The sequence below is a fragment of the Xenopus laevis genome, chromosome 9_10L (assembly GCF_017654675.1).
Source record: "Xenopus laevis strain J_2021 chromosome 9_10L, Xenopus_laevis_v10.1, whole genome shotgun sequence".
NCBI lineage: Eukaryota > Metazoa > Chordata > Amphibia > Anura > Pipidae > Xenopus > Xenopus laevis.
Window position 1 is genome coordinate 63,044,355 of NC_054387.1, and position 65,794 is coordinate 63,110,148.

At 41.0% G+C, this 65,794-nt stretch overlaps 1 protein-coding gene across 1 annotated transcript; it reads right to left on the reverse strand.

The window, feature by feature from the left end:
* Window positions 1–29,805: 29,805 nt before the first annotated feature.
* wnt10a.L (Wnt family member 10A L homeolog) lies at window positions 29,806–57,365 on the reverse strand. Its single transcript, NM_001098716.1, is given in 4 exon segments — window positions 29,806–30,448; window positions 40,861–41,234; window positions 45,756–46,018; window positions 57,213–57,365. Coding segments are annotated over 4 exon segments (1,170 nt in total). The 5' UTR covers window positions 57,278–57,365; the 3' UTR covers window positions 29,806–29,980.
* Window positions 57,366–65,794: the final 8,429 nt, after the last annotated feature.

A 65,794-nucleotide genomic window follows, 5' to 3' on the forward strand; every position in this document is an offset into this window, starting at 1 on the left:
CGCCAATGCTGGAGGGGCTTAATGTTCATTGGCCTAGACCAGCTATATTATGGTGGTGATCAGCCTTCTGCAACCTTTTATAACATTTCTTTTTCTGTTTTATTTAAGGTGGTACATCAGTGTACCCCCTACTGTAAAATATATAGAGAATAAAGTACCCCCTCTTGTAAATTATAAGGATATTATAAGTTACAGAGGAAGTTTCATGACCATATTAAAACACGAGGCCGAAGGAACTCCGAGGTGACTTCTAATATGCTCAACAGGGGGTACTTTATTATAATACACAAGTTTCGGTGAGTCATGTGATAGAAATGACATCAGAACTCACCCGTTATAACTGAGGACATCGGTACTCACCGTTTATAAGGATATCATTTTTTTTTTTCAGCTATTCATGGCTTTTGTGTTTTATAAGGATGTTAGTCACAGAGGAGGTCCATGTCCATATGAAGGCATGAGGCAAAATTCTGATTTTATACAGGTTATGGGACTCCGAGGTGTCTTCTAACATCCTCAAATTTTACTACAGGGGGAGTGTTTTTATTCTGTGACTAAGCACTGTTTATATAGTGAATAAAGTACCCACTCTTTGTAAAATATAAGGATATTATAAGTTACCGAGGAGTTTCATGACCATATAAAAACTCCGGGAACTCCGAGGTAACTTCTAATATCCTCATATTTTACAACTGGGGGTACTTTATTTATTATAATACACTAATTTCAGTGAGTCATGTGACAGAAATGACATCAGAACTCGCCGTTTATAACTGATGACATCACAACTCACCGTTAAAAAGGATATAATTTACAAGATATTCATGGCTTTTGTGTATTATAAGGATATCTTCTACAGGCTATTCATGGCTCTTTTTTTAAAAAAATTTCATACCATTAATTTATACCTGTTTGGCCTCTGTACCCCGGTCCTGAACCCCCTACATTCTCCCCCACAACTTGCTCTCATGAAGTACCATACACAGGTGATTCATAATTCAGGATTCCTGGCTGCCGCACACAGACAGGCCATTGTTATATTAAAAATAGGCTGATGGTTCTGCTCATTATTCCCAGCGGCTGCGCTTGGCTGGGCCGCTCCTGGGTGAAATCAAATTGCCAGCCAAATTGATTTAAGACAAATACAAAATGCACTTAGTCCAGGCGCCCCATGCAAAGAATTCTAATACATTTCTGCCAGAGCAAACTGACTTCATTAACCCTTTAAAGGGCAACTCCACAACCCTTCCTTTTTTTTAAAAAAAAAAAAAAATGGCAACTATCTAACACAAATGCTTTAAGAATTTTAAATTTTCTGCTTATTTTGACTCCAAAACAATGTAGCAGAAACTGAACTGACCCAGAGTAGAACTGGCTTATGAAAAATTCACCTGCAGCATGACTGCTTAGTCCAGGGGTGTCCAAACTTTTTGCAATGAGGGCCAGATTTCGTGAGGTGAAAATGTGACCATTCAGCCTGACATTCTTTGAACCATTAACATCATTTAACTAATTTAAAGGGGTTGTTCACCTTCCAAACACTTTTTTCAATTTAGTTGTTTTTAGATTGTTCCCTAGAAATAATGACTTTTTCCAATTACTTTCCACTATTTATTTTTTACGTTTTTTCCAAAATCTAAGTTTAAAGTTGAATGTTCCTGTCTCTGGTGTTTGAGTCTGACAGCTCAGTAATCCAGGTGCAGATTCTGAACTGTTACAATTTTGCAACATTTAGTTGATACATTTCTCAGCAGCATCTCTGGAGTATTAGCAACAATTGTATCAATTCTAACAGCTGCCTGTAATGAAACCCAGAGATTCTGCTCAGCAGGGACAAAGATAAGAAATGTATCAACTAAATGTATCAATTTAGAACAGTTTACAGGATCGGCGACCCCCCCTCCCAGAGCTGCTTCAGAAGGAGAGAAATGACACTTTATACTTCAATATTAGAAAAACCGTGACATAGAAAATAGAAAGTCATTGGAAAAAGTCGTTATTTCTGGTGATCTATCTGATAACAACTAGTTGTTTGAAGGTGAACAACCCCTTTAAACAAGGAATCGCCTAGCCGTAGCAGTAATATTTGGGCACATTAGTGAAATGATCTGCCACCTGGTCTATACTGCTGCCTGTGTGCTGAAGGTGTTAGCAATAGACACATACTGGCATGTAATTTACTGTACTGGCACGTCCGTACGTCTATTGACACCTTCAGCTCTAAAGAAGTATGTGAAGCGGTGAATCACTAAGTGAAAGTACGTGTCTATTGCTAACTTCTTCAGCACACAGGCAGCAGTATAGACCAAGTGGCAGATCATTTCACTAATATGCCCAAATATTACTGCTACGTGATTCCTGATTGCACTGTGCTGGCAGGCCGCATTATTATTAATTTCATGATGGAGGCTGGGCCAGTGTAAATTTGAAGATGGCCGCATTTGGCCCCAGGCTGCATTTTGGACATGCCTGCCTTAGTCGGAAGCAAACATAAATTCTGCAGACTGCACTGATTCTAAGCAGCCATGTAATATGCATTTTAACTCCTTACTAATCAAACGCCGCCATGACTGGAATGAGCAGGTAACCCTACTTGCTGCTGACTATACAACAACCTTGACCTACAGCAGTGCATATATTTCTGCTGCTTACAGGTAGAGCATGCATTCTACTAAACCTCCCCTAGGCTGTGCTTGTGCACCAGTCCCAGATTGTATTCCCAGAGGGGTGGATGCATTTTGTCAAAACGACTTGTGGTTGCAGGTTTGTAACAGATAAGACTTGCTAGACCTAATCTGTTTCCCTAATTGCCATACCAAACAAATATATCTAACTTGTGTTCCTCTACATCAGTGCTGTCCAACTTCTGTGGAACTGAGGGCTGAAATTTTTCTGACCTAGATGAGTGAATCTGTCCTGTTTTGCTTTGGCAAAAAATTAACAAAATGCATTGAAGTAAAATTTTTACGCTGCAACAATTTTTCTTGCTTCAAATGCATTAAAGTCAATGGGTGTTTTTTCTTGTGCCTACTTTGTCTCTGTGACTTTTTTGTCCAAATGCATTAAAGTCAATGAGCGTTTTTTCCGCAGCAAATTTTTGCTGCAGTTTCGCAAAAAAAATTTGCCACTGGCTACATGCAGAATTTTTCCACAATTCTGTGGCTGATGAAAAAATTTGCTCATCAGTAGCCAACAAGAATGATTGTGGGCCAAGCAGCTAAAATAGCCATTACAGTAATGGAGTTGTACAATAGGCAGGAAGAATTTAAGATAGCAAGAAAGGATGACAACAGTAATGTCAAAAAGGGCCAGCTGGGCTAAAGTGGTAACAGGGTCAAACTGGCACGTGCGGCGCGCATGTGATCGGCGCCGTAGTTGTGTGCATGCACATGCACCGGTTATGCATAAAATTTATATTTATTGTTGGAGGTTGCGGCTTTAAGAAGCAGATGTGGGTGCGGACCTTGGCCAGCAGGGCCCACAAGAGCCGGGGGCCCACCGGGTTTTTTCCCAGTGCCCCGCAGGCCCAGTCCGACCCTGGGTAACATTAACATTATATCCTTGTGGCACTATGGCTGTTTTTGACTTTCAAGCTGCTACTAACCACTGAAGGCTCTTTATGGCAAAATAATATCAGGAACCTTACAGGACCAGCCCTATGTGTTCCCTCCTGCAATCCTTTAACCATTGGCAGGAGTCGTATGTGGGGCTGAGCGAAGTGTTTTTGGGTTTTTTGTGCCTTGTTTCGGGGAGAAAAGAATGCCCATAGACTCTAATGTATAGTTTAAAAAAATGTTGTCATGTTTGAAAAATTGTTGAATGAAGGAAACTCCCATTGACTTGAAAAGATGATGTTTTGTGAATTTTCAGCTAAGCTAAACTAGTCAGATGCGCCCATCATTACACCAAGTTCGCAATTTATCAAAAGGAAGGTTCCACCCAATTTTTATTTTTTGCATAATGAAAGTGAATTTATTTGTCTCTTTGTTCCTGGTAAAATCACTGATAGCTTTTGCATAAAGTGAACTCTGCAATTGGAGTGAGCTTTCCCTTTAAATTTTGCAAGTGAATTTGCAATTAAAAATAATATTTTGTCTGCACAGCTGGTTGTAACTATATAGCTGAAACCAGCTGTCCTCTAGCCAAGTCTCCTGCAATGCCTTGTGTGAATCTTCACTAGTCTGTTAGTTAGCTAGTTTGTACTGATCTTTTCTAGAGTCAGATGCAGCATTGCAGAATATAGAAAGGGACTGAAAACTACTTTAAGTAACAGTTGCAATAGTAAAAAGCTCTCCACTACATGTTTAAACTAAACTAAATATGCATTAAAAAGTGTTTCTCAGAATTACATTACAGTATATTTCATTATTCTGAAAACAAGAAAAAGCAGTAAAACCCCACACTACCTTACTAAAATTAATTGAGATCTAATTATATAAGTGCTTAGTGCTATTATAAACATATGCTTCGTTCTCAATCAATTTAGCACCAACATACAATTAATAGTATTTCAATCGATTGTGTTATATATAAATAATTAAAAAGATTAAGGTGCTCAAGTGCTAGAAATCAGATGATGTGACCCACAATAAAATCTATCTACACACAATTGATGAATAATCTAAAAGTTCACGGTTCTTATATGAATTAAATAAGGTGCTAGTGTTGTAGTTATAATTTTAAAGTGAGTTCATGGTATTAAACAATTAAAAATAAAGCGTCAGCAATTCATGAATAAAAGTTAGAAAATAGTATAGAGGTGGAGTTGTCCCGAAGAAACTAGCTGCGTTGATCTAAGCCCTCGGACACCACACGTGGGAGAAAGGCAGAACACTGAGGACTGTGGTCTCGTTACTACATTTAACTGTCTTGTAAGGAGAGCTAACTTTGCTATAAAATCAACAAATCCTAAATGCCTTAGAGATAAAAGAGAATATAAGGAATGAATGCTGCGCTAGTAGCGCTACAATTCCATTGAATTTCTCTAGATCCGAGATTCAATCAAAGTTTAAAAAGGTAATATTTCAATAATAAGCTTTTTTTAAAAAAAGGGTTTGAAGGCTCACCGACGCACGTTTCGCTTACGCTTTATCTTTGCCTTGATAAAGGCTAAGCGAATGTGCGTCGGCGAGCCTTCAAACCCTTTTTTTAAAAAAAGCTTATTATTGAGATCTTATATAATTAGATTTCAATTAATTTTAGTAAGGTAGTGTGGGATTTTACTGCTTTTTCTTGTTTTCAGTATCCCCATTCTGGTTTATATACCTCTACACAGCCTGAGAGAGAGAGAGATTAAGTTTAGGGGAGAGAGAGATTAAGTTTAGGGGAGAGAGAGAGATTAATTTTAGGGGATGGAGAGCAAGAGATTAAGTTTAGGACAGAGAGAGAGGAAAGAAAACACACTATGGGGCAAATTCACTAAACGACGAAGGGCCTAACGCTAGCGTTAATTCGCTAGCGTAGCACATTTTCGTTAATTCGCCGATTCACTAACGGACGCTGGCGTAAATTCGCTAGTGTTACTTCGCACCCTTACGTCTGGTGAATTTGCGCAACGGACGTAACTACGCAAATTCACTGACGCGCAAATTATTCTGAACGCTACCTTTTACGCCAGACTTCCTTTGCCACCTCAGACCAGGCGAAGTGCAATAGAGTAGATAGGGATTGCTTCAAAAAAAGTTCAAATTTTTTCTAAGTCCCAAAAAACGCTGGCGTTTTTTCTTTTTTTATGGGTGATAGGCTGAAAAAGATAGAAATCTTTTTTGGGGCTACCTTCCTTCCCCCCCTACATTTCCTAACTTATGGCACCTTAACTATACAGTGGGCACATGTGTAGGGCAAAATAAAAATTTTAATTGCTGTTTTGAAGGTTTCCCAGGCTTGTGTAGTTCTGCTACATATACCTACATTGTAACTTCAATTTGGCGCTGTATGCAAATTAAGCATCGCTAGCGTAACTTCGCTTTGCTTGGCGAATTAACGCTAGCGCAACTTCGCAACCTTACGCTTCCCCTGAGCGCAACTTCGGATTTTAGTGAATTTGCGTAGCGCTGGCGAAAATACCCCTGGAGAAGTGTGGCGAATCGGAAGCTGGCGCAACTACGAAGCTTAGTGAATTTGCCCCTATGTATCTAGAATTTTAAGGCCACATAGTAAAAAGAATAATATCATCCATATAGTTTTCCAAAAATGGTCAGCCGCTGGACCCTGAGATGCTATTATTGATCTGAAACTTGTGCCCAACAACCACTAAAGTTCTGGAAGTTGCAGTTTAACAACATTTGGAGGCAGCAGGTTGAGCAGGCTTGTTTAGTCTTTCCCAGGGAGTGACTCATGATTGCACTTAAAACACTTTTCCTCTACAAACACAAGAGGGTGCTTGTGTGTGTGATAAAATTGAAGGGGGGGTGGGTATCAAGCTTTGCTGGAGATGAATTATAACCCCATTGTGTGTTGCATTTTTGTGACTTGCGGTGGGATCAGGTAAGTAGGGCTTTAGAGAGAGGGGTTAATTGAGGGCAAGCAGTGTCTGCAGTGCTGTGCGGGGTATTGGAGCATGCTTCCCCCATCCATCCCCAGCTGACAGTTCTTACTAGTTGAGTGCATGTGTGTGTTTACATCAGGGGTATCAGTATTTAATATTCTGCAAGGAGCCACACCTGGCTACATTAAAAATCAACATGGACAAACTTTAAAAAAAAAATCAACATGGACCCAGGCTGGTTCCCACAGCTTTCACCGACATAAGAATCCAGCTCCGCACAGTGTGCTCTGACCTTATTGTACAGAGGCTGCATTAAATTAATTTATGTCCTGCCCTGCTTTATGGCTGAGATTCTAGCTATATGTATAACAGAGCACTATGTCACAGTGGCACAAATCCTATCTGATACCCATGTTAAGCAGCAGTCCTGCCCTGCTTTATGGCTGAGATTCTAGCTATATGTATAACAGAGCATTCTGTCACAGTGACAAAGATCCTGATATTCATTGTAAGCAGCAGTCCTCTCTTGCTTTCTGTCTGCAAATTCAAGCTATCTGTATAACAAATCATTCTGTCACAGTGGCACAGATTATATCTGATACCCATTGTTAGCAGCAGTCCTACCCTGCTTTATGGCTGAGATTCTAGCTATCTGTATAAAAAAATCATTCTGTCACAGTGGTACAGATTATTTCTGATACCCATTATAAGAAGCAGCCCTGTTCCTAGCCTAAATGCATGGACCCACAATGCCTCAAAGTGCCTTATGTTGGCCAAAAAACTGAAACCCAGTTTATATTCAGTGTCATAAATTTTGTGAAAGCCAAAGTCTGTCTGAGAATGCTGGGAGCTGCAGTTTACCCGAGTCCCTGGAGGGGGCACGATTTGGAGATGGGTATGATAAGAGAGCCACAGGTCACTAATGTGCATTGTTGTGTAATGAAAGATTAATATCCTCACTGATGGAGTTGGCTCCTTAAATCAAGGACTCATCTCCATAAATCAAAGAGCTGATTATGGATTCATCAGCACAGAAGTATCCTTTTCATGTACTCTCAGACCTCTTTGTAACTTAAAATGTTGCCTCAGAGCCCAGCCATTTTTTAATGATGAATGCTTGAAGACCTCGGTTCACTTTTAACTCTTTCCCTGCCATGGGCAAGTGGGCTACATAGTGCTTCCTGAATTAAGCACATTTAAGGCTTCCCAGCTGCCAGTGGGTTAAATGGAGTGTCCCAGCATTGCCCATGGCAAGGATCTGTCACTGCTGAATAAGATGTGACTCATAGGAATGGAGTTTAAAGCTCCCTGATGTGATGGCTGGAGCCTCCTATCACACACAGGCCCCAGGGCACAGAAACACAGAGCTGCTCCCGTGTCACGAGCCAGGCATGTTACAGCAGGGCCGCTGGTTCTGCTCCGGGCAGCCTGGATTTCTGTCTCACTGCCTTGGCGGCGAGTGGGCAGGAAGGTGAAGGGTTTTTAAAGGGGTTTCCAAGCAGGTCCTCTGCATTAGGCTCCACATTAAGTTGGGTCACACCAAGAGCAGTTGTAGGTAGAACCAGTATGTATCCGTAGGGAAAGGACTGTAGCAGTGGCATAACTGCCTCTGGGATGGTACTGTGACTGTGGGATAGCAGGTATAGTAGGGAGAGATGGTGCCTATAGTAACAGTGGGATAATAGTCTCTGGGAAGGGTCTGTGACTGTGGGATAGCAGGTATAGTAGGGAGAGATGGTGCCTATAGTAACAGTGGGATAATAGTCTCTGGGAAGGGTCTGTGACTGTGGGATAGCAGGTATAGTAGGGCGAGATGGTGCCTATAGTAGCAGTGGGATAATAGTCTCTGGGAAGGCTCTGTTGCTGTGGGATAGCAGGTATAGTAGGGAGAAATTATTCCAATAGCAGTATGGGATAATAGTCTCTGGAAAAGGACCGTGGCTGTGGGATAGCAGGTATAGTATGAAGAGATGGTACCTATAGTAGCAGTGGGGTAATAGTATCTGGGACGGGACTGTGGCTGTGGGATAGCAGGTATAGTAGGGAGAGATGGTGTCTATAGTAGCAGTGGGGGATAATAGTCTCTGGGAAGGGACTGTTGGTTAACAGGTATAGCAGGGAGATATGATGACTATAGTAGTAGTGAGGATCATAGTTTCTGGGAAGGGACTGTGGCTGTAGGATAGCAGGTATAGTAGGGGTAGATTGTGCCTATAGTAGCAGTGGGATAGTAGCCTCTGGGAAGAGACTGTGACTGTGGGATAGCAGGTAGTAGGGAGAGATGATGCCTATAGTAGCAATGAGATAATAACCTCTGGGAAAGGACTGTGGTTTAGGTTAAGCCGGTGGTAGTAACTCTGCTGGTGTTGTCCATCCCTCAACCCTTCATTTGTTATTTTAGCTGACCTAGATTGAATTTGTAGAATATGAGGGCATGGAATTTGGAAGGGAGGATGAGCCAGGTGGTGTGGCTTTGTATGGGGACAATACCGGAAAGTTAAGCTGGTTGGCTGTGCTGACATGCATTGACATAGTCAAGTGGTGGACCAGCCCCATCCACGGAATGACTGGTCACAAAAACAGAGCATAGCATCAAATTGACACATATGGAGCGTTTGGCCTCTACCAGGCCCCTCTTTTCATTAATAAAATTATTTATAATTCATCGTTCTTTACATGCTTCAGGATTTTTTAGCTCCGTTTTCATCTGTTCACCTGACATTCTCCTTTAGCACGTGTACCCAGTGGTACAGTTAAGGCTCTGCCAATCAAAAGAAATCAATAGATAAACAAAATAAATTAATATGTATTTGAGGAAATTTAAACCTGCTGTTACCCTTGCACGAAACTTGAAACTTCCACAGTGCAGGATTGCTGAGCCTAACTGCTCCTCAGAGTATTACAGAGATTTCAGCCTTCGTTATAATGTGGGTGCAAGCCATGCATTGCTTAACCATATAAAAGTGGTTAATTCGATCACACACTGTTGGTTGGCCATACATTTGCAAGCTATGATGATATACGATTATTTTCTCTTCAGGCAGAGTATGGCACACACAAGGAACATAGGACAGGCAGAGTACGGTACAGGCAGAGTATGGCACACACAGGGAGCATAGGGCAGGCACAGTATGGCACACACAAGGATCATAGGGCAGGTAGATTATGGCACACACAGAGCTTAGGGCAGGCAGAGTATGGCACACACAGGCAGCGTAAGGCAGACAGTATATACTGTACTATGTACAGTAACCGTGGCAGTGCTGCTCTTAGATTCTGTCTGTACAGGTGTGCCTGTGAACAATGCAGGGGCCAATTAATCTCACTTCTTATTAGTGTTGCCATCCGGCTGGTATCTTACCGGCCTAGCCGGTAAAACACATGCCAAGGACGGGGCCAGTTTTATAAATTTACTGGAAGGAGCATGTGTATTATAATGACATACTGTAGCTTACTGTTTGGTATTTGTAAGCACATAATGACTATCATGATAAATGATCTTTTCACTTATTTGCTTTGCTTTTGAGCAGTCATAACACACTCAGTGTCCTATTTTAAATCCATTCTAAGCAGCAGTCCTTGCTTTATGGCTGAGATTCTAGCTGTCTTTATAAGAGACTGCATTCCAGTCACTGTGGTCACCAGGTGTAGTAAAAAGCTGCGTATGATAACTTTAAAAGCCAAATTTCTGTTTGTCTTTGCGGTAGCATCCCCAAAAATTACAAAGACCATCCTGATATCCATTGTTTACATTACTGTACTTTGAGAATTGATTGCCAAGCACTGATGTTAGAGCTTTCAGGACAATTCTCATATGGGGCCATGGAGACCGGAAATTGGGTGTTTTTTTGAAAGTAAAAAGTGTGGCAACATAAATCAAAGAGCTGACTATTCACATTGCCCCTATGGTCTTTTATGTGGACTCCATAGATCATTCATTGGTGAAAAGTAGATCTGTTTATTGGAGTTACATATTGATTGTTGATGGTATTGATGTCGCTGAGTGATTTGTAGTTGTTCTAGGAATAGAAGGGTATAAATTGCAGCAACAGCTCTTTGTCATGGAGTCCTGGTCCTTCATTGCAATGCCAATCAGCATTCTGTTATTATCCCCAGTAACTGAGCGCCGCGTCTAGCCGGGAGAAGACTACTGTTTGTGCTGCGAATGGCTGTAATTACACTAAATTACAATCCAGCACTGGCACCTCTGAACCAGAGTAAATAGTAATCCCCCTTCTGCCCACGCAGCATGCCCACAGCTTACATCTGCTCACTGCCTGGGAAGTTCAGAAATGCCAGCATGACTTGATTGTGCCTATCTCCTGACCTCTCTAGACCGACAGGCACCAAGCGCCTTTACTCAGGTTGTTGTCAGTGGAAATGTCTGGATTTAACTTGCTGATTCAGACTTATTTCCAGCCTCCTCTGTATCAGGGCTACTGACGCTCACATGGCTAGCTGAACAGTTAATGGCTAGCCCATCTGATCTTGTTGTTTGGGCATATAATACAATCTGATATGGGCCTGTTTTGGTAATGCCAGATTATTCAATGTGCAGACCTATTGCAAGTCAAATTTTAATGTGAGCATGTGATTGTAAGGGTGTATGGTAGGCATCAGCAAAAGGGGTGCCTCTGCCCGAGCACACAAACTAGGTGGAGGTGCATCAAAGGCCCGCATACACCCTCCCCAGGGCCCCGACCCCCCCCCCCTGCCTACCACCGCTGATCATGGAGTTTCAGTCAAAACAACGCAATTCTCTCTTTAGTAAATGTGGAAGGATCATTAGATATTGTCAGAAGCAAAACATTTCTATGCTTAAAATAAATCTACTTTTTTCAGGGGTGCATGGATAAATAAATGTCTATACTAAGGTACCTGCATAAGGTTATTCCTAGACTCATGGGTGTCCTCAGAAGTGGGCAAGAGGGGGCAGTTGCCCCACCCTGACTTCCCTAGCTAGTTCCATGAAATTGTTTGTAAATGTAATTCCCAACAAAAAAATTTTTTCATCCCAAGGCAAGACTTAATTACATTATCTTCTGCATTGTCATTAATAGGTTCATCTTCTGTGGGATGCTACTCTGATATTGGCTTACTTCTCTGGGGACACCCTTGCCTAGAATGGCAAACCCTTTGCGCAATAGCAGCAGCAACATTTACAATATGTACAGAATTTTCCGGCAGTGGAAAACCTAAACTAAGAATTATAGTCCTTATATTTATCATTAAGAAATAGTTGCCCATCAGAAGCCAGCCCAAAGCTCTTTTAAACAACTCTATTTTGAATAAATAACTCCTCCTGTTAGCTATTGGGCTTTTTTCTACTTATTTGGGTTTGTGCCTGACTAACACCTTGGGAGACGCCTGTACACAATAGCGATATTAATACATCACTTCCAATTTACAATTGGTACCTTCAAATCATTGTCTGGGATAGTCTGGTGCATAAAACATCATTGTAGATTCCCAGTCATGTGTGGCCCTTATGGGGCCCATACATTCTCCAAAATTCATGGTACCACCTCACTTGTAATCCTATTATTCTACTGAAAATCCAAAAGTCATCATAAAAAGTCAGAAAAACAGGGTTTATGGTCGAAATCCCGCTAAAGAAGCAGTGCCGGATTACATTTTTACTTGCATGGGAATTCAGGGTGAGCGTGATTGTAAAGGAGGAGTGACAGATTCCTGGAGCATACAGCTAGCAGAGTAGGTAGATGTAAGACAATGACAGCATGTTTGGGGTAGCCTCAAGGTTAATCAGTGCATATAAATAGCCAGTGATCAAACACAAGCTGAAGTGTTACAACAAGCATGGGATATGTTTGTTGTATCTAGGAGAGGAATTCATGTTAGTTGCACTCCCATGGTAACCTGTTTTATTGCTGGGATAAAATTACATTAATCACTCCTGGGCCACCTTAAGAAAGGTTTAATTGAGTAAACTACTTCCTGCTATACCTTTATTATAATAGTCAGAGAATACAGTATCAAGTGGAAATAAATCTAATAAGTCTTGGAAAAGTTTTGCCATGAAATCCAAATTCTATTTTTTATTAAAGCATTCATAGCTGTTGTAAGCTCATTTAAAAATCTCAGCTGTCAATCAAATATTGGGTACAGGGGGTTGTAGTCCGCGCTAGCTGGGAAAGGGGAGGGGGGAACAGCTGCACCGAGAGTGTGGACCCACTAGTCCACTTGTAAATAGACGTAAAACTGGATTTGGTGCGCTATATTTCCGAATGGCAATCTCCTAAAAATAAAATAAAAGAGGCCTCAATAGTGTATTAACTTTTATATACACAGATAATTGTGCACTCAGACCTACTCACATGGAGTTAGCGAGTGTTAAACAATTCTAATCCGTGATTGCTTCCGAGTCGGGTTGTAATCCGTCCTCTCTACTGTGTGCCTGGCGGGGAAAATCTTACAATAGTGTAGAGCGGCTGGCGTAAGGTGCAAGATAAAAAGTTTATGCGCTTACCGGACAAAGAATAATCAAGGCGCGTTCAGTCCTCTGGGGATAGCGGTCCGATGTAGCAGTCCTCGTGGATGGATTAGCCGGTCTGGTTCGCCGTTCTTACCAAATTCAGCTGAGAGATGAAGTTCAGCAGTAGGCGATGGATCCACAGCTTATCACTTCCGGAGGGCAGCTCTCAGCCTGTTTAGAAGTTCTCTCACTTGTTTTCAGCTCCTGCTTCCCCACGGCTAATCCATCCACGAGGACTGCTACATCGGACCGCTATCCCCAGAGGACTGAACGCGCCTTGATTATTCTTCGTCTGGTAAGCGCATAAACTTTTTATCTTGCACCCGCCAGGCACACAGTAGAGAGGACGGATTACAACCCGACTCTGAAGCAATCACGGATTAGAATTGTTTAACACTCGCTAACTCCATGTGAGTAGGTCTGAGCGCACAATTATCTGTGTATATAAAAGTTAATACACTATCGAGGCCTCTTTCATTTTATTTTTGCCATTCGGAAATATAGCGCACCAAATCCAGTTTTACGTCAATCAAATATTGTCTTCCCCTCCTCTATGCCTTAGGCAAAGAGGTCGGGGCAGACAATTACTTTAACTTTCCTTCAGCACTGCTCTCCCCGCATTCCCCGATCTCTTCACTCTTTAATTGTGTAACCAGGGCATGGATTCTGGTGCACAAACAAGATTCTGAAATGATGCAAGGATTGCGTTAATAAGTGTCCACAAAATGGCTCCTGCCTGCTTGCTATAATTATGAATTCCCATATTTATATAGTAGAATTAAAGTCAATTTTGCTTGACTAATGTGGTAAAATAGAATTTTGAATATTTTTTTGGGTGACTGGTCCCCTTTAAGGCTAGATTTTTAAGTCACGAGACTCTTCCAAATACATTTCCAATAAAGACATGTATAAGTGGCAGATGAAACTGCCCAGCTGAATCCAGCCGGTTTCATGGTGCAGTCATAGGCCAAATTACCTAGACAGTTCAACGTGGCCCTCAGCCAAAACAATAAAGAACTGCACGGCAAGCCATTTTCAAATAACTCCATAATAACCTGTTAATATGCCAATATTGTCCAACTGGTTTTGTGCTTTCAGGTTTCACATTAGATCAGATTCTGACTGTGCTAAACCCCCAAGTGAATAATAGTGGTGACCATATATTTTATTTTTTATATTGCATAACTATTAAAAACAAATGTTCCTCCCTAAACAAATGTATTCCAACCCAAAACTCTTCAATTTCTCAATAGACAGAATGTACATAACTGTGAGTTATACCCTGTGCATCATAAGATCTTTATAGGCAGGTTAATTTGCAGGAATGGAACTGCATGACAAGGCAGGGTAATGTGAAATAGCACTGTCAGACTGGACCTGCTAGGGCCCGACCCACCTGAGACCCCTCACACAACAGTTTGATGTAGGTAGTGGTAAACATTGTAAGTGCTATTTAGACGTAATTTATATTGAAAATATTTGTCCTATTAGGGGTCCCATACTACTTAGCAGGGACTTCCCAACTAAACTACATTAACTTCCTGGAAATTTTATTTAGGTGATTTTTGGCCACAACATGCCCTGATTATGCCTTGGCCTTGCCCGGTTTCCCTTTGAACATGTCCTGTCGTAATTCAATGACACCCCCTGGCTCTGACCCTGTGAGGGTATAAATACTCCTGTAAGACCTGGAAACATGGATAATTTTAAACAGAATGGGGACCTAATTAAAAGATATCCACGGTGCCACACCCCATGGCTCCTGCACCGAATTCCCAGCATGTCCTAAAGGCCCAACGAGTAAAATTCCACAATTTGTTGTTTTACCCCTTAACATGGGAGAGGGTCAGCCGGGCAAAAAAAAGCTTGTTCTCGCACACCCTTCAATTAATGTGGTCCGGTACACTAAGGCATAGACTCGGCGACCTGACTTCCAATGTCAGGCAAAAAAATCCAAAGGCACACAGACTGCTGCAAGCAAGATAATATTCCTCAATATATGACTGGGACAGGTATTGAACTCCTTTTACCCTTCATCGTGTAGGGTAAGATTTGCTAACTCCAGAATCTTTTTATCTGTTGCACACTTCCCTTAGCAGCTCAGAGTGATTTTCAGAAGCACCAGGGAGTGCTGGTCCGGAAACTATTGGTGTATACAAGATTACTGTGCACCCCTCCTTCTATCTAATTTAGCCTTGGAGTGCGGATACTCATTGGAAAGTTTTATATATATATATATATATATATATATATATATATATATATATATTTCGGAGACTAGGTGAATTATTTGGACTTTGGTTATTTTGGTATCACATCAAAAAGGTCTTTGATTTTTTCATCACCTCAATTTTATGCACCAATCATAATTGGGGGGGGGGTTCAGGGGGGTCCATTGGGCAAAACCATTAATTAGCTGAAATGGAAAATTATGCAACCGCTGCCATGCAGCACCCAGTGCTGACAAGAGAGGATAAAAAAAATGGAGAACTGTCTGAAAAGCTGCTGAATAAAAAGCTAAATAACTCAAAAACCACAAATAATAAAAACATGACCAGCAAATGCAAATTGTCTCAGAATTTCACTCTCTACACCATATTCAGAGTTAACTCAAAGGTGAACTACCCCATTAAAGTGTACTTGAAAAAGCCCTGATAATGTAAATGTTGCCCTGACCCCCTAAAAGGGAAAATATTGACAGCGCATGTCACACATTGGGCAAAACCATTAATTAGCTGAAATGGAAAATTATGCAACCGCTGCCATGCAGCACCCAGTGCTGACAAGAGAGGATAAAGCATGTCAGATTATCATAAGTGCCAACATAGTGTTGGCTTCCAACCTACGCCTCTGTATTCATGGGCACTGGAGCATTGCCAGGCAGCTGCTTAAACAGTGCTTGCTTTTTGCTTATTTAACCAGTGCAAGCACAATCTGATTATCAGTTCTATTAGCCACTTGGCTCTACTTGCTCTAATGTCTGGATAGTGGCAACAATGGCTGTGCACAAGATCCTAATCAGGAGCATGGGGGGGTTTGCGGAAAATACTTGTTCTTTTAAAGGGATTCTGTCGTGGGGAAACATGTTATTTTTTCAAAATGCAAAAGTAATATTACTGTCCCATCAGAATTCTGCACTGAAGTCCATTTAAAAGAGTTTTTTTTTAATTTAATTTTGAAATTTGGCATGGGGCTAGACATGATGTCCATTTCCCAGGTGCTCCCAAACCATGTATCCTGTGCTCTGATAAACTTCAGTCACTCTTTACTGCTGCACTGCAAGTTGGAGTGATATCAACCCTTAGCTTCCCCCCAGGTCCGGACTGAGAATTAAAATAGGCCGTGGCATTTTAGGTACACAGAGGCCCAATCAGCCCACACAGATGCCTAAACAGCCCCCACCAGCCCACTAAATACTGATTTTCTATGGCACCTTATAGCAGCCCCTCTGGCATTTGCCAGAACCCACAGTTGGTAGTCCGGGCCTGCTTCCTCCAAGAAGCCCATTTAGCAGCCTATCAATAGAGCAATGGGCAGCTAACCAGGTCGCAGCTACTTGACACCTCTGCTGAAGAATATGTATGCATTGCTAAAAGTGCTCTCTAGCCACCCTAGTGGCAGACATTAGAATAGCATCCAAGCCGTAAAAGCCCTGCTTTTTTTGGGTGCTATTCTCATGTCTACCACTAGATGGTAGCTAGGGAGCACGACTTGGGTTGTATTGAAGTACAATGAGAAGGGTAAAAACAATAGCTGTCTTAAAGCAGTTCCATCCTGAAGTGCTGGTGCTTTCTCAAAGCTCAGAATTGGGCACAAAGCACTGAGATGGCTGCCTCCACACCAATATTACATCTAAAAAAAATTAATTTGTTGTTCAAGAATACTATTTTAAATGGTGAATTATTTGCAATGTAAAGAGTGAAATTTAGAAATAAAAAGTAAATCATACTCTCCGGGTGCAGAGGACTGGGCAAACACTAAGTTAATGCATATTTTTACTTTTGTATAAAAATGTGCTTCCCCTCCAATGAATGTTAGTTAATGTAGAAGCATTGTAAGATAGTTTCTAAAAACTGCATCCCTGCAGTGCAGATTGCAGTTTCCTTGCAAATCATATATAAATATTTTGTATTTTATCAGGCAAAATCTTAGTCACCACAAGTGTAAAAGAGCTTACAATCTAAAGGTTTTCTAGCCTTTAGTTCTTGTTGAACTACAGTTGTCATTACCCCTTTAGTTGCAACCATTGACAATTGCTTATTCTACCAATAACCCTAATTGGCATTTGGCCCTTCTCCTTGAGCCCTGGGATTGTGGAGGATGAGAACTGCATTTGCACATTCCTTGTAATGTCACAGGGCAAGAGTAAACACATAGCTCCCTTTGTCTTTGGCTGGTGTGATGCCTGTCTCGAGGCACTAAGCAAACAGTGGCACACAGCCCCATCACCTAGCCCATGTTCAGGCAGGTGCCACTCTATTTGTTCATCACAAGTACAGTCCTAGCACTGTCAGTAAAGTGGTTATACAACACCCTGTTCTCCAAGGTCAGAATCAGCATTTCCATAGCAGTGATCCCATTTCCAGGTCATTGTCAATACCATGTATAATGTGCTCTAACTATAGACCCTAGTATGGCTAACATCGGTGCTATATCGGATTTTTGTTTGATTTTGTCACTGGGTCAATTCACAGTAGAACCCCCATTTTACATTTTTCAGGAGATCAGAAAAAATTGTGTAAAATCCGGGACAATAAAAAAATCAGGAAACTACATAATGCATTATAAATAGGTGGGACCAAAACATACAATGTAAAATGAGAACACTTAAATCAGGGGATGTTAAATTGAGGTTTCACTGTATAATTGGTGCAAGTGCTGAGAGGTTTATTATGTTTTATGCTAGAGTGAATTAAATATGCTAGTAGATGTACAAATGTATTTTTGCAGTGGGTGTCACAAGTTGCTCTATATCATTGCTGTCCAACTGCCCCACATGAAAGTCTGCCTGCTGTAGCTGCTTACCTTGTGTAAGATTTAAAAGGTATCCGTACTGAACTTAACTGGTCCCTGCATTGTTTAGACCTCAAATTCAGACAGTAAGCTCCTGCATTATTCACACCTAAAATTCCCCCTGCTTTGTTCCCACCTGTAGCACCTCAATTGTTCACCCCCCTCAATTGTTCAAGTCCTGTACTGTTCACACCTCATACAAACCAGCATTGTGTCACTGTATGTAGCACAGTATTAACTGTTCATCCTGGTCCTGCTATGTTTCCCTGTCTCCTGCTGTATTCTGCCTTCCATAAGTTCCCTGTGTGTGCCATACTCTGCCTGCCCTATGCTCCCTGTATGTGCCATACTCTTCCTGCCCTATGTTCCGTGTGTTATAATCTGCCTGCCTTATGTTCCCTGTGTGTGCCATACTCTGCCTGCCCCCTGGGTGTGCCATACTCTGCCTGCCCCCTGTGTGTGCCATACTCTGCCAGCCCTATGCTTCCTGTGTGTGACATACTCTGCCTGCCCAATGCTACCTGTTGAATGTGAGGGGTTTTTCTGGAGGTTAGCATTTGGAAATTGTTGTTTGGGCCCCTAAGGTGTTTAATAATGTGCTGGGGAGGGGGTGATGTGTGGGTGAACTAGGAGGCATAAGGATTCAAGGGTATGTTTTATTTTTGACTTTCATTTTTCACATATGAGTGACGAGTAATATCCCTGCAGCGAGCACCAATAATTGTGTGTGCAGGGCCGTCATCAGGGGGTCACAGGGGGGAAAGATGGCCCGGGCCCGCAAGGTTTTGTTTCTAAGGGGGGGGCCCAGCCAAGCTTCACTTACTTGATTAGCCGGGCCCCCCTGCTTTCAGCGTGCTGCACAGCAGCTCTGTGCACGGAAGCTTTTCTACTATTAAGATTTCCTGTAACCTCATTGGTCCTTTAAGAATAAGTCCCGGTAAATCTGCATTGGGATTGGATCCCCTTATCCAAACCCTGTACAGCTTTACCGGGACTTATTCTTAAAGGACCACAAGGGTACAGGAAATCTTAATAGGAGAAAAGCTTCCGTGCACAGAGCTGCTGTGCAGCACGCTGAAAGCAGGGGGGCCCGGTTAATCAAATAAGTGAAGCTTGGCCGGGCCCCCCCCTTAGACACAAAACCTTGGCAAGGGTTTGTAAGGGGGATTTCTAGTTGTTTTAAACCATTTTTTAATTAATATCACCATTGCTGCTAAACCTATAGTCCTTTTATAAAAATTTCCTACTGCATGCTGTATTAATCAAAATCAAACTAGGTTTTTATTTTTGGCATCATGAACATTCTCCCATCTAGTATTTGTGAGTATATTATTAAGGGGCTCCCCTAATCACTTGGGGTAATAGTTTCTATTCTGGCCAATTTTTTTTTTTTTTACTTGCAGGGGGGCCCTGATCACCAATGGCTTTTATAACTTGTGGGGGGCGGCTAGGCCATCAATTTTTTTTACTTGTAAGGGGGGGCCCTGCCACCAATGTTTTTTTTTTTTTTTTTTTTAAAAACAACTTTTATGGGGGGGGCCCCTGGCGCCAATGTTTTTTTTTTTAACTTATAGGGGGCCCTGATCACCAATTATTTTTTTTAACTTATAGGGGGGCCCTGATCACCAATTATTTTTTTTAACTTGTAGGGGGGTCCTGACCACCAATTTTCTTTAAAAAAGTTTTTTTTATCTTATAAGGGGGCCTGACCATCAATAGCTTTTTATAACTTGTGTGTGTGGGGGGTTACCTTTTTTAGCACTGATGTCTATGTGATCTTTCAACTGTAGTGTGGAGTGGGCGGGATCTGGGGTGGGGCTTGAGCGGATGGGGTTTAAATCAGGGAGTGATCAACATTGGCTTCCATTATCAGCCATCCACCAGGTGGGCCAGAAAAATTCTGGTCCTCGCAACCACATACGTTGGACAGCACTGCTCTATATAAACACTAGGGGCCAGAGTTTTGCAAGAGTGATGCAAAGTTTACATTTCTTCTCCTTGGCTTACAGTCACCTTCTTGCCCTACCAGGTCCGGACTGAGAATTAAAATAGGCCCTGGCATTTCAGGTACACAGAGGCCCAATCAGCCCACACAGAAGTCCAAACAGCCCACCAGCCCACTAAATACTGACTTTCTATGGCACCTTATAGCAGCCCCTCTGGCATTTGCCAGAACCCACAGATTGCCAGTCCGGGCCTGTGCCCTACTATCTTCATCTTGTCCTTACCATATTGATCTATTCTACTCTTTCAACCCACAATAACTACTCTGCAGAAGCCCATTCTGTGTTTGACCCCTGTAAAGACAGTTCTGCCCCTAGGTCATTTATATTTCTAGTGCTGGTACAAATGGCATGCCACACACACAGAGCAGCGCACAAGCCCTGCACTTAACCTCAGGGCCTTGACTTTTGTTATCAGTTGAGCATTTCTTTGAACCACAATACCTGTCTAACAAGGGATTCTGATGCATGAATTTTAGCAACTACAAAGGTCTCTTCTTCAAAGGATTAAACATGCATTGATCTTTAGTCTCAGGGCTGAGGCATTTGTCCTGGGCCTCCAACCTCAGGTTCTCTTGGCTACAAAATGCCCTTCACAAAAGTTTAAATTCCTACTGGATGATTTTTGTATTTAAGCTTTGTGTGCTGGAAGTTGTAATACAGCAGCTGGAGGGGAACATGTTCATAGCCCCTGACATGTAAAGGCGCAAATAATCCCAGAGAAGATAAGATATTATTAACACTTGTAAGGAAACTGTGTAGAATGTCATGTTCTTTGGTGGAGGAATCCAAACTATTCTTTGAGGGTGGTTTTATCAATAGTGGACTATTACACCTGTGGCTTATAGAGCCACCTGACAGATGTAGACTGTATATGGATACAGGGATGTCATTAAGACTAAAGGGTCTCAGGTTGTAGAATACTAATATAAAGTGGTACTTGACCTTCTGCACCTGCTATCCCAAAGCCACAGTCTCTTCACAGCCACAGACCCTTCCTAGTGCTACTATAGGTACCATCTCTTCCTACTATACTTGCTATCCCACCGTTACAGTCCCTTCCCAGAGGCAATTATACCTGCTTATACTATAGGTATCACATTTACCTTCTATCCCACCATTACAGTCCCTTCCCAGAGACTATTAACCCCACTGCTACTATAGGCACCATCTCTCCCTACTATACCTGCTATCCCACAGTCCCTTCCCAGAGACTATTATCCCCACTGCTACTATAGGCACCATCTCTCCCTACTATACCTGCTATCCCACAGTCCCTTCCCAGAGACTATTATCCCCACTGCTACTATAGGCACCATCTCTCCCTACTATACCTGCTATCCCACAGTCCCTTCCCAGAGACTATTATCCCCACTGCTACTATAGGCACCATCGTCCCCCGGGCGCTCTGCCAATGAGGCAGCCTGAGGCGCTCGCCTCAGGCGGCAGCACCAGATACGTTTCAAGGAGAGGCAAAAAGCCGCTCCTGTACTTTTAAGAGCCGAATTTCCGGTTTTGAAACCGGAAATTCGGCTTTACTAGTGCGGGAGAGCGCAGTTGCGCTCTCCATATTAGTGTTCCTGCCTCCAATGCCTCTCCTGCAGATGGGTAAGCCGGCGAAGGGACGGCATTTTGGGGAGCCGCCTCAGGCGGCTTCTTCACCAGAATCGCCGCTGCTGTCCCACAACCCCTTCCCAGAGGCTATTATGCCCACTGCTGTAGAGGAATAGAGATGAGCAAAATTTTTAATGTTAGGAATTTGTGGTGAAATCCCACATTTTGTCTATGTTGGCTGCAACAAAAAAAAAAGTAAATTTACTTCAATGCATTTTGTTTAAGAAGAAACAAAAAAACAAAAAAACATATAGCATTGACTTCAAATATATTTTGCATGAAATCAACCTGTAATTGAAAGCCCCTTGACTTCAAAGCATTTTTCACCAAAAAAAAAAAACCCCATGAAAAAACAGCCATTGACTTCAGTGCTTGCAAATTTTTCAGGAAAACGGGACAGATTTGCTCATAACTAAGTAAGTTAGTTATCTTTTCACACCTTCATGTGCTGCTTTGTAAGACGCTAGTGTCACAGACCCTCTACTATCCTCAGCTGCTGCTGTTCTGTTGTGACTGGCATCCCCCTGATACATATGGCTCCAATGTGGTTCCAATCTTCTGATGTCTGTCTAGTTGGGGAAGGATTGATGTGTTGATACTGTGAGCCTATGAAATGACAGGTTAATGAAATGCACACATGGAAAGAGGCAGGTGTACTGAGCTTGTCCAACTGAAGATCTAACACCTAAGAAGCTATAAGACCTGCAGGACAAGTGAGTGCACCTTGTGAGCGGAACGCCAGCTGCGTGTTGTAAATACCAGCTGATTAGTACCCAGAGGAATGAGGGAGATAGGAGGGGGCTAATCACCAGGTTCTTTGAAGGAGTTAATTACTGTTTGATGTCACAGAGATCTTTGAAATCACACCCATCTCAACCTGAGGATTGATCACTGTTGCTGGAACTGAAATGCAGAATCTTGCAGGGTGAGTGGGGCAATAGAAACCCTAAAGAAAGCTGCTGCTAGGTGGGATTGTGAAAGTTGAAGTTTAACAAGAGGGTCACAGGTTTTTCCTTACATCGGGGGTCTACTGATATCTCCTAAGAGCCGTGGTGCCAGCAGGAGACATATTATCTAACAGTTCACACTTACTTTCAGAAGACCCACATTGACACTCATGCACCATGTGGCCACTAAGTGTCTACAGAATTCTCGAAGAAAGCTATCCGAGAAAAAAATTGGGGTCAGGATTGCACAATAATTATTTTCTCCACCTGTTTTCCAGCAGGAAAGTTTAGTGCAGGATGGAAAAATTGGGTGCACCCTGCTCTGCTCTTTGCACTAAGGGCACAGGTCTTCCCTATAAATACAGCAATACAGCACTGTATTCGGGAGGGTAGGGTGGGGCAAGGCACGTATGTATCCCCTAATCACTTTTTCTCAATTTTGCAAGAGGAATTAAAAATTAAGCAGAATTAGCCCTGCCACATATTTTGTGTTGCATTTTACAGGTAATCTGTCCCCTCATGTTGTATATTCTGTTTTATTTGTGCGTTGGCTTGGTATGGGTGTTGGAATTTGGGAAGAGGGGGTGGAAGATACCGATAATACCAGTAAGTGAGTCAGCATGGTGGCAAGCCTGCCTGGGAGCTGCCTCTCTCCAAGGGGATGCCTGCGTGTGTATGTGTGTGTCTGTGCATGTGTGTGTGTTTGTGCTTAGCTCTGAGATACATTGCTGGCCTTGTCCGAACATGATTCAGCCTTCAGTAAAATCCTATGATATCACATATGGCCAATTCCACATTGAATCCAAGCGGGGCTGAGATCAGGTTTTGTTTTTTTAGTGATCTAATAAAAACAGAAACAGTTGTAGATACAAGTGAAAGGAGAAAGAACGTTATTAAATCTCCCCTGGGCAATTAAGACAATTTATCCAACTATCTGTCTGCCAAGGCCAAATCAGAAGGCAGGCTATGTCTTCTAAGTGTGATTAAATATACTTTTTATCATTTATCTATCAATTATCTATGTATCGTCAGTCCATGTCTGTCCTGTGTCTTTCTATGTCTCTTGTTATTTGTCAGTCTGCTTCTTTGTGTAAATACATATTCTATTAATCTATTTATTTCTCAGTCTGTCTATCAAGTAATTACATATTTAGACAGAACCCACAGCAAAGGTATATTCTATTGCCTTGTATCATTAAAGAGCTCATTAGCCTAATACATTGAGGACTAGAATGGAGACTGAGACATGACAATGTTATTCCAGCAATTTGTGGGCTGCGTAAATATCTCAATGAAATAATGGAGATGTTGGGTTATTATTGCTTTTACAGTCCTGTCATTTGTGTCTTGAGTAGGTATCCATAAACTGAGGTACCCAGTCAAGATCTACCACTCAAGTACTTACAGTGCTACCTATGTCATTGCTAAGCCAGAACTGTGATCCACCAATTTGTGTAAATGATGCACTATCCAACTAACCAGCCCCTAGGCCTGGGTGCAGTTAGCAGTGGGTATAACAGAGGGGTATTTCTGTAAAAGCTTTCCTTTCTTCCTCAGGAGTCTTCTTTTTTCTGTGCTCGGCAGGCTCATGCAGGGCCGACATTTGAAATCACGAGGCCCCGTACAGCAAAATGTAATGGGGTCCCTACCCAGCCCCCAAGCCCCACCCAGATCCCGCCCACACCAGAGTAAAATGTCCATACATACAGTACATCAGCGGTGGTCAGGGCCCCCTATAAGTAAAAAAAAAAAAATTGGCACCAGGGCTCCCCATAAAAGTTTTTAAAAAACATTGGTGGTCAGGGTCCCATTGAAAATTAAATAAAAACATTGGTGGTCAGTGGCCCCATATACAATTTAAAAAAACATTGGTGCCAATGGTTTAATGAAAAAAAAAAACATTGGGGTCAGTGGAACTTACCTTAGGTTCTTCTTCCTTGTCTACTGGGAGATGGTTAATTCTTCGGCTCTTTTCGGCTTCATATCTTTCCGCTGCTTCGGGTCTTTCTGCCACTTCGGGTCTTTCTGCCGATTCCCGTCTTTTTGCTGCTCCGGGTCTTTCCCCGCCGCTGATCCGGGTCTTTCCGCCGCATCTTCCTTCGTCACTTCAGATCTTAAGAGGGGCCTGGCTTTTTTGGAGAGTGCAGCATGGCTGACCCCCCCCCCCTTTTCACCTCAGACTTTGCCGGGCCTGGGACAACTGTCCCTGCTGTGCCCCCCTGATGGCGGCCTTGGGCAAATGCACATTAGAGTGAAAAGCTGGCTCATTTTTAAGTTTGGCATTTCACTTTACTGCGCATGTGCCTGATCGGCTGGAACTAAGAGAAGGATGGTGACGGTGGACTACTGCAGCAATTCCCTGATCTGGTAAGAGCAGGAGCACCAACCTGGGTATCAATTGGGCTATTTTATGGTGCATGGTGCCAACTCCACATTCTTGTAATAATTCATGTACATATTTACACAGGTTGAATGAGGTTTTTTCTCTTCCTGGCACCCAAGCAAGGCTTTCAGTATCGTTGAAAGAATGCTACAAATGTTACAACATGCTCACAGGAATAAAACCTGCGTTTTTTATAAATGTTGTTCTTGCTTTCTGTTAAAAGGTACCGTATATCTCATATTTATCTCCAAGCACATTCGCAAACTAAATATAATGTAAATGTTATAAAAGGTAAGAAACACTTCAGCTTAAAGTGATGATATCAGTAAGAAATAAACACATATTTGTACCCAAAAACAAAGTTTACAGCTATGTAATATAGCACAGTTTTGGGGGGGGAAGTATTTATTTTTTCTGTAAAAAAAGGTACGGTGGCTTTCTATGAAATGTATTTCTTGTTACTAATGTGACCGTTTGAACTTCCCTTCTGGCAAGAAATAACAGTCCTGTTCAGCTTTATGATAGGAATTTAACATTCATTTAGGACCATATTATTTGTTTTGGAAAAAAAAAATTGCAGGATCAGTTTCCCTTTATCTGTTTGTTTACATTTACATTGACTACCCTGCTGCCCTGGGATGCCTGTAACAATGCATTCTGGATAACCTGTCCCATATCTGTACTAGGAAAAATCAATATATGAGGAGACGTGAAATAGTACAGTGTTATTTAATTCTATTTATAGAATACATGGAATTAGAAAAGTATATAAGGGATGACAGTATGCCTTTCTACAGTGCAGGAACAAACTAGGGCTCTTATCTTATTAGTATTATTAATATTATTATTAATAAGATGCCTGTTCTTTGCCCCTATGCCATCCTAATGTTATAGAAACAACTACAACTGCTTATGCTAACCAAATCAAGTGCAAAAAGTTGTTTGGCTTTTGCCAGCATTTTATATATTGGTGGAACTTAAAGGGAAACTAAAGTCTAAAATAGAATAATGCTAGAAATGCTGTATTTTGTAAACTAAACATAAACATGGCAGATTCTGTGTATCGCTAGTCAGCGCTGGCCCGTCCACATCAAGACTCGCCACACTTATTCTTTGAAAAAAGCGGCTTTTATTCGACTTGCATAAGTGATAACAGGCAGTGGGTAAGTGGTGCGAACATAAACATGAACTTACTGCATCAGAATTAAACAAATGATTTATGTTTTCAAAGTTGGCCACAGGGGGCTGTCATCTTGTAACTATGTTAAACATCTTTGCAAAACCAAGACCATGCATATGCTCAGTGTGGTCTGGGCCTCAGGTGGGAGGTTAAGATTAGGGATTGTCATAAATTATCAAAACTGCACAAGTCAAATAATATCTACCATTGAAGCCAATACAGCAAGACTGATTAATAATCAGAATATGCAGACTGCACTAGGTCTGCAGATACAAATCTCTACACAGTTGCCAGCTGCTTTATAGGGAAACAGAGCTGCTCAGGTCAGGGATGTAAGCTGTTGAAAAGTATGATTGTTTCCCTGCAGTTAGGGGCCGTCTGAAGTTTCCTATCTACAGCATTCAGAGCAAGTAAAACGAAGGGGGAGGAGTTTCACTGCATACAGTCAGGTTTATTATAAAAATAGTGCACATTTTTTTATTAAAGTATAGTGGAGATAGATTTCTTTTTTTATTAAAGAATGTAAAAATTGGATTTTATTTTTTTCCACTAAATAGTGACTTTCTATGGCAACTTCTCTGGCAATTACCTGAACTCTCAGACTGCCAGTCCAGGTCTGGAGTTAAACATCTGATCCCATCCCCTATCTTGCTCACAATTTATATCCATAAGCCAGGAAGGCATAATACCTGTCCCCAGTGCCACAAGGCAGTAATGTTAACCACCGTGCCACCCTGCTCTCCTATCACTTCAGTCTTTGGGAGGAACTCCACAGGCAATTTCGGCACGATCCGAAGTGCTGCGTCACGTCGGATGCAACGGAAATAAGGTAAGCGATTGAAATGTTGGATGGTGTCGCAGCTTTTGCATCCAACAGTTATTTCGCTTCTACACCATCCAAAATTTCGATCTGTTACCTTATTTCAGCGTTTTTGCGCAGCGCGTTGGCTCTCACTGAAATCGCCAGTGGAGTTCCTCCCTTTAGGAACATGAATCTATTTCTAATAGTTCCCTCCAACCTCCACCAAATGGTGAAATAAAGATTCCTTCAAGGGAATTTTTTAAATATACTTTTAATTACTATTCACAAAAGCAAATAACTTACAATAGAATTACACACAAAATCTAAATATACATTTTACAAAGTCATGTTCTTTGTTTTTTTTTTACAAATTGCTCTTCCCTTTTTTCAGTGCATGCAAGGGAGACTAGTTTGCCTGATGTTATACGGTCTTTTTGGATCCTACAGAGTTTATAACACACAGAATGTGAATCCAATAAATACTACACAATGAAAGAAATTGTAATTCTATGAAACTTTTATACAATATACAAAACAGGTCTATTAAAAAGCTGTCTTCTGCTGCATTGTAAATAGTCAAAACCACCAGAATAGAAAGGGACAGACAGGTACTGCTTTCAGTAGGAATTACACTTCTAAAATAACTTTAAAACCACTGAACATTTGTATTGAATATATAGTGGAACATTTCATACTGTAGCATTTCATTTTTGGGTTGACATCCCTTTAAATCCTCAGCCACTTCAGGTTGCTATACACCACATTGAAGCACTGCTAACTGCACATAAAATAGAAATAAGGTGTGCCTACTTGCGCCTGACACGCGTACCTGCATTCAAGATGCGGTTAAGAGTGCTGACAAATTAGTGTACAGGTATGCGGCTTTTGTGAGTTCTGCATACATTTAACTAAGCAAGAAACACCAGTCTGTTCATGCCCTTTACGTATTACTAAACTTGCAGTTGTGTTTGGAGACAATGATTGCTTTAACTCTCAATACATCCAATTTCCTTATCTGCAAAAACTTGCATGGGACTGCAGGACACTATGGAAAGAAGGTGGTTTCTTTCAGGTCCATTGTATTTTACGCAAACTGACAGTGAATGGATTAGTCTAAAAATATGACTGATTTGTCCACACTTGTGTGTTATTGTTCATGGGGGAAATGTTGGGTATGGGTCATTATGAAACAATTTGTTTCTGCTTTTTATAATTAACCGGCGCCTAAGAAATGGAGCCAGATGGAGTATAAAAGACAAGGAAAATGGCATTCAATGAGGGTGCCAATTTGTTCAGCATACCCCAGTGTATATATTTGCTATCCTAGAAAATGCACCAGCCTGTGGGCATTTCCCATTGAATGCTACACCACCATCTTTCACTGTAGCAGGTAAAGCTTGCATTTGTAGTATAATATCCTTCTGCACAATGTCATATCAAATCATCTCTCTGAATTAATTTAAGCTCCGCTGATGGTAGGAGTTTTATTCAAAAATTATATAAAAAAAAAAAATTAAAAACATAAATGTAAAAATAGCTTAAAAAAAACAGCTCCAGCAATAGGATACTAAACATACTCATTTAATGGTGAGCTGCTGCTTTATGGTAAAATTAAAGCTGAGCTGCCTCTTTAAAACAAATGCCAGTTGAACTCTGTAGCTAGAGTATTATATTAAAGGGCATTAAAGGCACAACATCTCGGTTTTGGGGCCTTCCAAACATTGAACAACCACAAAAACTCAGTCATGTAGTTTGACAATTGGACATTGAAATCACTCACTGATGAAATTAAATATCTACATTTTTAAAAAATGACAGTTTGGATAGTGATTTGAGAACATATCCTTGCTAAGTCTCTGTAAGAGAAAATTGTGTTGGTTCTTTGATATATAGGAAGCGCCTTGCCCCTGTTGATCTGTACAAATTCATTTTTATTGCTGTGGCTACACTGGGACTAAACTACATCCAAAAAGGTAGTGTGGAATCCAAGCAGCCACATTTTGTTAGCAAGCAAAAGTGCACAAGTAAAGTCTACAATGACAACAAATCAGAAAGCAGGGATGCAGGCTAGCCAGCTGCCCACCTGCCCCCCCCCACATGTATGCGTGACTGCGCCTGCATGAGAGTGCATTGATGGCGAGATTGAGGCTGCTACAAGAAGAGCCAGCAGTGAGAGGGCAAGGGGCAGGTCTAGGGGTAAGTGATGGAAGAGAAGCAAGCCTCTTCTGCCTACCCGTAGTTCTGGCCCTGTGGGGCAATGACTGATTGCAGTTTTAAAATATGTCTATGCAACTTGTCTTCTTCCTAAAGTTTATTGGAGCCCTGAAAATGATTTTGCTGTGGGGCCATGTATCTTTTAGTTCCATCACTGGGATCACCCATATTTGAAACAGGACATGTGATGCATTGTTCCCTCGAATTCCTTCTCGGCTATGTGCGCAAAAAATACTTTTGTGCGCACAATTTAAACTTGTGGGAACATGTTTATAAGTTGTGTGCGCAGGTCAGCATAAATGCACAATTTTTGTGTGCACTGGGCTCAAAATTTGTGTGCGAGAGCGCATAGCTTAGAAGGAACATTGACATGGTGGCCACATAAGATAAAGGTACCTCACTTTAATACTTGAGGGCCAAGTAGATCAGCCAAGTATTGTCCACCCCAATGTGGCAATGGCATATCAGTGAAAGAGTTGCTTGTTTGGTGACTTTGCCAAATGACCAGATTTTTACATGCACGTTTACTGTTGCAGCTGTCCGTAACAGTCCTTCTGAGTAGTTCCGTATACACTTTTAAATGTCACTGGATACCTTTCCTCATATTTTTATATGTACTGTCAAAAACGACATATGGTCTTTATTTCACACTTCTTGTCTTCGCCACAATTCAGGTTAGCAGCTTACACATCCAGTTTCAGGAGATACCATTTTCCAGCAGTCCCTTTTGCAGCTGTAAGTAGTAATTTGCCCACTGCACTGCCAGAGCAGAATTGTAGGCGGAAGCAAGACTAGTGGCGGGAAAGTTGCAGTGACACGGCACAGGTAAGCCTCTCTTTTTTTTTTATTTGCAGACGCTAACCCACTCAGTGATGCGACACTCCTCACAAACCACATAGCAGCACCAGTGGAACTTGCAGTTGCACCTCTCACTGCGTGTTTGCCGCAGGATATTGTGCCCCCGTCCACAGCACAGGCTCTCACAGTTGTCCAGGCCTGGGCTAGTTTTGTTACATATCCGTCCCTGGGTGCCCGCTGAGTCCAAATTTAGTTCTTGCTCGCAGAAGTCCGGCGACTTCTCAAAGTATACCAAGTCGTTGATGCTGGCTCTCCTGCGGAAGGGGACCGGAGCCTGCTCCAGCTGCCCAGTGTTTCTGTTGTGAGGCTTTATCAGCGTTGCTCCATAGAACCTGTCCTTCAGCAGAGAGCCAATTATACGAAACTCAGGGGTCACCTGCCAACAAGTCTTCAGCTGGCAGCTCCCGGACGTGCCGTGACACTTGCACTTTCTCTTCATGTTGTCTGTTACAACCTGGCAAGAAGAGAAAGGAAAAAGTGGTCAGTTCCTCTGTACAAATCCACTTGGGAAACAAAATGTCTCAGGGTTAAATCAGAGCAAAGGGAGATGCAGTGACAGTGACAGACTGGGGTCACCCCTCTGCAAAACCATAGACAGAGGTACCTCAGCTATCTTATGTTCTCATTAACATTCTCTCTTTAAATTTGTTCCAGTCATTCACATGAACTTTTCCCTTCCTGCTTCATTTCCTTAGGGCTAGTCCACACGAGGAGATTCAGGGAGATTTTGACGCCTGGCGACTAATCGCCTCGTCTTTTGAGCGACTATCTCCCTGAACTGCCTCAGCGTTTTTCCCGATAGGCTACAATGAAAAGTCGCCTGCGCTAATGCACACACGGTGATGCGTTTTCTATAGTCTCCTGAAATTGCCTCACTGAGGCAATTTTGGGCAACTATTGAAAACGCATCGCTGCGTGTGCATTAGCGCAGGCGACTTTTCATTGTAGCCTATGGGGAAAAACGCTGAGGCAGTTCAGGGAGATAGTCGCTCAAAAGACGAGGCGATTAGTCGCCAGGCGTCAAAATCTCCCTGAATCTCCTCGTGTGGCCTTACCCTTAGGGGCAGAACACCCTTTATGGGGTCATGGCCAATGCACTTCTAAGGGTCTAAAAGCTCCTAAAGCCATAAAACTAATAATTCGAACTACCCAGTAAGTCTGGGGTGGCCTTTAAAGTCCCACTTACAAAGGATCCTGGCATGTAAAATCTCATATCTGTTCTTGGCCATGACAGGGAGAATACTGCAGTTGCCAGGAAATCTAGTTTATAGATCTGTTGCATTGGCTTAGGGTTAAGAAGTAGAACCATGGTATTGATATGGTATTTAGGTCAACTGGCTGGATAAATGGCTGTTGGCCTTGTGAGTTAATGTCACAATAAAATACTGTCTGTGCTTTGTGTATAGTTGGAAGCACACATGGGTGTGCCATACTTTTACACCTGGGGGAACAAAATCCAAAGAAAACCAATGATAGGAACCAAAGCCAAATGGCACTTGTCTAGGGCTGGAGTGACAGCTGAGGGAGCCAGTGTTCCTAAGCTAGGAGAGTGACTCTTATTCTCAGCAAGTCTGCCCATAGGGGGAGTTTTTCTAAATGTTGCCAGGTATCTGTCATCATGTATTTGTACATAAGAGAGGCTTTGAAAATTTATGGAAAGATGCTCCAAGCAAATTGGGATGAAAAGCCAAAATTTCCTTGACAGGGCACAGCCTAACAAGACATATGTGCTCCCAAGGTGAGGGTGGAGGTCAGAGGTAGGTCGAGCAGGGAGGGGGGTCAGAGGTCACCAGGAGCTAAGCATTAAACAGGTCGCTTTGGGCTGGATTAATTAAGTGGCTGCCAAGTTTTCCATAACCATAAAATGTAATTGACAAGAAATATTCTGTCTGGGGAATGAAATACTGAACTGTAACCTCCTACACCCCTGGAGGGATTTCCCCACAGTGGACCTTGACTGTCTGATGATAATTCACTATTATAGCTATTCTTACAAAGGAATTTTTTGGCTTGCACAATGCAGAGAGTACACCCCATTGAACAAGTAAAATGAAGATTTTGATGTACCCAGCATGCAGACGCTTGAGCATGTGTATACTCTTGTGTTACTTTGTACTCTGTAAAAGTGGTTCTTAAAATGTGGGTTCGCATCTCCCCCTTCTTCCTTGGAGGTTTGGAAAAGTAGCAGGGTGACCTCAGCTTGATAACCAGTTAGGGTAGGAGTTGGGGAAGTTCCTGTTTTTATATACACATGAAAGCCTACCTAGATGGAACTATGACTAAATGACTGATAAGCTGATATTTTTCTATATCTGTAACCTTGGTTTGAGCTGAAGGGAGTCGGACCAAGGGTTGTACTGCTAAGGGATGCTTGATCTGAAAAAGTCTTGCAATGGGTGCTAATAAGATGAACTTATCAACTGAGTGGATATTTGCCATATTTATCACCCAGGTCTGGCCAATTTTAACATTTGACCCAGATTTGGCCACCAGGCCAATTGTAACATTTGACTCCTAGGTCAAAAAGTTGAATCACAATAAAGGCCTATGTAGACCCACTGGGGTCTTAAACCTGCACAGTAGATACATAGCTAATCCCAGGCAGGCAGGATGTGTTGAACCCCATGCAATAACTAATATGGCAACTAGTTGTCTGCCTGGTGTACAGCTAATTTAAAGGTACAGTATCACCAAAAAAGGAATGTGTTTTAAAATAATATAATGTACAGTTGCCTTGCACTGGTAAAATTGGTGTGTTTGCTTAAGAAATAAAGTTTATATAAATAAGCTGCTGTGTAGCCATGGGGGCAGCCATTCAAAGCTGAAAAAGGAGAAAAAGAATAGGATAAACAGTAGATAAGAAATAAGCTCTGTAGTATACAATGGAATTCTTCAAAACTTATCTGTTATCTGCTGTTTATCATGTGCTTGAATGGCTGCCCCCAACTATATATATAGTTGTGTTTCTATAGCAGACACACTGATTTTACCAGTGGAGGGCAATACTACATTATATTGTTATTACTTTAAAACACTGTCCCTTTAAGTACACATTTAAAGTAATAACCAAGAAAGCAATACCATTGTTTGATTACTACCAGTTTTGCAGTACCCTCCATAAAATTCCGCTGCATCCCAATATATCTACCAATGATAATGCTTCTTCCCAGCATTATATCAGCCATCTTTCTGTTATATGTATGAAATTGTGTTGTTTTGGCTTGATAATACTGTAATCAAACATCAGGCGTGAGGACATACTGCTATTCAGTGATAGTAATAACTTTCAGCTCCAGTTGAAGGAATAAAGCTGTGGAGTCAAATGCTCACAAATGAGATGTGATTAATTTGCCTTTTAATAAAGCCGCTAACCCTAAAGAGCTGGACTGAAATATTTATTGAGCAATATAGCTTTAAGAATGCAAGGGAACAACAGCTCCCAGCATACCTTAACCCTTGATAATAGTTTTCAAATATTTTAAAATAAGTTGGTTTTTTTCCTGCAACCCCTATGTAAAGTTTGGTTGTGCAAATGTGTTTAGACCCCCATGAGCAGAAATTATGCTTTATAAATGGTTTATACGATTATAAGTAATTATGAAAAACAAGTATTATTCATTATGTTGTATTTGCTAAATCTGTTTCAGAAAAATTCATCAGTGCTAATTATTATACTGAGTGTGTTTAATGAACTAATAAATGTGTCCCCTGAGAAAATGCTGAGAACTTCTACTACATAAGAAAGGCCAGTTGGTCATCCAGTTTGGGTAAAGCCAACAGCTTTGGGGATACAACTTAGTTTGTACCTTGAGGCTTTATTTTGGTACAGTAATTTTAATTTTTTATGCATGTGCTGCTGGTTAGGCATTCTATTGGTCTCCATAAAATAGTTTTTATAAAGCGCCATCTTTCCAGCTATCCCCTATAGGGTTTAGTTTGCCCTGGCTTGAAATAAAGTAATGATAACAAATAGAACTGCACAAATGTAAAAATGGGTATGAGATCTACTGTAATATTTCAAGCTCCTTGAAAGGGTTGAAATAAATAGCCTTGGCGTAAGTAACTGCACGAGGTATGCAGGAATCCATTGTTATTTCACAAAGGAGCCAACATCTCCTGTCATCTTGAGTGATTTATTCTGCTGTTTACAGCATCAAAGAACATTGTTTACTTTTTTCCCAACCACAGTTTGTGTAACGTGGCAAAATCTTGTCATGGACTGGTATTTGGGATAGACTCTTTGGCAATCACACTTTCCGCTCTATATGACTATTGTTTGTTTAGCTAACAATATATTTCCCATGATGACTGATACAGTGCTAGTTACTGAAAAAAGGAAAAGTTTAAGGATTCCAAAAGTTCGGTCCTGTAGCCGTTTCTATTCCGTTCTCCAACCGGTATAAATCTATACAAATCCAAATTCTGTGAAACGGCGCTTCACAAGGAAGCCCAGGAAGAGACAACAAGAAAAAGTAACAAATGTTCCAAAATATAGTGTAGTATATTTTGTATATATTTGCCACCTCTCTGTGTGATCACTCTATAATATTCAATCTCACGTAAAACCCACTCCTTCATTCAACAGACCGTGGTTACACGTTTTTCTTTATCCTTGATGATCCACCACCAAGGAAAATGGGTACTGTAAACTTTAAAATAGTTATATGCTTGTCTTGATGTTCCCATAGTATTGTTTCCCCCAGAGTCCAGGCTCTATCAGCTTATACCTCCGATTGTGTAAACAATTTTCACATGATTAACAAAAAAAAGTATAGCCACTTTTTATAATTGCTTATGGCAATAGGTTTCTATGGGCATGATTAGTGGTTCTTATCGAAATCAGTATTACAGGTATTGGATCCTTTATCCGGAAACCTGTTATCCAGAATCATCAAAATTATGGATAGCTGTCTCCCATAGACTCTATCTTATCCAAATGAATCAAATTTTTAAAAATGATTTTCTTTTTCTCTGTAATAACAAAACAGTATCTTGTACTTGACCCTAACTAAGACAGAGTTAATCCTTATTGGAAGCAAAACCAGCCTATTGGGTTTATTTAGTATTTATATGATTTTCTAGCAGATTTAAGGTATGAAGATCAAAATTACAGAAAGATCTGTTATCCGGAAAACCCAAGGTCCCAAGCATTCTGGATAACAGGTCCCATACCTGTAATTGTTTAACAGGGCAAGCATGTAAGAGACCAAGAAACTGATCAAGGAATTGATAAAGGGAGAATGAACTAGAATCATAGCACTACAAAAAAGAAGACCAACTGCAGATTCTCATCATCATACTAAAGTTAATTTTAGGGTGAAATACCCCTTTCCACCCCTTTAGGGTGAAATACCACTAATCCATATTGTACAAATCCTAGTTCAGGTGTTGTCTGTGATACAAATACAGGGAGTCCTTAAATTACATACACCCGACTTACATACAACTCACACTTAAGGCCCCCATACACGGGCAGATAAAAGCTGCTGACAGACCAAGTTGGCAGCCTATCGGCGCGTGTAGAGATCCACCGACAGTGTTTCCCGATTGATATCTGGCCGAAAGTCGGACAGATGCCGATCATGCAGGTTCGAAAATCCCATTGGATTGCGGCTGCATCATTTCGTTGATGTGGTCACGTGATCTGACCGCCCATTTGGCCTCCATTCTGATCCGATTATTGGGCCCCCGATATTGCATACTTCAATGAGGGCATATCGGGAAGAGATCCGCTTGTTTGTTGTCATCGTCAAACGAGTGGATCTCCCTGTGTATGGCCACCTTAACATACTGGGGGGGGGGGCTATTACAGTAACATACTATGCATACCTCCCAACATTTTGGAAGTAAAAAAGAGGGACAAAAATTTTTTTGCACCTAGCGCAGCAAAATTTTCTGACCACACCCCTTTCTGTGGCCACACCCCTAATTACCATGTTCATTTTACAAAATTTGGCAGGTTATGAATGTTTGAAAATAATTCTCCTTATCTAAACTGTTATTTCCAGCACAAATGAGGGACTGCGGGTTGAGCTGTACCTCTGAAAAAGGGACAGTTGGGAGGTATGTTTTATGGTTTGCTTGACTTTTATTAGCATTTAACTTTAATCAAGCACCTGCCCAATCTCCTCTGGTGTGTGTTGTCTACTACAGAGCACAGAAAGGTAAAAATAAATACTTTGTTAAGACAAACATCTGTCTAAGTAAATGTACTGTATATGTTTCAACTTGCATACAAATTCAACTTAAGAACGAACCTACAGACCTATGTCATGCTTAACCCGAGGACTACCTGTACATATAACTAGGCCCCTTTAATAACATCTTTTGAGACCACAACTGTACCCCAACCTCGAAGTGGTTATAACTGTAATGCTTATGCACAAGTTTCTTTTCAATTGTATTATGTGGTTGAGAGACTTAGTACACAGATACTTTCATAGCCAGCACGTTCCAGTAATCTTAACTTTTACAGTTACTATTTGGCTTGTCACTATAATTTGTGTCTACGGCTCTTGGCATCATGTTACACGCCAGGGCTCTTTATTTAACCCCTCATTTCATGGGCAAAGATGCAGAACAGTGCTCTTTGGTTCCTGCAGCTGGGGCCTTTCAGTGATTTATAACTGTAGTTCTTACAGGTGGTTTAGATAATTATAGATGAGGATCATTAACATCAAACATAGTCCATGAGATCCAATACTTCTAACAGGAAAAGATCAGAAACTTTCAGATAGGCCCGCCCTATTCAGAGCTGGGGCAGGCGTTGTGAGCAGAGAATAGGGGAAGAGGGGGCGAATGTCCCACCATGTATCACTATCTGAGGGTAGAAAGGTCAAGATCAGATAAACTCAAGGGTTTCCGCTCGTGAGACATAACAATTCTGTGAATGAGAGACACCCAATTTGTGTCAAATAATGAATCCACAAGGCAGGACTGTGATGCAATCACTTTATTGAGTTTGCGCTTCTCTGTCTTACATTATGCCCTTTGTCAGTGAAAAGCATCTGTCATTAGAGATTCCAATAGACAATGTTATGATCTGTTGTTAAGTCAACAACTACTCCATATTATATAGATGATTTTATTATCTGCTGGCAAGTCAACAGCTAAGCCATGCACTGTATACAATGTTATTATCTGCTGGTGAGTCAACAGTTAAGCTATGTTCAATAGACTTCTTGTTGCTGGCTGTTGGGTTAAAGGAGAACTAAAAATGATTATAGCTTGAAATGCCTTTTTTATATATTGAACTTATTGAACAAGCTTTAAGGTTCAGCATCTCTATACTAATAATGATCCATGCCTTCAAAGATGTCACAGGCGTTTCCCATCTTGGATTTTGTCTGCGACACGCACATGCTCAGTGTGCTTTGAGCAGCTGTTGAGAAGCTAAGCTTAGGGGTTGTTGCCTGTCATATAAGCTGATGCTACAGGAGTTGTGAAGTACCAATAATTAGTTACTTATCAGCCTCAGCCTTATATGATAAAACGTATTTATATTTAGTATCTTGTGTGTGTGTGTTGGTCCATAAGCTCAGTAAGTGACAGCAGCACAGAGCAAGTGCAGTGAATCAGCAGAAAAGAAGATTGGAAACTTCATTATTGCTAAATGACTGTGGTTGTCTTGGGCTGGTATAGAAGCCTAAAATATAATGTACACCATTTCGGCCCTAGTTCTTTTATTAAGCTTTAGTTCTTCTTTAAAGGACATGTAAAGCCTACCTTCTCCTACTTAATTTTCCTTGAATGTCGGTCCTGGTTCCTTTTTCCTTAAACTAATTTTGCTAATGAATTACCTTGTGATTTTATAATGCTAGCACTTGCATAAATTATTCATTTTGAACCACACCCAGTCGGCGACTGTAAACATTTGAGCACTTGCACTTTATAAATTATTGGAATTTTGAATCTATCGCTTACAGATGCAGTATATAAACTAACAAGTTGGCACTGGCTATTTTTAATACACAGAAAAAGCAACTCTATGAAAAGAAGATTGGAAACTTCAGAGTCATATTTGGAGGCACAGATCATTATTGCTAAATGACTGTGGTTGTCTTGGGCTGGTATAGAAGCCTAAAATATAATGTACAATATTTCTGCCCTAGTTCTTTTATTAAGCTTTAGTTCTCCTTTAAAGGACATGTAAAGCCTACCTTCTCCTACCATGTATATATGTTCAGCACATCTTCCCCACCAAAATGGCATAATTTGTTCTGCATATAGTCCCTTTATTTGCTAGCGCTATCACATTTTCCTAAAACAAACAGCAGCTTATAAGCAACAGCCATTTAACTTCTTATCATCAGGGACATTTATATCTGCAATGAGCACAGAGCTGTCAACTCCCCTGATTTTTTTTAGGGAGTTAACAGATTTTCTGATCTGTCCCCTGGTCTCCTGTTACTCTGAGCAGAGTTTATATGGGAACCAGCAATGCCATGTCTTAATTGACTGCTAGTCTGGAGGGTGTGGTTGAGAAGAACTGAGCATGCTCAGTGGCCAACAGCCAACGTAAATTCCTGAGGGAGTGGGTGAGTAGGATAGAGGAGGAGAAGGAATACTGAGTTATTAAGGATGTAAGGATGCTGCAGCCTTACCATTATCCTTTTAACAACCAGAGTGGCAGATGTTTAAATATTTCAAAGAGGCTCTTCACTGATTATATTTTTGTGTGGGGGATTAACATCTCCTTTAATAGCCGAACCATGTATTGTAGAGTGAACAGCTAAGCCATGTATTATAGACAGTGTTATTGTCTGCTGTTAAGTTAGCACTTATATTAAGGCCATGGCACACAGGACTGGAGGCAATTTCTGTAGTTGATCTGGATTGCAGTGAGAACTAAGTTTTACTTGCAGCAATTGGTATTTAATGGAAATACTTTTTCAGGTGATTTGTTGCCAGTGTCCCTGTGTGCCATCACCCTTAGGGTAATGGACGACGGGGAGATTTGTTGCCCACAATAAATTGGCACTACAGTGGGCGGCAAATACCCCGAAAATCTTTCTCCACTGGCAATAAATAAAATCGCCAGTGGTAAAGTGCGTAGGTTTTGCGATAGGCAATTTTAATTATTACTGGCATTTTCGGGAGATTTGCAAAACTGCACAGATTCGCCCATCACTATTATTATCTGCTATCAGTTGGAACAACATTTTCATGGCTTGTGTTGTAGTGGATGGGCTGCCTGCAAATAATAATCCTCTCAATGGTTTGGGAACCTTTTATACTTCTCAGCTACATTCAGATGTTAGAAGGTGTTGGAAAGCCAAAAGTGTGAAAAAGTGGTCCTGGGTTTTTAATGAGCTGTTTATTAGATCCATATGGATTTGCATGCTGTCCACAGAAGATCTGGCCTGTTCCTAACAGTATTTGTATGTTTAATGTATATTGTGCATTAAATATGTGCTTTATAAATGTGTGTTTATGATAATAATAATTATAATAAAAATGTATGCAGCTATTTGTTTTAAAGCAGTGGCAGCTTATCTTCCAGCTTGATTTATAAACAACATGCAATTTGCAATAGGGATAGCTCAAAACTTTGTCCTCTTCCTTCTGCCGATCTCTATACAGTCTCTCAGTTGTATCAAAAGCAGATTATCCAATAATGATCAATGCCCTAAGGCTAAAAAGTATGAAAGTAATGCACTTACAATTGTGCTACAAAATGGTGATATAAGTTTAAACATAAATACTACACTATATATTTTTTATTTCCCTTTTTTATTGTTGTATGCCTTCGCCAGCCATAGGATGCTGATCATTATTGGATTATCTTCCAGCATGATCATGGATGTCCTATAACATCTCAAAGAAGTAAAGAGGATGTGGCATTGTCAACAGGAAGCGTTCCCCTTCTGACTTTCCCACAGTCCATCAGTATAATCAGCCCCCATCTCTGGAAAAACACTATGTTACACAAACACTGCCTGTGCACTGCCTGTTTCACCCAGAGTAAAAGAGACAGAACAATCTATACATTCCAGCCCACATACATGCTGGGAGATTTATTCCAACAAGAGGCAGTCTATTTGGCATCCCTGATGCATGTAATGAAAGTAACAATTTTTACACAACGCAATTATTGGTTCTTTAAACCAAGTCTCACCTGTGGCAGCGAGGTCCTGGGCAAAAATGATTTATATAAAGTAGAACTATCCAGCCTACAGTCATTGAGCTTTTGTTGAAAAAAAGAATTTTAAAAGGCTTAAGCCCTTAAAAAACTAATTTGCAGATACATGCAAACACCATTGTTGTGTTGTTGTTTTATTAAGGCCAACCCTCTCACAACCTTCTTCAAAGTACGGTAAGGAAAGCAAAACCACCAACAGGCCAGCGGCTCATTCAGCTTCATTGGGGGATCAAAGTTTCTTTCTGACACCCTGAACACATTTCTAATGATTATTTAGTGATAGGAGTCCCTTCTTGATTGAAAGGCTTCCAGTGAAATCACATAATTCACCAGGCATTCAGTTCTCAGCTGAAAAATGTACTAACCTTCCTGCCTTAAAGAAAAGAAACTTTTGCTGTACTGATAAAGTCAAATCTCTTCTCCTCCAGTCTCAATCAATGGGGTATATTTATCAAAAAGTGAAGTTAGAGATCACCATAGTCCACTAGAGTGAAAAACCTCCTCTCTCCTTTCATTTCTATGGGATTTTTAAAGGCATATTTATAAAAGGGTGTACTTTCATTTTCACCCTTTGATAAATACGCCTTTAAAAATCCCATAGAAATGAATGGAGAGAGGTGGTATTTCACTCTAGCGGACTGTGATGATCTCTAACTTCACTTTTGGATAAATATACCCCAAGGATCTTTTGTAACCTGCACTGATTAGTTAAAGCCAATTCTTACCTGCCTTCCCACTCTGTTGTTATGAAGCCTCATGCGGGCATGAATGTCCCTGAACAACTCCCGAGAGTCCAAGAATTCTTTGGAAAAACGTTCTCCATATTCCACATCGGGACTGCAACCTCCCCATTCCCAGGAATCTTGGGGTCCTGGGGGATCGGCAGGCAAGTGTTCCATTACGCCATGTACCATGCCCTTGCCACGGTTCATAGCTTCAAGCTGCAGCCTGTGCAGCTTCGCTTTAAAGGCCTCCTCATCTCCTCGTCTCTTTTCATCACAGCCGCATGACTTCAGCTTGCCCATGGAACAGGCATTGGAAACAGCGTGCACCACACCTGCAGCGGCTATAGCATATACATAGGCACTCTCCCGAAAACCTGGTAAAGAAAAGGAAATAGGAAGTATTGGATTTTTTTCCATCTCATTTTTATACCCGTGAGTTGGATCTGCCATATTAATTACCTAAACAGGTAATTATGGAATTGTGGAATGTTGTGAATTGTCATTGTTTTATATGGAGAGTGTCTTAGGATGGGAGCTAACCTTCTGCTTGCTTATATTGGGGCCAGTCATCTGCAATCTAGTTGTCTCTGACTGCAGTTAGTGTTGACTCTATCTGGAATAATGATGCATTCTAGTTTAGAAGGAGCAAGTGATAGGAATACGGCAGCTTCCACATATACACATAAACACAAATATACAAAGAAAGACAGTACTTTGCACACAAAAGATTAAACCTTCATTCTGTACTGTCTTAACGGGAGCAGCTCTCCCACATATGTATAAATAAAAATTGAGAAGAAAGTTCTTGTACACAACAAACTATACTTGTGCCCTGTACTTATCAAGGAAGGTAAACACAAATTTAAGATCATACATATTTTTCAATGAAAAGCTTTTTTAAAAATCTAGCAACATAACTGTATGGATATTGCTGGAAGTTATGCACAAGAGCTGTGAATTTGACATCTCCCACTTAGTACAGGAGAATGCCAGAATGTACAGAATATTTTGAGCTTTGAAGACCCATCACATGCTATCACGCTGTCTAAATTAGTAAGCATCATTATTCCAGATAAAATCAACACTAACTTCAGTTACTGGCATTGCTTTATTGTATGGGTATTGTCCTCAGGAATTCCATGATAATTTGCTGGAAATGCTGCATATTCTGGATACTGCCATTGTAACAGATATGTTGTATAGTATCCCACCCTGTGTGTAATGAAGGCTCTGCCCTTCCCTAAGGTCAGTACACTGAGATTGCTTGTAAATTCTGCTATTTACTGTTTAATTCTGCATTGAAAAGACTTACAGCGTTTATATCTGTATTCCTCTGGAACACCTATATTTCCAGTGGACATGCTCGGCGCACCCCCTAGAGTGCAGGGTACCCGTGAGTGTGTACATAAATAACAATGCACTCATAGGCAGACTACAGCACAAAAGCAGAGCCCAGGCTGTGTTAAAGATGCACCATGTACGAACCTCTGGAAAAATGGTCGGGCATACTGGGAGAAATAAGTAAATAGCAATATTCTATTAATTAATTAATTAATTAATTAATACAATCCTTGGGCTTTGATTGCCCTCTAATTTGTGTTTGAGGTTATAAGCAACCCTCAACCTAATGGGTATAGCAGGTATTTGTTTTTTCACTGCTGCAGTTGTTTTAGAATGAATTCTTTACGTTAATCCTATTTATCGACTCAGTGTTTACTAACCTTCCTGTGCAAAATGCGGCTCTGTTTGTCTTCCTAATGCCTCCAAAATATACTGGCCCCAACATGTCTCCCCTATAACCCCTCCACCTCCCTTTCCTTACTCTGCCCACCCCCCTTTACTAACCCACCCCTGATTTTTGCAGTTAAACTAGAAATGAACCTGCCCTTCCGCTTAAAAGCAAGCGCAAGGCACAGTCGCTCACATATCCCAACTTGTTTGTAATTCTTCTAAGTCATTCGGCAACATCTTGCTTGTGAAAAAAAAACATTCACATATAAAGTATGGAAAACTGAGAGAAGTAACAACACTGACATCTCCTGTATTCCTTGGTGTCCATCTATTCTATCGTTCCTGGAGTGCAAGTACACTGTGGTTCTGCTAGTTACAAAGGGCCTTTGGTAGAATAAAAGAGTCTGAAAAGTCAGCATTCTAATCTTGATGGGGCAATTTACATAGGAAACTCGTGTGTAGCAAAGAATAATGTGTGCTATAGGGAACTCGGAGTACCACTCATGTATTATAAGGTATAATGTACCCCTCTATTTAAGGATATTGGACATTACCGAGGGGTTCTGTGGCCATATAAAGACATAAGGCTGCAGGCTGAGTTATACAGGGAACTGGAGTACCCCTTATTATAAGGGATAATGTACCTCCTCTAAACACAGATACATTTTCTTCCACCTGACTATATTTAGCAAGACTTGTTCAAGCAAATTGATCATCTGTGTGAAAATTGTCTGACCATTGTCCTGTGTGTGGGCACCTAGGTCAACAATTTTGATTGACAGTTGTACAATGATACCAGGATGCTTATAGTTTATTGGAATAGAAATCAAGACAGGTGGTGCACTAGAGTGCTGGTGCAGACTAATAAGCCATTTTGCAATTCTAAGGTATGTACATCATACATGAAAAGCAGTGTCACAAAATGTTTTGTCTGTCAATTCCATCTGACAGGTGGATAAGTTAATTTTGATTGCAGTTGTTTATCACCACAGGGCAGCAGCAGTTTCTTCTAAGGAGAATAGTGACTTAATTTCTTCCTACCCTGCTAATTGCCAAGATCAGAAGCAGTCTGTGCATGCATGTGTGTATGTATGCGTGTTAAAAACTAGTGGTGCCTGACAGGAGTATTATGGCTGCAGGACAGTCATCACAAATATAAATGCAGCTTCTGTTAAAGGATATCAAGCAGATTATTCCTTACATTCCTGTGGTCTCACAATCGATAAAAATATCAGACCAACAAATAATTTACAGCAAGGTGGACGCATGGCTGGGCTGATAGCAAAATGTGGGAAAACAGGATGAAATATTAAGAAGGTCTTGTCAGTTCAGATTAGGGTTGATGACCCCGGACACGCACTTTGTGCCAATTTGTGGCACAGAGACACAGGGCACATTTTTTCCCCTTGAGACCACAAAAGCCATTAGCCTGAGAAACACAATTATCTGACTTTGCTTAAGTGTTCGCAAGCTGTTAAAGCCAAACAGTGCCCCAGTTAACACCTCTGGGCTCCCCTCTGACTCTCCTTATTTCTTCATCACCACATTGTTGCTGGCGAGTACTGGAATAAGAACTCCACAAAGCCCCAGGTCCAGTCTTATGTTGCATTTTATCAGCAACACTAGGATTGCACTTAGAATTAGAGTTCTACTCTCATCAGACACATAGCAGAATCAGTTGTTCTTTGTCTAGTCTAATATATTGGTGATGCCTTTGTCAGATATAGTTATCAAGAGTGGGATAGATAAGAAACCTTAGCTGTGATAAAGCAAACAAGAACACCAAACTTATAAAATTTGGATGTGTACGTGAAAGCTGAGCTTTTTGAATATAACTGCATATTAAACCTTATATTAAGATATTTTAAAAGGAGTAATTATGTGCTTATGTGGTGACAGCACCCAGTAAAAGTAATTGTTTAATTGCAAATCTTTTATTTTTATAGGATGCCTGATGATCCCTAGGCAGGCATTTTACCCTCTATGGACACACATTGGCTATACTTTCAACAGAATTGCCATTGCTCTTGGAAGAATTGTCTTATAGGGGTCCAAAAAGGGGCATCTGCCAGAGACCCTGCACTTTATGTGTCCCCTTAGAACAAAGTGTTGTCCAAGCTGCAGGTCTTCAGTCAACATGTGAAGGCCAATGTGGACCACAAACATGGCTAAATAGTTCTAGTCCCTTGCTTATTTGATTCTAAGTTTGATGATAAAAATGGGGTGAACAGTCAGTTGCTCTTGGGAGCTGCCTAGGCTTCTGGGAGTCATAAAAAGGGCAAACTTCTGCAGGCCTGGAAATTGCTAGATAGCACCTTGTAAAATAAATGTAATTTACAGTTGTTAAGAAAAAATTGACTTGTCTTTAAATCACAGACTTGGCAGGAAGAGTGCAGATGTTGGCCTAATTTTGGGATGTGATTTATGATTTGGGAGGACACCCAGGAAATAACACCTTTGGTGCTGGCATCTGTTTAGGAGCAGATTTCGTCAGGCATTCCAAACACGTTTGGAAAATTCTCCTAAAATATTTCTGCTCTATGCAGTAAATGAGTAATCTGCAGAGTTCTCACCAGCCTTTGTTTACGATAACTACTACTACTGAGAATGCTGGGAACTGTGGCTCAGTATTAGCAGGTGAGCAAAACCAAAATCACTAACTGTTGCGAACCAGATTAGGGAGGTTCTGGGATGAGTGGGGGCCTTTCCCTTATTGTTGCTTATTATTACTTATTATTACTCATTATATTCAGGGCTTCGCCTATTCATCTTCCAGTCGGTCATTCAAACCATTCCTGGTTGTTAGGGTAAATGTAATCCTAGCAACCAGAAAGCTGCTAATATTCCAAACTGGAGAGCTCATGAACAAAAAGCTAATTTTAGAAAATGTACGAAAATAAAGACCTCTTAGTATTAGGGTTGCCACTGTCTGGTTTTCACACTGGCTGTGGGGTCAAAACCGCCTGCCTGAATTTCAGAAGTCTAAAGTCTGGACAAGATTTTGTACTGATTGACGTTGCAGTCAGCCAATCACCTGTGGCATCATAGCCCTACCCTCTGACACAATCTTGCCCCTAAAAAATAAAGGTTAAAAGTGTACAACCCTTTTAAAGTCACATTTTTGGAATAAAACCCGTGTTTCTGACTAACCCATGTCAACTCACCTCGGCTGAAAACTGCGCTGTCATATGGTATCTTATTCTTTGTCTCTAGGCTGGAGCAATTCCATCGGTGATCTTGGAACTGGTATTGGCACTCGTGGATAGCAATCTGGATTCCCTGGATGGCAGAGGCTGCAACATCTGGGTGGCGCATGCAGACTTCCATCTGGCGACGGGTGAGGCCTGGTACAGTCAGGCACACAGTGTTGGCATTTAGGACTGGCTCTGGAGGGATTTTCAGCCCTAGAATTTCATTTGTCAGTGACCTAAAGAGGAGAAACATGGAGAGTTATTTGCAGGAAACAAGAATAAGAAGGAAAGCCACCTTATGTGGCAGAGGAGTCAGGATCCACCCCTGTCTCTGTAAAGAACTGCAGTATATGTCTGCACTTTAGAAATTAGGAAGAGGAATTCGGACACATCAGGGATTACTGGTCCTCTTCAGGCAATGGGAATCTCCACCCTGTCCAGTCAATATCTGTTTGAGTCTTCATCTATCAATCAGGAGGTTGTCAGTTTTGGGCAAATATATGGGCCACTGTAGCTGAATTGACAGCCGCTGTCTACTTATGTATAGCTACCTTAGGGGCATAGAAAAATGCATGTTAAACTCACAAAAAGGCACTTATTTCTATTTAAAAATCAGCATATAAATGCAATATATATGTTTTGACACCTTCAGCATGCATTTCAAGTGTAAGGGCCTTAAGCCAGGAGAAGCTGTGCATTAATGTATATTACACCTATGCCTTATAAGTAAACTATGACCGTGAACATACTCATTCCATCGGGCTCCCTGCTGTCGTACCTGTTATCTCCCCATCAGTCACGCTTCCATAAGCTAACTAACTCATCAAATTCTATCAAAGCATAACAACGTAATTTAAACTGTTATCCCAGGTCTAGAAACGCGGCTGTGAGGTTCAAAATCATTCAAAGCGAGATAAACTGATAAACTGATAAACTGGCACATTCAGATTAAATGATGGGTATGCAGATGGGTTATCAATTCGCACAAGTTCCAGATTTTGTAGGTGTTTATTGACCTCACTGGTTCAGTTTTATCACATGACACAAATTGAATGGCTTGGGCAAAACACTTTTATTGAGAATATACAGGCAAGCGGAAAAATCAGTTTATGATATTTTATAAGTATCATCAAGATTTCACATACTTATATAAATAGATAAATATATAGGCTTAAAAAAGTCTTAAAAGGGACCTGCCACCCTAAGAAAAAAATCCAAATCCTATTTTATGATGTTAGTCAAAAATAAACTCCACTTGCACTATATAAATTATTTAAATTTTGTTTCTCTAAGCATTGGAATTCACAATCACATCAAGCAGACAGGCGCCATTTTGTGGACACTGTTATTAAGGGAGGTTTTGCATCATGCCAAAATCTTATGTGTCAGAATAGGGCACACGAAGCTCATCCCTATGCACTGGCTACATAATTAGATGGTGAGGAGGGAGGGGGGAATGTGAGGAGGGCAGTGATATCTAGAAAGAGCAGAATCGAAAGTGAAGAATTGAAAGTGAAAGTAATCGACTCGCCCACCTCTATGCCGAGGGGCAAGCAACATGTGATTGACAGCTGAGACTTTTAAACAAGTTTATAACAGGTATGGATGTTTTAATGGAAAAAAGGATTTGGGTTTCATGTTTAATTTGAAAAAAGGCTTTTATTATACAGCTTTTTATGTCTATGTGACGGGTCCCCTTTAAAAGTGCAGATAACCAATATATTCTCCTTTTGAAGTAGAACAAGATATTACTCAGACTGCAGCAATCCTTAGTTCTCATTAAATATGGCAGTGGACTTACCAAAATACCTTTCCGTTATATTGTGCCCTTATAATTACGTGCGGAGTATAGTACAAATCTCTTGATGTGTGTATTAATAAGATGCGTGCCTAAGGAAGCTCAGTGTCGAGCAACATGCTTAGCAAACAGTTGAACTTTATAATATTTTCATAAAGTGTATCACATATGTGTCCCACTGTGGAATGCATGTTGTGTAAGGAGAAGAGGCCATACTGAGAAGGAGGCTGTGTGAATGTAGATTACAGCAGTATATGGTGTTGAGTGCCAATGGAAAGCTGTGCCAATAGCCCAGTTTTGATTGAGAGACCTGTGGACATCTATTGTGGGTGAAACTGAACCTTTATTCAAACGTTTCAGCATGGTTATAGTGACTGGGGGTTACCTTGAGTAAATCGCTAATGTTAATGTGTGGACAGCGTACGTTGGTTGGAAGTAGGGATGCATCAAATCCACTATTTTGGAGTCGGCCCGAACCCCCGAATCCATCAAAAAGATTTGGCCGAATACCGAACCAAATCCTAATTTGCATATGCAAATTAGGGGTGGGAAGGGGAAAACATTTTTTACTTCCTTGTTTTGTGACAAAAAATCACGCAATTTCCCTCCCCACCCCTAATTTGCATATGCAAATTAGGATTCGGATTCAGTTCGGCCAGGCAGAAGGATTCCCTAGTTGGAAGTGCTAATTCTTGAGGAGGACTTTTTATAAAGTAAGTTCTGCCTGGGTAAGCCTGCATTCTTCATTGCATGAACCTTACAGTGCACATATACTGTTTGCAGATGGTCCCTGATGATGTGTCAGAGGGTAAAAGCTGCTATTTGTTTTTGGAAATGTGACAGTGCTGGTGAACAGAGGAGATGTACGTAATACAAACCATGCTATTTGGATGAGGCAGATGTGCCCAACTTATATACATGTAGGAAAATGTAGGGTTTACATGTCCATTAAGGTGCCATTTTCATGTCTGCTCCCAATTTGAGCTGCATTATACCCTCCCTGTATAGTTGCGAGGTGGCAGTGTACTTTTCATGTCAGTGCTGGGCCTCTCAGGTAACAAGGCTTGTGGAATGTTTAAAAAAAATAAGCATCAATTATGCAGCACTGCCTGACATTTTACAGAGATATTTTGGGGCTTTTATCTACAAAAAGCCCTTAGGTGCGTTACTCCTGTAGTTGTGTATTGCGCCAGTTAAAATAAAGATTTGTTTCTCCCAGTGTTGTTATTGCACAACTGGGCAACATAGTAGCTGATGCCTGTGTTATTGTACAAAGATACCATTGTCTTGTCACAAACCTTTTGTAAAATATAAGGAGTATCCAGCTGCCACTTTTTATTTATGATATCTGAAGTTGTTGAAACACGACTGATGTCTGACTTAATAGTAAATTGAAATGTAGTGCGTTGGCTCACGCGGGGCATTGCTCACCATTGTTTGAGCCATCAGGGTACAGGTATGGGACCGGTTATCCAGAATGCTCAGGACCTAGGGTTTTCAGATTAGGGGTTGTAGAATTGTTTTGCTTCCAATAAGGATTATCAGTTGGGATCAAGTACAAGGTATTATTTTATTACTACAGAGAAAAAGGAAATCATTTTGAAAAATGTTAATTACTTGATTAAAATGAAGTCAATGGGAGATTGCCTTCCCATAAAACAGTAGTGTTTTTAAGGGAAATGACACAGTGCTATATGTAGCTCAGCATTTTGTTGTGGCTACTAAACACTAGAAAATACCCTGCTGTAGACAATACCGGGAATGCTGAAGCACTCAAATTGCCTATCACTCAGTAATGCATTTGCATGCATATTTCAATGATTTCATTCAAATGGAAACCAAAATAGCTGTTATTGCTTCAATCAAAAAACAGTTATTATCAGTGTCATCTGTTAAAATTAGTTTTTTTATGTCATGGGTTATTGAAACTTGTATATGAAATAATTTAGCATTATTGAATGCCTCTGGAGACCTCAAATTAAAGCATGTAGTCTAAAAATGTTCCATGATAAAATGAATCCTGTAACTGTAACCCAAATCTTGTACTAGCCAGACATATGGTGCCAGTTAGGGGTGTAACCATAGAGGAAGCAGACCCTGCAACTGCTCAGGGGCCCAGTGGGACATTGACTGATACATGATTTAAAATCATTTATTGTAAAATATATATTGAAACTACTTAAGTGGGCCTAAAATGATTTTGCTATGGAGCGCAGTGACTCTGGTTGTGTGAGTTTTTTATTATATTTTTTATGCATATATTCACACTTTCCCCCTTTTTTCAGTGAGCATACCTCTCCATTGTTTAGCTTACTAGAGTGCAGCGTGCCTGGATCTGAGGTAAAGAGACTGCTTGGGGCTATGGCTGGACTTAATTTTTTCTTTCGAGCATGTCTGACAATGACACTACCAATGGAAGCAAGGAAGGGACAGGAGCGCGTTTTGAATTGACTTCCTTGAAATAAGATTCCCTAGCAAGCAAGAGCAATGTTTGGTGTGAAACCAAAAGAAAAATAAGATTGAAGCTCCGATTTCCCATGTTAGCTCTTTTTAAAAGGGATGGAAACCCCCTGAATATAAATAAATATGCCTGAAATGCTGTCATGAAAAAATGTTGCAAATGTATTTCTTCCTCCTGATGCACAACCACTGCTACAGTTCCGGCACCAATGTGGCGGCTCAGGGGTTAAAATGCAGAAGGCTTCTCTGTGTGTAAGGTGTCCCTGCTTTTTTTTTCATTGGGACAGGTCAGCTTCATAAATAGGTTAGCCAAGAAATGTTTCAGAGCCAGACCAACTCATAAAGTTCCTGATATTTGTGGCAGTATATACACGAACACCTCGCTCTTGCCCTACATAGAGCACACAGCTGAGCAAATTTATTATATATATATATATATATATATATATATATATATATATATATATATATATATATATATATATATAAAACATAATATTCAAGAGAACCAGCACTCCCATATATAAAGAAAGGTCCCAGCAGGGACTGAAACGTTGGATACTGATGCAACGGAAATAAAAGAGAATTGTTTTTTTTATATATGGGAGTGCTGGTTCTCTTGAATATTGTGTTATATATATCTTAAACCTTGCACCCCAGCTATACAAGCCTTAACAGTGTGCCTTGGAGTGTGGATACTCATTGGACTGTGATATATATAATATATATATATATATAATTATGTATATATAAAATGAGGAAGGATTTTTATCAAGGATATATATATATATATAATAGAATGCTGATGCACACCAGGATTTTTCTTTAAAAATTGCTTACTTTATTTGATCGCCTTTTCGGTCCACGTCTGGGACCTTTATTAAGGTCCCAGACGTGGACTGAAACGTGGATCAAATACAGTAAGCAATTTTTAAAGAAACAGTAAGCAATTTTTAAAGAAAAATCCTGGTGTGCATCAGCATTCTATTATTATCTCAGTCCAGTGAGTATCCGCACTCCAAGGCCAAAGTGTGTAAAGGGGTGATCGGTTAGATTATGTATATATCCACGAATGTCAATGAATCCATGAAAAAGTTCCCAACGAGGACCGAAACATTGGATTATGGTATAATAATAAAGAAGTGAATTATTTATACATGGGTGTGCCGGTTCATTGACATTATATATATATAAACTAGGAGCTATTGGGGTAAGCAGAAGAGGCTTCGCTAACTGTGCCCCCTATATTTGAGCGCCCTAGGCAGCTGCCTCCTTTTTCCAGCTGTAGTTCTGGTCCTGAATGTATCGTATTCAAATTGGATTGCTGACAGGGCACTATACTCAGAGCTACAAGTTCTGTGCTGGGCTATAGGTAACTGTTGCATCCCTACGGAAACCCGCACACATGTTGAACAATAAGGAAGTTCAGTGAAGTGTCAGCTATACTGCAGGAGGAAAAGGTTTTTAAGGGCAGTGGCACACTGCTAGATTTGTTGCCTGCGATTGTTTAGACGCGGCTTAGGGTGACAAATCTCCCAAAAATGCCTCTTCATTGCTGGTAATAGCAATTGCTTGCGGTATGTCCATCTAAATCGACCGAAGTTACCTCCGGAGGAAGCCCACAGCCGCCTCTAAATTACGGACAACAAATTATGTCATGTTCCACTGCCCTAAGGGAATAAAACTGTAAAAGTGCTCAGTAGGGCACTTTGGCTATACTTACTTTTATTTTTTAGGGTTTGCTTCCCCTTTAAAAAATATGGTGTGAGGTGCTAATGTGACATTTTTGGAGTTTAATCTATGTATCGATATTAAATGTGGTAGTCTGCAATGTTTTTTTTCCCTTGTTTAAGAATGCATGTTCTACCAGTGCAGAGCAAGATGGCAACTTCCGTTGACACATTGTTTTATTGTATTCATGGGCTTGAGATCAAAGGGAGGCCATAGCCCATCACATGAAACAAGAGTCCAGCCAAAAATAGCCGGTGATCCCTTTACGTCCTGTGATTCTCTGATCAAAGCCCAATCCATGATGCGCTTCCTCCGCTCAATTTATTTCTGACATGCTTTATTTACGTTGAGTTTTTCCGCAGCCTCTTTGCATGGGGCCATGAGTTCCCCTTTCTAATTACCATTCCCTACACTTACTCATGAAGGGGCTAAAGTGTGGCCTTCGTGTGGGTGATGAAAGGAGAGGGAGTGAACTGGAAATCAGGTGCTTATCTTTGAAGTGGGCAAGGGCTTGATGCCTAGCACTCTCTGGGTGACCTTTCTGTTAACCAATTTATATCCCGTGACCTCGTAAACTTTCTTGCTGCCATTCAAACAATTACTGAGGTGCAAGCACTTGTTTAACTCTTTTAACTCTCATACAGATATGGTCAATTTTGTAAAGGGAAAATGTAACTTGTTTTCAGTTAAGGCTTATATTATTCAGACATGCCTTTAAACATCATAGAGTTATAACACACTGTGTGTATAAAAGCTCTTTCTCTGTTTATTTGTATTTATATATAGGGGTGGGAGATGCTATATTGATTCATTAAACAGTACAGTATGAGGATAGAGCTAGTTGTCAATAACATTCTTTCTCTGTATATTTGCATCTATGTATATATGAGTAGATGCCATATCATTTCTCTCAGCAAGTGTATGTATGTATATATATATATATATATATATATGTATGTATATATATATATATATATATATATATATATATATATATATATATATATATATATATATATATATATATATATATATATATATATATATATATATATATACACACATAGGACTGGGAGATGGGGAGTACTTCAAGCAATAATATAATGACATATCACAGTTGCAACTAACTAATTTATACCCAAGGCTTATGTAAATCCCAAAAATTCATAAAGTGGGTAGGCCTTTAGCTGAATTACAGCTCTTAGCGTTCTTAGCGTAGGCCAAAATATCTTCTGAGAACTGTAGTTCTGCAACAGCTGGAGTCCCCTGGTTTGCCTGAGCGTGGCCTATATTAGTGCAGCCCATGCACAGAGATGCATTCTGCGGGTCATTCCAGTTCATGGGCCTCTTGGCATGTAGTTGGAATTCCAGAATACACCTTACTGCAAGGGGACAGAATTACGGGTTTCTTTATAGAAGGGCAATAAATAATGCCAAAGGGAAGGGCAGATACAAAAATTGGGACCAGTCAGACTGGAGAGCAGAGGGGCAATTACCCTCAGGGGTCGTGGGATTTTAATGAGAAAAGGGCATGGGTTAATCAGGCCAGTGCAGTAAAATCTACATCTGCCGCTACAGGCTCTGCACAGCATGGTGGGCTTCCCTCGGGGGCTCTGCAACCACCCCGAATGGACTACCCAGCGAGGAAAACTAGAAACCACCTTTAATATGCCCATACTTGTACAGATGATATCATACAAAAGAAAGTTATGTACAATTTTCAGTAAGTGTTTGTCCGCCTACGAATCCAGCTTGATACCCATGTACTTTGTATATTGGTCAGATTTGGTATGAGGCATTTTTAAAAATCTACTCTGTTTATGCACAATATCAGCTTTTTCCGTGATACGTCGTAGCTCCTCTTTGCTTCCTGCTCTTTCGATCATGTGACTGTTCTGTCCTGTACAAACAGAACAATATGTAGGTGGACCGTACTGTGTATGGTATTCATTTGTTTGGTCGAATAAGGTGTTTTGTCTGCACATCATGGCCTCCTTTAGATTAGGGCCTGATGGGGCAGAAATCAGTCTACTGAAATCTGCAGGCTGATGTCAGCCCCTGACCGCTAGCCGAATCTTGTCTGCTCATGTCCGGAAGCCTTGTTTCGGCTCTGGATCGGACAGACTTGGCCAATTTCAGATCGAAAAGCAAAGTCTTGTGTATCTGCACCGATTTCAGCAAGCTGATTTCTGCCCCGTCTGGCCCTAGCCTCATGGTGCTGGCACACAAAGAGATTAGTCACGTAGTGCATCACATAGTGACACACCAGCATTTGCAGAAGATTAGTTGCGCACTGCAGTGAAGATTTATTGCGGCCAACTAACCTTCTTGTATTCCAGCACCTACAGAACAAAACTTAATGTGGTTTCCTCAGGCTCTGCATGTACGAGTGTATCTGGTGGTTCCAAATGGACTTGCTGCAACATATGCCCCCAGCCCAAATAATGCCCCAGTGACTATACATACAGAATAACATAGTAAGTTTAGATTAAAAAAAAGACGTTATTGAAGTTCAACCTTTTTGTCCAAGTAGATGATACCCTTCTGGCATTGAAGGCTGCATACCTTCTGCATTGATGGTTCACTGAAAATATCTACTGGTATGGGACCTGTTATCCAGGATGCTCGGGACCTGGGTTTTCCCAGTAATGGATCTCTGTAATTTGGATCTTTATACCTTAAGTCTACTAGAAAATCATTTAATCATTAAATAACCCCAACAGACAGGTTTTGCTTCCAGTAAGGATTAATTGTATCTTAGTTTGGAGCAAGTACAAGGTACTATTTTATTATTACAGATAAAAAAGAAATCATTTTTTAAAATTTAGACAAAACGGAGTCTATGGGAGATGGCCATCCCGTAATTTGAGCTTTCTGGATAACGGGTTTCTGGATAACTGATCCCTTACTTGTATTAAAAAAAACGATCCCCTAAAAAGTCCACTTTGCTTTTGGCGCATACAAGTCTCCTCATTTACAACATGGGTGAAGAATCTGGGCCTCTTGTAGTTTTGTGGCTATGAGAAATGGACTGAGATGCTTGAGTTTCTGTGCTGAGGTTTTGCTCTTGGTATCCTATAAATCATTATGTTTTCACAATGCATAAGCAAGCTTTACAAAAAAAATCCTTTATAACTGCCGTGCTCCCTGCTTTGCTGAGAGCTCACTGGAAGTTTGCATTTCTTAGCTACCATCTATATTCTCAGCAAGAGTTAGATGTTAGAGAAAAGTGAACCCTTAGAAATGTAACAAGGCTAGGGTCCCTAATGTTCTAAGCAGGGATGTTCTACCTGCAGCCCCCAGGTGTTGCTGCAATGCAACTTCCAGTATTCTCAATGAGTTTTTGGGAGCTGCATTTTAACAAAGGTTGGAGGCTGCAGGTTGGACACCCTCAATGTACATAGGGTATTACATGAACATTGAAAACACTGAAGCAAAATATGACTTTTTTCTCTCCCAGCAGCTCTGCATAAAAAGGGGGCGCAGCTGTATTACCGTTCATGGTAATACATGAGCCGTTCATGGTAATAACATAAGCCCATTTTGTGCCACAGCCAGCTCTTTGAAATATGTCACATATTGCAATGCTGGGAGCTGTGGTTTAGGTGCTGGAGAACTCTGGGTTTCCTACATCTGCTTTAGTAGAACTAGTGTTTGGGTAAAAATTATGAATATGATCATCATAAACTGGAAGTTGCAGGTAGCATGTGCGCAGGGCTGCTTTTGAAAATCTTGATGCCCTATACTAAACTAAAGCTTTAGGCCTTTCTCATGAAGTACACAACAGGTTATGTATTTAAGCAACAGCAGTGCCCAGTTAGTGCTCTGCCCCACAACTGTGTCCCTGAATGTGCATCGGCTTCAGTTTGGAAGCAAAGGAAATCAGATCTGATTGGATAGGTCTGAACTTGGGTGAAGGTTGTGTAACGCATGCCAGCATTATCATGAGAGGAAACATGTTTTTTAACTCATAATACTATTTTTAACAAAATACCACGTGCAAGTGGCCCATAAAGCTGCAACTCCCAGAATCCTCTTCCTCTGTAAATCTTGTGAATTTGCCATTGGGTTGTAATTCCCAGCACCTAGAGAACCACAACTTTGACACCCGCAGCAAATTTTTACTTCTAATTCTGCAGAGAGATGTTTTCTCAAAATGTTATTTGCAAGAGCAATATTCCCCTTTAAGTCTAATTAGTAAAAAAAATCTAGAAAATGAAGCACCTGTGTGCCATAAAAAGGCGTATAGTGCTAGTAGCCCTGCCTAATAGCCCTGTTGCATCTCTTTAAGAGCCCAAGCTGACAGATTTATTGCCCTCCCTAATTGACATGGTTCCCTGTGTGACTGGATTTTCTGCATTACACCTGACCTAGGTTGGCTTTGAAACTCCCATTGCTTTATTCTGGGCAGTTTCTTTTTGGGGAGTTATATTGGATGGGGCTTTCTTCTGAAACCAATAATCAGCATACAGCAGTCACCATACAGGTTTCAGACAGGTGTATGCACAGCAAGTGTAGATGTTTGTAGAAGGTTATGGACTATCAAAGCCCTTACTCTGTCAATTGTGCTCATCATCACCCTTATATATTGTGCTGCCAATGTCTTGCCACTTTCTTTCATTAATTAATTAAATATATAACTCTGGCATATTTGTATCTCTGTGATTCAGTTCTATACAGTTTTCTTGGTGTGAACAAGCCCTAAGGTGCAAAGTACAGTGATTCAACTCTTTAACGGGTATAATTCAAGAGCGGATACTTGACATATTTGAACCTTTAGCAATCCTGGGGTAGGAGTTTTAAAGCCATAGGCTGATATCTGAAACGGTGAAGGGGCTCAGTGATGGCAAACACAGTTATATAAACTAAGATAGTTTTTACCTCAATAGTATTTTGTTATTTAAAGGATTACATTGTTATATGTGATGGGAAGAACAGAACACCCCATGATTAACCCTATGAATGCCAGGGACCTGTCTTTATATCCTAAGTAAAAAAGAAATACAGAACTTTGTCAACAATAGATAGTAACTGTGGTACTGGCAAATGATGGCCAGGGCAGCCTTTGGGTGGGTAGAATTGTATGGGGAGGTCTCCTTATTTTCTAGGCTCTTAAAATAAATATGTCATAGTATTCTTTAACACATTGGGCATATATGAAATATCCAACGTTTAAAAAAACAAACAAAACAAAAACATACATTTTAACAGCATATATATTCCACACCTACACATTCCAGCAACCTTTGGCACACACAGGGTGTTTAGAGTTGTGGTTTATCACATGTGGAGAGCCACAAGTTGCCTATACCTACATATAGTGTGATCATGAGAACCAGGCTTGTGTCTAAACTATTAGTATTAGAGATAGCCAAGGATTCTGGGTTATGTAGTTTGGATGTACAGTTGTTGCACAGCACATGCACACATGGTCATATTACCTTCGTATGATGAGCAGCAGTCCCACCAATGTGACAATGACCTGGGTTAGTAGCCACCTTGCCATGTTGCCTTCTGCAGTTGATCTGGGGTTTTCCTTTAGCCTTCTCTCTGCTGGTGTTTGGTCTCATTGATGCATGACCCTTGGACACAAGGGTTCATCTTCCTTGAACCGGCAGGAGTAAATTGGCCCACAGCAAGCTGTAAAATCAGGACTTTACTTGCCAATGGGCAGAGAAGGGCATGGAACAAGGATGTCTCATTGCTTGATTCTTCCAAACCTGTCTGAGCTTAAAAGCATACTCTAATGAGCCTTAGCTTTACTTCTGAACTGCACTATTCTCCGCTCAGTGTAGCCCTGTTGGTGTTCTGCTTTATTTAGCTTAGCCTTTGTTATACCCTTTCTCTCTGGGGTGCCCTTACTCTATGTGCTTGTTTGGGATTTCCCTTCTCTGGTTGTTGCTTTGTGGCATGTCCCCTTCTCCTGGTGGTACTGGCTGGGGTGCCCCTTTTCAATATGTGCCTCTATAGGGGATGCCCTCTCTTTGGGATGCACTATTCTTTATATGACCCTCTGTGATGCCCCTCCTTTCTATGCTCCACTTTAAGATGCCACTTGTCTCTCCACTCTCTAGTATACCCTTTTCACTCGGCTCCTCTCTGGGATTTCCCTTGTCAGTGTGCTTCTCTCTGGGAGACCCCTTCTTAGTGTGTTCTTCTCTGGTGTGCCCTTTGCATTTGTGCTCCTCTGCCTGTCCAAGTCCAAGTTGTTCTGGGCTCCTTCCAATGTTCCCTGTGCATCACAAAAAGTTGTCACTAAGTTGATGAAAAGTATTCACTGCCGGGATAGTGGCGGTGTCCTTCAGATGAGCTGTCACAGCTCTAAGCTCTCCTGCTGTGTGTCTGTGTGATCCTCCTCCTTGCACTTCAACTGCTTCTCTCCTCCTCTTTAAATTACCCTCTCCTCTAACTGTCACACACCCCCTGCCTCCTCCTCTAGTCAAAAGCCTGAGCCCAGGGTCCCCACTGTCATGTTTCAGAGAGGAGCCCTCTGGGAGACGTGTGTCATATTCAGTGAAAAAAACTTAGTTTTAAATCAAGTCCCTGAAAATAGCTATCTGAGGGCTATCTGATTAGTAATGTCCTATGTTAGATATACGCTGGGAGAGATAAATGCAGTGTTCTCCTTTGCTGCTTTTTTCTGATATTTTAGTCTTTGTGGCAGTTAGGTAGCAAATTGTTAACTGCAGGTATTCAGTTGGATGTGGAGGAACAGAAACCGTGATGCTAAACTTTTTTAATTAGTTTGGCAAGATGATATCCATAGTAGCAATAGATAGGCTAAAGCTGGCCATAGACACCAGATATAATTGTACCAATCATACGATTTCTGTTAGATAACAAGAATATCTTTGCATGTATTGTATCTGATGATAACGGTGGGTGACTGTCACTGCTATTTCTGGGACATAACTTTCATACAATTCCTGTCTGTCAATTAATGGGCAGAACATTGTCTGATGTGTTGTTTTCCCTACTTAATCCTACAATTAAAACATGAATGGTTAGTTTTAGATTGTTGCATTAAAACAAACGATTGATATCTGAATGTTCGTCATACAAACAATAAAATCTGACGTCTATGGCCATCTTCAGGGATAGCAGATATATAGTAGGGATAGATGGTGCCTATAGTAACAGTGGGGATAATAGTCTCTGGGAAGGGACTGTGACTGTGGGATAGCAGGTATAGTAGGGAGAGATGGTGCCTATAGTAGCAGTGGGGATAATAGTCTCTGGGAAGGGACTGTGGCTGTGGGATAGCAGGTATAGTAGGGAGAGATGGTGTCTATAGTAGCAGTGGGATAATAGCCACAGGGAAGGGACTGTGGTTGTGGGATAGCAGGTATAGTAGGGAGAGGTGGTGCCTATAGTAGCAGTGGGGATAATAGTCTCTGAGAAGGAACTGTGGTTGTGGGATAGCAGGTATAGTAGGGAGAGATGGTGCCTATAGTAGCAGTGGGGATAATAGCTACAGGGAAGGGACTGTGGCTGTGGGATAGCAGGTATAGTAGGGAGAGATGGTGCCTATAGTAGCAGTGGGGATAATAGCTACAGGGAAGGGACTGTGGCTGTGGGATAGCAGGTATAGTAGGGAGAGATGGTGTCTATAGTAGTAGTGAGGACAATAGTCTCTGGGGCTGTGGCTGTGGGATAGTAAGTAGAGTAAAGAAAGATGGTGCCTTGAATCCCTAGCATTTGTTTCACATTTTTAGCACTTTCCTGTCAGAAAAATGGTTTAACACATTGCCACACTCAAAACGCCTTTCTGATCTGTGGGATGTTTGAGTTTAGTGGCAACACTACAAACTAACACCCTTTGAAATTATTTAATTTCTGATATATGATGCAATGTAGAATTAAGTTGATACTACTCTGTTCCTCTGCTGAAACTAAATACATTATGTACAGTATGTTGTTACTTTGCACTACCGTTACAACTAGATTATTTCCATTACTAACCGTTAACATTGGTTCCACCTTTGTCTGACTAGCAGTCCTACATAAAGAGTAGGCATGTAAAATGTGGAGCCCTCCAGTTGTTCAACTACAACTTTCAGTCAAAGACTGTTGAGTAATTCTGGGTAGTTCAAGACAATCTGCTTAGCTGAAACTGAGCCTCAAAACTTTGCATTGTTTTGTGGTGACATTTGTATTTAATTTGGTCTCCTTGAGCTATGTTTATTTATGAAATGTCTGCAAATGGTAAATGTGCATGTTTACCCTTTCACTGCCAGTCTGAGCAAGTACTTTTCATGCTGTGGTATCCAAAGGGTTCAATAAAAGCAACAGTAGTTTTGGTTAGAAGAGAGGAAATGAGTGTACGAGGAGCTGGGTGGCTGAGCATAGGATCTGTGCATCTCTCATGGCTAATATGATAAGAACTCCTAGATAGACCTACTAGGATGCTGGATCCATACTCCTTGTTGTGGGTAGCTTTTAATGCCAGAGAAATGCTGTGGGTACCCAGAAAGCACAGGAAGACATATAAAGACAGAATTGAAAGGGGGGTCCAGAGAGTAGAGGCAGTTTAGATTGCTGCAGCAGAAGTAGACAGGACATGGGGCAGGAGGTATACAAGGGCAAGAGTATGACTAGTGATGGGCGAAATTGCGCGCGTAAAATTCGCGAATTTCACGCGAAATTCGCAAAACGCCTAAAAATTCAAAAATTCTCGTTTTTGACGCCGGCGCCCGTTTTTTCGACGACTGCGCCTGTTTTTGACGCCGGCGTCCGTTTTTCCGGAAAATTTTTTTTTGACGCCGGCGAATTTTTGCGGGCGTTTCGCAAATTTATTCGCTGGCGGCGAAACGCGCAAATTCGCTACGAATTCGCGCCTGGCGAATAAATTCGCCCATCACTAAGTATGACAATAAAAGATGGCAATACATTTTATTAATGTGTGGCCCTAAAGTTATTGTTCAGTAATAACCATTAGGGAGATAAAAAAAACATCATAGCTTTTTATGCATCAAAGAACTGAACTAAGAAATGAAAAGGTGACATTTAAAGCAAGAGCTCATCATGGATTCTTTCTAAGCCAAGTGTTAGAAAATCTGATTTGCAAAGAGAACATAGTTTCCCTCATGCTCGCAGCCTTAAACCCTGAGCTATTTAATGAATAAAGCAATTTGCATTTATGGATTTGTGACACCTGAATAATCTGATTTCCTTTTTTTCTTCTACTGTTCTCAACAGCCTAACTGTCCTTTCTTTTACCCGCATCCCTAATACCCCTCTGATGTTTCATCACTTACATTCCAGTGCATGCTGGGACTTGTAGTCTTGCATGTTAACCCCTTAACAACAACACTGGCTAACCACGTAGAGCCTACAGTTGGATTAGTATGCAGCATGCGTAACTGCGTAATTGCGTAATTTTGTTTTAACTTTTTGTATCCCTTAATCCAGTTAATCCTTTTGCTGTTGCTATAGCTATAACTTTCAACATCTCCTGACGTTAGTTGACCGCCTGGCATTTTTATAGTTTTACAACAATCTCATCTTCTGGTTCAGAACAATCTTCTTCTTAACTCCAGGCCATGTCCTCTGCCCGAGGATGCTGTGAATTGTAGTTTTCTATATAGCCAGAGAGCCAAGGTAAAGGTTTTTCCTCTATTTGTCGTGCGTTCTGTCTAATTTTTACATATTAGTTATCACCTCATAGCATAAAACCATGGTCAGTCCACAAAACATAGTGATTTCTATATATTTGCTATATATCATAGATATCAATTTATTCTTTACCATACTCTTTCGTCATTTTTAATATGATGTTTTCAAGAGAGGTTTTACACCCTGTATTATAAATCAACATAAAGGCACAATGCTAAAGCCGAGTTGCACATTTCCCAGGATGATTTTAATATTTAGGACTGGTTTATCTCTAGCAGTAACTTTTCACTTAATAAACACAATGGATTTACTGTTAATTATAAAGATATTTGAAGTCAAAGAGCAGTTATGTGACTATATAAAGACACCTTGATGCATGCTGAGTTATATAGGTCAGAGCATTCTTAGTAGCACACACGTATTATTAATGGCTATATTTAAAAATAAAAAAGGCACATAAATAAAATGATCATTTAAACCCATTGCCCTTTTGTTCAGTCTTGTAGCTGTCTAAAGCTGGCCATAGACACAAAGATATAGTCGTACGAAACAAAGATTCATACAATTTTCGGATCGTGTGTGGAGTGTCACAACATTTTTCGTACCATGGTAATCAGTCGTTTAGTCGATCAGACAGGTTTGAAGATTTCTGCCGGCTAACGATAATATCTCTGCATGTATTGTCTATCTGACTTTATCAATGGGAGATTGTCACTACTATTTGTAGGACAAAATTTCCTACGATTGTCAATTAAGAACATCATGTGATTTTTTCTTTTTACTACTTAATTTAATCTGAATGGTAAGTAGCAGGTCGGTCTATTGGAATAAACGATGTTCCTCGTACATGGGAATAAAATCTGCACATCTATGGCCATTTTAACACCCTGCAATTTGTTAGTATCAGCTCGTATTCCTGCCATATTACTCTGAATGTCAAGGCTACTTATTCCTGTTGTGTACAGTTAGATCTTCACCCATAGGAGGGCAGTATTGAGGCTTGGCCCTTGCTAGCGTCAATACACATGTCCCTATGTGTAGTCTCTCATTACTATCGCACAGAAATAGGATGATAATGCTATGATGCAATGTGATGTCATCACAGAAAGGCAGCAGTTAAGGAGGTGTCTTTGAGGACTGTAGTTACAAAGATACCTGGGATACCATCCTGTTTATGTTGTAAAGTCTGGGAGTGTTGTTCCTCAACCCAGCTGGATATTGTCAATGTTGAGGAACAAAAACTATTTGAAGAAAATGGCTTTCAGCTGGTAACTGCCTACGTTACAATAATCTGTTCCGTTTCCTGTCTACAGGTAGGTATCCAGTGGCTTAACTAGAAGTCCCATGGCAAAATCAATTTAGTGCCCCCCTAAACGTTGGGAATAAGACATTTATCATGAACATATTGAAGCTACTTATCAGTTCCCCACTGGGACCCCTGTATCTCATGGGCCCCCATTCAATCTCAGGATCTGCTTTGTCATCCCTCCAACTGTTGCTGAACAGTATTCCTTGAGCTCCTTGGGAATAATAAGGTTTGTACTGGGCAAAAAATATACTGAAATAGTTAAACTGAACCAGAGCAACTGGAAAATATTTATCATGAGGTTTCTAAGTCGGACACTGATTGGGGGCTCCCACCACTGGATTCTTTCTCCCTCCATCATTTTCAGCCGTTTAACAACCACAAACATCCATAAACACTTATTAAATCATTTGCATTTTCCACCCCACTCAGTGTGTTTTTTGCCAGCACATTTAGCAAGATTGTATCATTCTGTGGAATCCAGAATTCTATTCCAGGCTAAAATCCTTGAAAACATCAGCCCTGGGCTAACCCGATGATTAACAGGGCATTCCCATCCCTTTTTAATAGTTACTCGTCTTGTGCTGCACCTGCCGGTTTACACTGTTTCTGATTTTGCTCCACTGTGACACTGAACAGAAAGGGTCAATAAACCTTGAATGTGGGACTATATGAATTAAAACCCCAATGACAATGTACTAAATTACTGCTGAAATACCACCTATATTCTGTTTCCTGCTTGTGTCCATCTGTTCTTGAAATAAAAAAGTGAATAAATGAATACTCATGAACTAGTGTTTGCACAATGATGGAATAAGCTCACTGCAACAAAAACAAATGACATGCTACACACAGTTTTTCAGCACATAGGGTATTTTCACTGATTTCTACCTTCTGGGAGCTAAATTTAGGATGATTTTTGGCCACTTTCAAATCACATCCCTTGCTACTGCCTCACTGGAGGTGAGAAAAAATCGTGGAGGGTTGACAAGTCTGTATGTAGCACCCTATTTTGATTTATTTTAGGTGTTTTATTCAGGTCGCCATCAGGGGGGCACCGGGGGTACATCTGTGCTGGGCCTAAAGGGGGGCCCGACTGTGCTGCACCTAAATTCTGAAGATCGAAGATCAGAAGAACCCAAGCCGTGAACGGAGCCGAATCCACTAAAAAACCCGAAGCCATGAAAAGACCTGAAGTTGAAGTCCTGAAGCCACAAAAAGACCCGAAGCTGAAGTCGAGAAAAGACCAGAAGCCACGAAAGAAGCCAAAGCTGAAGCCCCAAAGCCGCGAAAAAGCCCCAGCCACAAAAGGGAGCCTAATGTAAGTTCCACTGAACATCAATTTGTTTTTTTTTATTTTGTTAAACACCTGTATTGTTTTAACACTATTTAGACCAATGTGTTAACCAATTTTTTTTTTTTTTAATTTGTAGGGGGGCCCTGACCACCAATTATTTTTTTTTTAAAAAAAAACGTTGATGTGGGACCCTGGCTGCCAATGAATTTTTTTAAACCTATAATGGGGTCCTGACCACCAATGGCTTTTTATAACTTGTGTGTGAGGAAGATTTACCGTTTATAGCGCTGATACTGTATCTGTGTGGCCTTTTTACTGTGGTGTGGGTAGGATCTGGGGTGAGGTTTGGAGGATGGGTTGTGGTGGAGTGGGCCGGGCCCAGGGGGTCCAGAAAATGTTGTAGTACAGGGCCCCGTGATTTCTGATGGCGGCATTAGTTGTATTGCTGTTTCATATAACCAATAATGAACCTTGTTACATAAGTAATTCATTCAATCATACAGGGCCGGAACTAGGGGTAGGCAGAGTAGGCACGTGCCGAGGGCGCAAAGCTGAGGGGGCGCCAGGCACGTACCTGCTCTGTCGCCTACCCCGTATCCGGTCCCGTCTCTCCTCGACTGGCACTGGCATCTTCCGCGTAAATGCGCTTCTGCGCATGCGCGCACACATTTCGCGCATGCGCGCTGGAGCGAAGTTTCGCGCATGCGCAGTCGAGCGCGCACAGAGCCGGCGCTTTGTCCCGCCAGGCTGCCTAGGGCGCTTGGCCGGGTTGTCCCGGCTCTGCAATCATATTTTGTTAAATAACCTAAATTTTTAGAAATGTTTATTCCTACTTATGTCAAATAAGAATATGCTAATAGAATTCCTTTGTAAGGCTATATTAGCGCAGTTGTGAAGCACTGAGATCATACATAAATATCTTAAGTATCTTTAATTCACCTTACGCTCTGTGGCTTGCATGTTTGTAAGCAGACACTTTTACTCTGCCTGCTTATATAACATTAAAACCATTTATCTAGCTTTTTGCCAGAAGCAAGCTCCACCCCCTGCCTGACCATGGGAAGAGAACAGCGAAGGAGCAGGATGTAAAAGGAATGAGATCTGTCTGATCTAGTGCACATACTGGGGTTTCACCAGTTAAATCAGTGTGATAGAGTATGAGCTACCTCTAGTGGACAAAGCTCTATCAGTCTGCTTTACATACCCAGTTAAGATTAAGTGGATACCATCTCCAGTTCCCACCATGGCTTTTCCATCCAGGCCAAGCTATTCCCTTTGCCTGATCATTGGAAAGATGGCATGCATTGGAATAACCTTGATGTATCCTAAAGGCCAACAACATATTAGTCAATTCAAATTTGGGAATTTGTCTACAGTCATAGGTCATGAGGTAATTGCCCCAAGGCCTGGAGAGAAGCGAGCCTGTGGCTTAGTCCAAAATGAAGTTTCGTGTTCTTTGATAAGTAAACAGAACTCTCATGGAAAATACAGGTGTCTTGGGAGCGACTGCTCATAAATTATTATTGCTGTTTGTATGTCAAGTAGTCAAGTATGCTTTTATCTGCGTCACTAATGGGAGTCTGTTGGGTAACAAAGCAACTATGCATGGTGTCATCTTTACCTAATGTGTCACTGTGAAAACTTGCAATGCTCTTAGTACAAGCAATGCACAAGAAATACCAAAGAAAGTCATCTGAAATGAGAGACCTGAGTTTGTTTGATCTGTGGTCCCAGAATACACTGCTGAGAAGTGTGCAGACTGCACTTAAGATTATACCAGGGATGGTGAACCTGCCGTGCCTTAA